Genomic DNA, 55,488 nt, shown 5'->3' on the forward strand with positions numbered 1-55,488 from the left:
CTATATGATAAAGACGGATATGTTGACACGTCTGTTTATAGTAGATGGGAATACGAAGTACAAAAAAAAAAAAACCCACTCGAATTTCAGAGAGGTCACTATCTCATAAACTTTCAGCTTGAAATCCAAGGCAAATGGAGCACAATGCTAAATCCTGTCATTTAATCTACCTTACTTTACATTGAAAGTGCATTATACCTCTGCGAGCACAACAGGAGCCCATTATGTTAGATTATACAAGAGTCCTTGCTTGATCCATGGATTTTCCAGTTTCCGTGAATTTAATTTGTGTTTGCTGTGTTTTCCATGCAGACCTACTCTGGACTCTTCTGTGTGACTGTGAACCCTTACAAATGGCTGCCGGTCTACAACCCAGAGGTGGTCCAGGCCTACAGAGGGAAGAAGAGGATGGAAGTTCCCCCTCACATCTTTGCCCTGTCTGATAACGCCTACCAGTTCATGCTGACTGGTGCGTTTGCAGCCCAAATCAATTACAACTGAGTAATTATTATTTTTGCCACCATCTAATCGTCATCTTTGTTGTCTCCCAGATCGTGAAAATCAGTCTATACTTATCACGTAAGTACAGCAGCGATTTTGAATATCTAACGTCAGAACAAACAATCAGAAGTTGAGATGTGTATTTTTGATTTTGCTTAGTGGAGAATCAGGTGCAGGCAAGACTGTCAACACCAAACGTGTCATTCAGTACTTTGCGACAATCGCAGTGTCTGCAGACAAGAAGAAGGAGACCAGTACTAAAATGAAGGTGAGCTCGTGCAGGTTTTTGACCGGCTGTGCAGCTGGTGGAGTCAGTCATTTGTTTTTCAGAGCAGAGTGGTTGTCAGATATACAGGTCTACTCTCCTATAGGGGACTCTGGAGGATCAAATCATCCAAGCCAACCCACTGCTGGAGGCATTTGGGAATGCCAAGACTGTAAGGAATGACAACTCCTCTCGCTTTGTGAGTGAGCCTGAGGGACTTCATTTAAATTAGATTTTCCAGGAATATATCCAACACAGAGTAAGATGTCAAATTTTTTTTTTTTTGGCCAGGGTAAATTCATTCGAATACACTTTGGCACGACTGGTAAACTGGCGTCTGCAGATATTGAAACATGTAAGTTACATACAAATGTTTTACAGAATATTGTCTGTGATTGATGATGTTGCTGCAAGTTGAAGTTAATTTTGCCTTTTTATTCCTTGAAGATCTGCTAGAGAAATCAAGAGTGACATTTCAGCTGTCGGCTGAGAGGAGTTATCACATCTTTTATCAGCTTACTTGCAACAAGAAGCCTGAACTTATTGGTATTCTGATGAATCCATTTTCAGTTGTTTAATTTTTCTTTTTCTCACATGTAGTCGACCTTCATACACAAAGATCTTAACCTAATTTCTTTAACTTTAGATCTGCTCCTCATCACCACCAACCCCTACGACTTTGCCTTCATCAGTCAAGGGGAAATCAATGTCAAAAGCATAAACGATGCAGAGGAGTTAATGGCTACAGATGTGAGTTGACTGAGTGAAACCACACGCAGCTTGCTCCGTCGTTTCAGTTGCTTTACATCTGACTTTTCCTATTTTTTTTTAATGCAGGAAGCCATTGATATTCTGGGTTTCACTGCTGAAGAGAAAGTGTCCATCTATAAACTGACTGGCGCCGTGATGCATTATGGGAACATGAAGTTCAAGCAGAAACAGCGAGAGGAGCAGGCGGAGCCCGATGGCACAGAGGGTGAGGACCGCCCATAAAAGCTTAAATGCCAATAAAGGAATCAGGCATACATGAGAAGATAAATCCAGAAGGCGGCTTTTTGTTTGAGATGTTTTTCTTTCACTGCAGAAGCTGATAAAGCAGCATATCTGATGGGCCTGAACTCTGCTGATCTGCTGAAGAACCTCTGTTATCCCAGAGTAAAGGTTGGAAATGAGTATGTCACCAAAGGACAAAATGTGCAGCAGGTAAGACTGAAACCAAACATCTTTTAAATAGCCCAATGCTTCACATGTATCTCATACTTATCTATCATAATCTCATGCACAAGATCATCCGAGATGAGCCACTGGTTATCAGCCATCCTGTTACCTCTCAATAACCATTTGGTTGATTGTGATTTTCCTATAACTGTATGTTGAGTGTATTATCACTATTATTCCATGAACACAGAATTGTTTACTAATATTCTTTAAATTTACACCCTTAAATCTGAAAGTTGAACAGTGGTACATGGACTGCACTTATATAACACTTTTCTAGTCTTAGAGACGACTCAAACACACATACATACATCACACCCGTACACTGATGGAACAGCCACCAGGGGCAATTTGAGGTTCACTAGCCAGTAACTGAGATGGTGCTGCTACATCACACCACATGATTCTCAAAAAATAATGTTCAGCTTCCAGCTAATTTCACTCTAATATACAACAAAGCCGAGTTGTAACTATATACAGTGCAGTCTGAAAGTAAAAGGACAGTGATTGTTTTGGCTCTTCAGTACGATGACACAGCGACTGTGAGTTTTAAAGGCTCACTTTCATATTTAAGCTGTTGAATGTTTATTTATCAAGGACTTTCTCTATGTTAACGTTCTGGACTGGTGAAGTCATCCACAAAACATCAATCCAACTGACTGTGATGGAAATCTTGCAAGCTTTTTTCAGGAGACACTTGAAGTCTTAAGCAGAGGTATTTGGATACCTAAACCTGAGCATGATCTCATGTCTGACCTAACTCACATTGAGGATTTTCCTAATCGTCTATCCTAATAAACTAAAATAAATATGACGCATGCTATCTGTCCCTGGAACACTAAGGCACATCAAACTCTCCCTTAAATGTTTGCATCTTCCTACATGTGCTATCACTAAGAGGCCTGCTACAACCTTGGCTACTGCTGAAGTGAGTAAAGCAGCTGCACACTCACAAGCCTGCAGATAAACTATGGGCTTTAATGGTGACCTGTGACTGACCTTGTGTGTAGACACTTGCTAAATGAAAGAATACAGACTAAGTGAAAACACTGAACTTGTGTTACACATACTAAACTTCACATATATTTATAATACTTCACATACTACACTGAAGGAAAAAGCAAGAAGTGAAGATGGCTGCCTTCCAAGCTTGGCAAAGCATCAACGTCTGCTGGGGCCTGTGGGTCTCAGACATCAGACTGACTGCAAGCCAGATATTAAATACTTTATTAAAGATTAATAGTTAAACTTCTCCACCTACTCTCTGGCTCCTGATTAATGATTTGATCATTTTCATGCAATACATGCAGCTCAAAGTAGATAAAGAAAAGACAGTGGATGAAAAACAATTATAAAAACAAGGGAAGAAATTTGACAACAATAATAATCATACTAAAAGTAACAACAGTAATAATAACAGATTATAATAGGGAGAGATAAGAGAAATAACAACAGTGAATAAGAAATGTGCGACACAGGATTACATTAAAAAAAATGTTTAAAATTAAAGAGAAGATATTGTAGATGAAAAACGATGCAGTCTAATAACCCTCCTCATGTGTTAGAAAAGGGTTTACGACTTTACTGTTTAGGGTTAAATTTGACCTGTGTTTGAATTCATTAACAAGCACTGAAGAAAACACTTTTATCTGCATAAGAAACTTGTTATTCATCCAAAACTATAATATATATATATATATATATATATACTTACTTGTATGTAAGTTTAACTTACAGTGTACAAATCCCTTTTAGTTTAAAATAAAAACCCTGGCCTCTGATTCCCCTCAGCTTCAGGAATCATCGTCACAGGAGTCACAGATAACTGCGATGAAACCTGTGGAGAGACATCAATATGAAATATTGTTATTGTTATTTCAGTAATGACAGACAGAATGTATAGGGCCATCAAAACACTCATGCGTATATGTATAAACTAGAGTCTTAATCTGATGTGAGTCAGCAGCTCTTGAATGTCTGTTTCATTTCAAATCCATTGTGCTAGTTTACAGAGCCAACACACTAAAATTACGTGACCTTCCAGATAATTGTTCCTTTTTGACTTTCCCTCTTTTCAGGTGTACAATTCCATCGGTGCCCTCGCAAAGTCCGTCTATGAGAAGATGTTTTTGTGGATGGTCATACGAATCAACCAGCAGCTCGATACGAAACAACCCAGACAGCATTTCATTGGTGTTCTCGACATCGCCGGCTTTGAGATCTTTGACGTAGGTGTTTAATGTCTGTAGGCTTCCTGAATAACGTCTGTTTATTTGAATATGATCTCTACTGCTTTCTTTTAGTACAACAGCATGGAGCAACTCTGCATTAATTTCACTAATGAGAAGCTGCAGCAGTTTTTCAACCACCACATGTTTGTACTGGAGCAAGAAGAATACAAAAAGGAAGGGATTGAGTGGGAGTTCATTGACTTTGGTATGGACCTGGCAGCCTGCATTGAGCTCATTGAAAAGGTATTGAATACTCTGGAATTTAAAATAAGAACCCAAATGGAATTAAATGTCGCAACTGTCATAATGATTATTAATCAAAATGCTTTCTTTCCAAGCCAATGGGAATCTTCTCCATCCTCGAGGAGGAGTGCATGTTCCCAAAATCAACAGACACCTCGTTCAAGAACAAACTGTACGACCAGCACCTTGGCAAGAACAGCTGCTTCTTGAAGCCCAAACCAGTGAAAGGGAAGCCTGAGGCTCACTTCACCCTGGTGCACTACGCCGGCACCGTGGACTACAACATCACTGGCTGGCTGGAGAAGAACAAAGACCCGCTTAACGAGTCCGTTGTTCAGCTTTACCAGAAGTCATCGGTCAAAACACTGTCCATGTTCTATGCAAGCTTCTCTGGCTCGGATGGTAACTAAGCTTTTTAACCATAGTTGGCTTTTCTGAATATTTATAAACTATTGGCTGTGTCTGATTCTCCCCCATACTGTATTATTGAAGATGATATCACTGGCTGGTTTCAGAGCCAAGTACTGAGAACTTGTGAACCCATATATTATTGCTGGAGTTCATGAACAGCCATCCTCATTTATTCTGCAGGCATCTGTACTTATTACCATGTTATCATGAATGTTTATTGTAATTTGTTTTTCAGCATCATTGTGGAAATGCAGAAATACATATAGGGAAAAGGTTGTGTGTGATTTCTGATTATGGATGCATTATGGAGAATTATTGTACATGCAAAATCAAAATGATCAATCAAAGTGAAACACAAATCAACCCATAAATGAATGCACCATAATGCAGATGCAGCTGCAGGAGGAGCAAAGAAAGGATCCAAGAAGAAAGGAGCATCTTTCCAAACTGTGTCAGCTCTGTTCAGGGTGAGATGAGAGTCTTCTAAAATCTTAAAAGCTCTGTGGTATTTTTTTAAAATTGTTTTTAATAAACTAACTAGGGGAATGTTCCTTTAGTAAAAAAAAAAAGGTCTGAATACTATAAACAGGTTCTACAGTTCACCTGTAAATGTTCTTCCAGGAGAATCTTGGGAAGCTCATGACCAATCTGAGAACAACTCATCCTCACTTTGTGCGATGCTTGATACCAAATGAGACAAAAACTCCAGGTAGTTTTGATAACCCCTTCATTTCTAGATACACAGAATATCCTAAAGAACAATATGAATAAAAATAACCATCTCCTTCATCATAGGTGTTATGGAAAACCACCTGGTTATCCACCAGCTTCGCTGTAACGGCGTGCTGGAGGGCATCCGGATCTGTAGGAAAGGCTTTCCAAGCAGAATTGTCTATGGGGACTTCAAGCAGAGGTAAATAAAGCCTCACCTTTAAATAATTCATAATGATTTGGTCTCACACTCAGTCATGCCTGTTATTCCTCCTATAGATACAGGATTCTTAATGCCAGTGCTGTTCCTGAAGGACAGTTTATGGACAACAAAAAAGCTGCAGAGAAACTGCTGGGCTCAATCGACGTGGATCACACTCAGTACAAGCTCGGACACACTAAGGTTTTCTTTTGTTCAGAGCTACCTAGTTAAAAGGCAGAAATGTCAGGACTGAATAAACTACATAAAAACTAACGACCTTTAATTTCAGGTGTTTTTTAAAGCTGGTCTGCTGGGAGCTTTGGAGGAGATGAGAGACGAGCGGTTAGCCCAGGTTGTGATGTCCACTCAGGCTCTGTGTCGTGGATACCTCGTCCGGCTGGAGTATATGAAGATGATGGCCAGAAAGTAAAGATATTTACTGCTTTAAAGCTCCCACCAACCAAACTCTGCTTTGAGCTAAATGCTAATGTCAGCATGCTAACACGCTCACAATAGCAATGCTAATGTGTTGATGTTGAACTTGCCATGTTCACCATCTTATTGTAGCTTAATTAGGTCAAAATTTGAATTTGCCAAACAGGTTTTTAACTTTGATGCTCAGCTTTATCTCATTACATGAGGTTCATGAAATTGTGGGAGTTGTTGGCTTCACCATCATTGCCATCAGCTTGAAGTGAATTTTGATGCCTCTGTTAGACAACCACAACACCAACACATACACAAAGGAGATATGAAACAGACTATTAACTTGATTCAAATTATGGATTTCTCTAGGTTTTTTAATTTGCTGGAAACATTTGTGATAATGTAAGTTCACAACTCAACAAAATATATGGTAACAATGGTCTAGTCATTTTTAGACATTTTAATGTGGAAAAATTACATATTATAACTTTGAATGAAAATGAAAGGAATCTAAGGTTTTGTCTTTAAACTGTGAAATTTAGTGAAGACACATCAGAATCAGCCTTGAAAAATTAATTAATTAATAAATTAATTAATTGTAATGAATGTGCAACCTAAAATCTAACGAAACTTCCAGAAATAAGCGATAATAATATCACAGAAGACACAATCTCAGTTTATCAATAGTCGCTATGGTCTTGATGCATCACTGTAACGTAGGTTTGACAGCGACATACACATTATTCACATGTTGTGATGGCTGCCTGGTGGGAAAGCAAAACACCCTCAGAAAAATGAAAAACTTTAAAAATGTCATGTAAAATCATTGTCATACTTTAAAAAATCGGCCTAGCTGTGCCAAAACTTGCAATTTTTTTCCCTATACACCAGAACTGAATTTGGATGGTTGATTTGGTTAAAATATTTTCAGTCAGGATGTATCCAAATTTAGTGGTTTAGAATGAATATATATGTGTAAAAATCACACCCAGTGCAATAAGAAAAATGGCACCAGACGAGCTGAAACCTGCAGAGTAAACTTATCCAAGTCTTATTTTGACAGGGAGGCGATCTACACGATTCAGTATAACTTCCGTTCTTTCATGAACGTGAAACACTGGCCGTGGATGAAGCTGTATTTTAAGCTCAAACCTCTTCTGAAGAGCGCAGAGGCCGATAAAGAAATGGCCCAAATGAAGGTGGATTTCACTAAGCTCAAAGAAGATCTGGCCAAGTCAGAAAACCGGAGGAGGGAGCTTGAAGAGAAATTGGTCTCCGTCGTACAAGAGAAGAATGATCTACTACTTCAAGTCCAAGCAGTAAGTTATACCACAGAGAGAATTAGTGCAAGTTTACCTAGTTGTACATGAATAATTTTGGTACCTAAACTTGACATCAGGAGGCAGACAACCTGCTGGATGCAGAGGAGAGATGTGAAGGACTCATCAAAAGCAAGGTGCAGCTGGAAGCCAAGCTGAAGGAGGTGATGGAGAGACTGGAGGACGAGGAGGAGGTGAACGCCGAGCTGACCGCCAAGAAGAGAAAACTGGAGGACGAGTGCTCAGAGCTGAAGAGAGACATCGACGACTTAGAGCTCACCTTGGCCAAAGTGGAGAAGGAGAAACACGCTGTTGAAAACAAGGTAATGTTACATACCTCGTGTTGTCTAATGTTGCTGTATCAGCATGTTGGAGGAGACCTGTCACATCAGTTCTTAATAATGGCTCTAGGTGAAAAACTTGACTGAAGAAATCATGAGCCAAGACGAGAACGTCGCCAAACTGTCCAAGGAGAAGAGAGCGCTGCAGGAGGCTCATCAGCAAACACTGGACGACCTGCAGTCAGAGGAGGACAAAATCAACACTCTGACCAAAGCTAAGACCAAACTAGAACAGCAGGTAGATGAGGTGAGTTATAGAGTCAAGGCTGGAAAGACTGATATTTTATTAGCTTCAGTTAAGATGCACGTGATGACCAGATTTGTGTTTTCAGCTTGAGGGGTCGCTGGAACAAGAGAAGAAGGTCCGGATGGATCTGGAGAGAGCCAAGAGGAAGCTGGAGGGCGATGTGAAACTTGCTCACGAGTCCATCATGGATCTGGAAAATGAGAAGCAGCAGCTGGACGAGAGGCTGAAGAAGTAGGTTTTCCCTGGTACCCATAATATTACAATTATAGATACGGTTTTACTAAATGAATTATAGCTATATTCATCGGTATGGTGGTGTGTTATAAAACATAATGGGCAAAGTTACCGTGGTTTCTAGATGCTAGGTTTCTGATCATCTGCAGATCTGTCTCGATGTCTCACCATCTCAGCGACTATGAGATGGTTCAGAAACCTGGGTAAGGTGTTTACATGCAACAGTATCCTGGTTCCTATCAGACTACTCCTGGTAGTTTATATAGGATTCTCAAAACTGGGATAAGCTGTTTACATGCAAAAAACATAACCGGTATACTAGTGTGCATACTAGTGTCTTACAACCTGCAGCTGTTTGGCTCAGCCTCACAGCTCTTATTAGTGGTGTTTCCAACAGCATTTGGCAGCTGTCTCCAGTGACGCCGAACGGCTAACAGACAAAGTTATCAACTAGCTGGTGAACATACCGCAACATTTGGCAGCTAAGGAGACGAATATTTCCCTGTAGCTCAAAGAAAGTGAATGTTGGACTTAACACTCATTACTGTCCCCAAGGTGTCAACTACAAGTCCTCAAAAAGGCAATAAATAAACTCATCAGCGACCCCACACATGTCCGTTATGACTGCTTTGAGCTAATGCCACCAGGAATGTGTTTGAATTGAAACAAAATGAAATATTACTTTAGACTCCTTGTGTAAAGAGCTTAAGACCTGCTCCAATTCCAAATAGCTAAATGAAAGCACAAATGAACAGCAGGCTTTACTTCACTTGACAGGAAAGACTTTGAGTTGTCACAGCTGCAGACGAAGATAGAAGACGAACAAGCTCTTGGTACACAGCTGCAGAAGAAAATCAAAGAGCTCCAGGTGAGGAATCAGTCACTGACTTGGGTTTGAGGTGACACCGCAAAGCTAAATTACTTCCAGGATCACATCGTTGTAATATCGTATCTTCAGGCTCGACTTGAGGAGCTGGAGGAAGAAATCGAGTCAGAGCGTTCAGCTCGGGCCAAAGTGGAGAAGCAGAGGTCTGATCTGTCCAGGGAGCTGGAGGAGATCAGTGAGAGGCTGGAGGAGGCCGGAGGAGCCACCGCCGCTCAGGTTGAGATGAACAAGAAGCGTGAAGCCGAGTTCCTCAAACTGCGCAGAGAGCTGGAGGAGGGTTCCTTGCAGCACGATGCCACCTCGGCTGCCATGCGCAAGAAACATGCAGACAGCGTGGCTGAGCTCGGAGAACAGCTTGATAACATCCAGAGGGTCAGGCAGAAACTGGAGAAGGAGAAGAGCGAGTTAAAGCTGGAGATGGATGACTTATCAAGCAATATGGAAACCATGGCTAAAGCAAAGGTTGGTTATTGTACTCATCATAATTTTTTTTTTGTTCACTTCCATTTAAAGAGATGACAAGTGAAACTTTTCTCTTTCCAATTCAAAGATTCATTTGGAGAAAATGTGCCGCTCACTTGAAGATCAACTGACTGAGTTAAAAACCAAAGAGGAGGAGCATCAGAGACTCATAAATGACCTTTCAAGTCAGAAAGCTCGGCTGCAGACAGAAAATGGTGAGGAATACTTTGTCAGATCTGAGCAATAATGTCATAGTCACATTCACTCACTGACAAGCTGTTTCTAATTTTCCTACAATTATCATCCAGCTGAAATGTCTCGCCAGCTTGAAGAAAAAGAATCGTTAATGTCACAGCTAACTCGGGGGAAGCAAGCCTTTATGCAGCAGATCGAGGAGCTGAAAAGACTCCATGAGGAGGAGGTGAAGGTAAGGTCCGGCCAAAGAGATGAGCATGGTCATAGTTCAAAGATGGAGCTCAAAGTGTTTATGCTGGTTCTGTAATTTCGTTTCAGGCTAAAAACGCCCTGGCTCACAGTTTGCAATCAGCTCGACACGACTGCGAGCTGCTCAGAGAGCAGTACGAGGAAGAGCAGGAGGCCAAAGCTGAGCTGCACCGCTGCCTGTCCAAGGCCAACAGCGAGGTGGCTCAGTGGAGAACCAAATACGAGACCGACGCCATCCAACGCACGGAAGAGCTCGAGGAGGCAAAGTAGGAAGGATCTCCACATCAGTTTCAAACAGGATATTATCCCACGGGACCTTATGATAAACCATGAGTCTTTCCCACAGGAAGAAGCTCGCTCTGCGTCTGCAGGACGCAGAAGAAGCTGTGGAGGCCGTTAACTCCAAGTGTTCCTCTCTTGAAAAGACAAAGCAGCAGCTGCAGGGAGAGGTGGAGGACTTGATGATGGATGTCGAGAGGTCCAACGCTGCTGCTGCTGCCTTGGACAAGAAGCAGAGAAATTTTGACAAGGTTTTAACCTTCAAATTTTATAAGATATCATGTAAATACTAATGTAAGTGATACACTGACTGAGAAACACAGACAGTTTCATGTCGGGGAAGGAATCATTTTAACGTGATAGGTGCTTAAACTGCGTGCTGCAGTAAACCTTGAACCTGGGCAGATATATAGATATATAGTATTTTTAGTTTAAGGTCTCGTTTGGTAGCTGGCTTTTTACCAAAGTACAAAGGTGTTAAATATACTATATAATATACTACTACTATATTTTAATGTGGTAAAAAAGTGACCTACTTTGGGCCTGAATGTTTCATTAAAAAGTCTAGGGAAGCATTTAGTCAGAGGTGGGGAAGTTAACCAGATGTGTATCTTTGTTTTCCTCTCTGTTGTAAAACCTAAACAAACTCTGAAAACACTTCTGATTAAGCATAAATTTCAACTTGACAAAATGCAACTCATCCAAATCAGGCATCCTATATATTCTAGTCATAATGAGGCGAATATGACAAAGGTGAGATTTCTGCCTTATTAGAACTTGGACAACTTAATTGGCCCATTTGGCAAATGCAGCAACATGCAAGGTGGATATTTTACTGCAAATGAAAAGTACACGCAAGTTGAAGCTAAAACCATTTTACTGAAATAGCAAGTTAACACAAAGCTGTCAAAACCAGGAACATCTATATCATCACAGGGACGAGAAGTATCACTGCTGCTCTTGCCTGATGAATCTGGTGTCACATCTCTAGCAAAACGTTTACAGAACAGGATATTGTTCCTCCATTGCCTGATTTGTCCGCTGTTTATGTTACCGTCCTGTTCAGGTGTCTCTAGGAAACTAGGTCTCCACCCTCAATGGGACTTACCTGGTTTGAATTAGTACGTTCTTTAGGACAACCTTGAAGTTATCCATAATAACGTTCAAGGAAACATTAACTTGAACACCATGGATCACCTTAATAGCCTTCTCTCTTGCACAAGTTCACATTTAACCAGACTTTTAGATATCAAACTTAGAAAGAAAAATTTGTGTTAAATATTCAACTTTCAAATGAACTTCCTGTAGGTTGTGGCTGAGTGGAAACAGAAATACGAGGAAGGTCAGTCAGAGCTGGAGTCAGCTCTGAAAGAGGTGCGCACTCTGGGCACTGAGAACTTCAAGATGAAGAATGCCTTTGAAGAATGCCTGGAACAAGCGGAGACACTTAAACGCGAAAATAAAAATCTGCAACGTATATATACACACTCTTTTTTTTTTTTTTAAATTTACAATAATGCTGTAGCCAATGTTTTTAGTGGCAAATGGTAGAACATCATATTTCCTTTTGTTGCAGAGGAAATCATGGATCTCACAGAACAGCTGGGAGAAACAGGAAAAACCATCCATGAACTCGAGAAATTAAAGAAACAGGCTGAGCAGGAGAAGTTGGAGGCTCAGACCGCTCTGGAGGAGGCAGAGGTAGGTGGAAGAAAATATCTAAATTATATATATTTAAACATACTCTACAATATCTGGTCAACATGGCTGTATGTCCCTTTTTTAATCAGGCCTCTGTGGAGCATGAGGAATCCAAGATCCTGCGAGTCCAGCTGGAGCTGAACCAGTTGAAGTCTGAGGTGGACAAGAAGGTAACAGAGAAGGACGAGGAGATCGAGCAGCTGAAGAGAAACAGCCAACGAATCATTGACAACATGCAAAGTAACCTGGACGCTGAGGTCCGGAGCAGGAACGACGCCCTGAGAGTGAAGAAGAAGATGGAGGGAGACCTGAACGAGATGGAGATCCAGCTGAGCCATGCTAACAGGCAGGCGGCCGAGGCCCAGAAACAACTGAGGAACATACAAGTTCAGCTCAAGGTACTACCACATATAAGACCCTGTACAGACTGAGCAATGTTTCCTTTATGAAGACATAAGTAGAAGGACACTGTTTTATTTGATTGTGTAGGAAGTTCAGATTCAACTCGACGATGTCCTTAGAAACAACGATGACATAAAAGAGCAGGTCGCCATGTCTGAGCGCAGGAGTAACCTGGTGCAGGCTGAGATGGAGGAAATCAGAGCGACTCTGGAGCAAACCGAGAGGAGCCGCAAGTTAGCAGAGCAGGAGCTGCTGGATGCCAGCGAGAGAGTCCAGCTGCTTCACTCGCAGGTTCTTCTTTTATCATGTTTTCATTAGATTTCACTTTCAAGGTAGCCTCATAGAAAGTCTCTTTGAGGGAACAGGAACCTTTTGAGGAATTCAGGTCCTCTACCTGCCTTTCCACCAGGGAACCAGGGTCTAAAGTTCTGGGAAGACAGTTTCACCCTCAAAAAAGCGCCGCTGCTCGGGGGGTAGTACTTTCTGAGGGTTCAGGAACTTTTGGCGTGGGCCTCGCAGCGCTGAATGTTGGCCATTGTTCAAGTATACTAGCATTGCTTTTTTTTTTTTTAAACCTGCAGCTACAAACACGTTGTTTAGCTTAAAGTTTGTGGCCAACAATAGTAAAGATGGAGCAGCCCAAAGAGCTTTTACAGCTGATGGACTGAAAACAAAGTCCAGGCTTTGTGGTTCATTTTTGTACAATGACTTGAAATGTTTTGATACGTCAGCTGACTTATTTGCATAATCTTCTGGGGCTTTGGCCCCGCTGTGAAAACACAAATCCACAATGTTCTGGAGGAACTTTGACCCCTGGGAAAGTTCCTTGACATTAGTTCTTGGGAAATCAAAGTTATTAATTATTGCAGGTTTAAGTCTAAAAATAGATACATTTATTCCAGTTTAACATAAGATAAAAAGAAAAAGACTGATCATAGCTCAATAAAATGTGCATTCACACAATTAGTGTCCAATTTGTCAGACTGAAGAAGAGAACTACAAATCAGCTGCTTTTCCTTCCTCAAACTGATTTCACGGTCTATATTACAGAATCAAGGTATCACTGTGTCATGATTCATTTGGCATTTATATAGCACCATTATATTGTATAAATCATCATACAGCAAACCTTGAATCATCATATATTATTAATCTAATGTGAAATGAAATGATCTTTGACAGAACACCAGCCTGCTCAACAGTCGGAAGAAGTTGGAGGCTGATCTGTCTCAGGTTCAGGCTGAGATGGATGATAGTGTCCAAGCAGCCAGGAACGCTGAAGAGAAAGCCAAAAAGGCAATCACTGATGTAAGAGCTGTGTGTGTGTTTTTGTGTATGGATTTTACTCAATTTCAACTTGAGAAAAGCAGCAATCTACTAACCGTTTGACTCCATTTTCTCAGGCTGCCATGATGGTGGAGGAGTTGAAGAAGGAGCAGGACACCAGCACTCACCTGGAGAGGATGAAGAAGAACCTGGAGGTGACGGTGAAGGACCTGCAGCAGCGTCTCAATGAGGCCGAGAACCTGGTCATGAAGGGAGGAAAGAAGCAACTCCAAAAACTGGAAGCAAGGGTAATGTGTTGTACTTTATCGCCGAAAAATCCTGCTTGATTGACATTTTTGTGTTTTTGCGAAACTGCTACATATTCAAATTTTGTCTTTTGCAGGTGCGAGAACTTGAGAATGAGCTTGAAGCAGAACAAAGACACGGGTCAGATGCTGTGAAGGGTGTTCGCAAATTCGAGCGCAGGATTAAGGAGCTCACCTACCAGGTAAACTTGTGGGAAAACCTTGTTCCTTTTCATACAAAGGCTCTGTGAAGTTTTAGTGGTCTATCAGATGTGAAGTATTTGTTCTCTGTTACCAAATATCAGTCTGATGAAGACAAGAAAAACACGGTGAGACTGCAGGAGCTGGTGGACAAACTCCAACTGAAGGTCAAAGCGTATAAGAGGCAGGCTGAAGAAGCTGTGAGTGACCTCTTTTCGACATTAACATTTGATTACTGTGACATTTGGAAAATTTTACTTATTTGGTATCTGGCAGGAAGAGCAGGCCAACACTCATCTGACTAAGCTGAGGAAGGTGCAGCACGAGCTGGAGGAGGCTGAAGAGCGCGCCGACATCGCTGAGTCCCAGATCAATAAGATGAAAGTCAAGAGTCGCGACATGGGCAAGGTTAGTCAGTCAGCTTCTGGCAACAGACTGCATCTTATAAATATTGATAGAAATATTAACTTTTAATGTCTGTCTCATTTTCTCATTCACCAGGCAAAAGACAGCAGCGAGTAGTTGTGATTGGCGCCATGAAGAGGATGAAGTCTGCTGTGTCTCTGAAGCTAGTACGCAACATACTCTTAATCAAATATGCATTTATTGCTTCATTTAAAATCACTATGTGTATAATTTTATATGATCATTGCGTCTTTCAAATTATTCTGATGGCCAAAGTTTTGTTTGTAGAGAAATGAAACTATCCAGGTGAAAGTCGGTGTGGACTTTGACTTCAGTTTCAGTTCATTTTGTTATTTTCATTGTTTCTGCCACAGTGTCATTTTGTAACACTGGAGGTGCCAAAGCAGGAAATTTTCAAATTCTACATGCAGCAGTTTTAAATATGAAGTTGTGCACAATGATGATTAACACCTGGAATTGATCGCATTCTTTCATTTTGTGGTAGTGGATGTATGTTGCCTTAATTACAATAAAATATAAAAGAAAATCCAACTATTTTATTTCTTTTATTGTTCTAAAGATATATGACCATTATTCTCATTATTATCCTTTTTTTTTTTGTATTTGTATTGTTTTTGTAGCAGACAGCAGGGCACTGCAGACCTTAACCCAGGTAGAGACCGAAATATGAGCAAACAAACAAAATTTGACTTTAATTTTACAAATACTTATCACAACTGTGCAACTAAAAACAACAGACAACAGAAACAGGCCAACAACTAAACTATGACAGTGAAAGTTACAACAGAAATGTGGAAATTTAAGCCTTAGATTGGGAAAATCCTCCAATTAGAAATCAAATTATTACTCTACTATTCATCTCACAGGTGTTTAAGGGCATTTAATGTCATTGAAAATGTCAAAAACACAAATTTCAAATGTCCTTTACATTACTACTGGATTAATAAATATCAATTAAATATGAATAACAGTATTCACTTATTTGATAGATGATTGCTTAATTTATTTTGGTAAGATTTACTACTATGAGTTAACATGCTGTGATATCAATATGGTATGGTCAACTATAAACTACTACATATCTATGACTTGCTCTCAGACATGATTGTCATGCACATTTATATCCACTGCTCTTCAAACAGCAGAGGAGTCTTGTTCCACACTCAGTTACTCGCCCTGTCCCTCTTGTGCCTGGAAAACAAACACATTCATATGAAAATAGTGTATATTAATATATAATTTTTTTCTGGGACAAAACTCTAATTGTTTATAGTATTTTTTCTATCTTTCAACTCTCACAGAGTTCCCGCCATACTACCAACAAGAACAGTTGTTTAGCTTTAAATCATACAATGGACAGTGTTCATGTTGGGCACTTTCAGAGGGAACTGCTAAAGACTAGTATTTACAGTTTGTATCAAATACAAGCTCAGCACTATCCCAGACCTGTGTATCAGGTGTGGAGAGGAGAAGGGGACGTTCTTCCACTGTGTCTGGGAATGCAGTAAAGTCCAACAGTTTTGGCGGGAGATTAAACAAAATTTAGAGACTATACTAGAAATAAAATTTGTTCTTGACCCTAAACTATTTATTCTAGGTTTATATCCTGATAGACATCACATATCAAGAAAAATAATCACTGCCCTGGATTTATGTTTACTGCTTGCAAAAAGAGTCATAGCACTCTCATGGAGGAGTACCAGTAAACCAAAACTCATCAACTGGGTTAAGGAAATATCCACAACTTTACCTATGGAGAAGATAACTTACATTATAAAAGGAAAACTACCACTATTTCAAAACATTTGGGGTCCTTTTATGGAATATATGGAGAGTGCGGATTTAAGTAATGTGGGGAATGAAGCTGACGAGGCGTAGTTGTCGGTAGTCCTATGCATTGATCTAAAAAATTTTTTTTTTCTTTTGATATTTGATTTCTTTATTCTGTGTGAATTGTACATCTAAATTTGTATTTTTGATCCATGCATAATGGTGAAATAACCTGGGCTAACTCTTGATAAGACAGAGAAACCTTTATTGTTCTGGCTGTTGTTGTTGTTGTTGTTTTTTTGTTTTGTTTTTTTTATATACTTATACTTTCACCTAAGTGTTGCTCTATGTTATCTCATAAATACCTGACTTGCAAGGAAGGACAATTTGAATGCTGGACAATAATTTAGTTACCCCTGACGTCTTCTTTGGTGTAAGAGCACTCTTATTTCTGTATAATTATGTATCTTGGAAACACTTTAAAAACTCAATAAAGATAATGTTGGGGAAAAAAATACAAGCTCAGTACCTTTGTCCCAATTTCACGGCTCTTGGCCCGCATCTTGTTGGCCAGAGATTCGGCCACATCAGCTCTCTCCTCGGCCTCCTCCAGCTCGTGCTGGGCCTTCCTGAATCTGGCCATGTGCGCGTTGGATTGCCCCTCCTGCAAGTCAGTCATGTTAAATGTATCGGTGATCAGACGCTAAATCACACATTTTTTAACATTTTTTATACTGATTGATAGTGATTCACTCACAACTTCCTCAGCGTGGCGTTTGTAGACCTTCATTTTGATCTGGAGCTTGTCCACAAGATCCTGCAGTCGAATGTTGTTTTTCTTATCTTCCTCAGACTGAATGAAGACGAGAACCAAAGGATTCTATCTTTAAACACTCTTTTATTTGGACAGTATTGTAATCTAGTGCAGTAGGGTTAATTGATTACAAACATGAAGAATCTTTTTTATTTTTACCTGATAGGTTAGCTCCTTGACCTTCCTCTCATATTTACGGACTCCTTTGATGGCCTCAGTGGAACGTTTTTGCTCGGCTTCTAGCTCATTTTCCAGCTCACGGACCTGAGTACAAGAGCAGAGTTCAGTCTACTTTCTATGATTTCTAGTTCTATGATTTATGGTTTCTATGAGTCTTGAATTTTTATTAAGGTCTCTGGTTGAACTGCTTAAATTACTTTGGTTGCAGCCTTTACGGACAACTGATTCCAAGTTTGCCACATAACATAAATATCAATGAGTGAAAAAAAGGTTATTCATTTGTTTTTGATATGCCATGCCATTCAATCCAATTTATGGTTGCTAAATTCGTGTGAGCATGGCCTATTGGACAAAAACTCAATTTCCTTTAATTGCAGAGCCATCTAGAGCTGCGACAATTAGTCAGTTAATCAATCAGCAGAAAAGGAATTGGCAACAATCATGATAATTGAGTGACTGTTTTAATAATTTTTTAAGCAAAATTGTGAAACATGGTTCCATCTTTTCTTTGTTTTGGTGATTCATGACCTGTGTGGAAGGTGTTGTAAGTTGGCCGATCATTTGCAAATTGTAGAATTTTGATGAAAAAATTTAATGATAAAGGAATAAAAATAAAATTAATGTTTTTAAATGTTTTAAAAGAAATGATCAGTGAAAAGATTAAAAATATCTAAAATCTTGTTAAGGGGTTGGATGTTGGCCGCTAACAATTTTCAAGTGGGCCATGAGTTAGAAAAGGTTGGGAGGGGCTGTCTTACATGGTAGTAAATTGAGTAGTTTTGGGTGTCGGCCTGTTGGCCTCAGACAGCTGAGGATGTTACATCGGTCAGCTTTAAATTATAACAAGCATTTCTTTTTTTCTTTTTTTTTTTTTTTACTATTTTCTGATTAATAGAGAAAAAAATTGGCTGATTAACCGATAATGAAAATAATTGTTAATTGCAGCCCTAGAGCCATTCTGAAACAATTTCACATATAGATATGTATATATAGACTCTACTACATGATGGTAAACATAAATAGCCACACCTCAATTTCTAGTACTGGCAGTTTGTTGCATATTTAGGTCACCTCTCAGTATGTGAACAGTCTCATGGTCAATATTTTTAAGTTGTAGCTGGACACAGAACACTGTACTTACTCTCGCCTCCAGTTTCTGCAGCTGTTTCTTCCCTCCCTTCATGGCTAAGTTTTCCGCCTCGTCTAATCGGTGCTGCAGGTCCTTCACTGTGACCTCCAGGTTCTTCTTCATCCTCTCCAGGTGAGCGCTGGTGTCCTGCTCCTTCCTCAGCTCTTCAGCCATCATGGCAGCCTAGAGGTAGAAGTATAGGCACAAGTGAACTACTGATTTTTCTTAGTTCTTATTTCATTAAGTCTGTGTTAAGTGAAATAAAAACCCTGCAAAAGCAGATTACATCAGTAATGGCTTTCTTGGCCTTTTCCTCAGCATTCCTGGCCTCTTGAACGGCTTCCTCTGTCTCACTGTGGAGCTGAGTTACATCCACCTCAAGTTTCTTTTTGGTGTTCAGAAGACTGGTGTTCTGCCAAAGATGAAGCAGTTGTTATATACAGTGTATAAGTAGTGCAAATCAGGGAGCGTTGTTCAATATGACACTACAAGTAAATAACCAACCTGAGAATGAAGTAGTCCAGCTCGTTCACTGGCATCAACCAGTTCCTGTTCAGCCATTTTGCGGCTCCTCTCCGTCTGCTCCACGACCGCTCGAAGCTCTTCAATCTCAGCCTGCATCAAGGCCGTTCTGCGCTCCATCATGGCTACCTGCTCCTTCATGTCATCCTGCCCTCTGACTGAGTCATCCAAGTGGATTTGGGCATCCTGAAAATGCATTTTGTCTCGGTTAAACCGACCCTTCCGACACGGAGGGGCAAGATCTTTCAACATCTATAAGAAGTCCAGTGTGACCATCAGGTCAAAATTTACACCCCATCAACAGGCTGGTCCAGGATAAGTACCTACTGTAGTACTGACAGTGACCTCCTGATCTTTTCTTTAGCACCACCATCAGGCCAAAAGTGCCGTGTGTAAACAAATGATGCAAAATTTTGACATACGAAATGTTTGTCAACTCCTAAATTAGATTTTGACATGAAAATATTTAATGTCTCTGTAAAGCACTTTTATCGTCTTTTGTCTCAATGGTGTTAAATATTAAAACTTCCCTTGATAAACATTATTAGCAATTTAGTGTCAAGTTAACTTTGTAGCATCTAGAGATTTTAATTTTTTTGCTGTAGTGTTGATGAATTTTTAGTGAGTCTGGGTGGCACGGGGTGGCACTGCCCCTCCCTGAAATATGATGGAAACTTCACAAGAGCCTTTTCAACCATGTATTTGTTGTACCTTGAGTTGCCCCTGAACGTTCCTCAGTTGTTTCTGGGCCTCGGCCGACTGCCTGTTACCATGGCTCAGCTGGATCTCCATCTCGTTCAGGTCTCCCTCCATCTTCTTCTTCACTCTCAGGGCGTCGTTCCTGCTCCGGACCTCAGCGTCCAGCATTGTCTGCATGGACTCCATCACTCTCTGGTGGTTCCTCTTCATCTGGTCGATCTCCTCGTCTTTCTCTGCTACTTTTCTGTCAACTTCTGCCTTCATCTGGTTTAGATCCATTTGTACACGCAGGATCTTGGACTCATCTTGTTCCAGTGAGGCCTTAAAAACAGTTTCATTTGTATGTGTAAATGTCAGTAGTTCCTCATACCACGTTTGATGAATATGTGCATTACTTTTCTGCTGCTTTCAGTGATCAGTACCTCAGCTTCTTCCAGCGCAGTCTGCATGTCACATTTCTCTGTCTCCACCTGCTTCTTGAATTTCTCCAGCTCATGAATCGTCTTCCCAGTCTCTCCAATTTGCTCTGTCAGGTCTGAGATCTCCTCTGCATTTCAAAATATGGCATTTCAAAGAGGTGTTGAAATAATGAATAAAATAAATAAAACACTTTTTTTCCCCTCACAGTAAGATTTCACTCACGTTGCAGGTTTTTATTTTCCCTTTTCATTGTCTCCAGATGATCAAGAGCTTCTTCATACGAGTTCTTCAGTTTGAAGAGTTCAGTGCTCAGGGATCGAGATTCTTTCTGAGCGCCTTCAAGCTCTGCCTGAGCCTCCTCATACTTCTGCTTCCACTCGGCTAGAATCTGGATTCATTGAAACAGCCACTAATAATTAATGATGTAACATAAACAACTGGTGTCTTATTAAGCGTGATTGTCAAAAAAAATACCTTGTCAAAGTTTCTCTGCTTCTTGTCAAGGGTAGCAGCTAAGTTGTTGGACCTTTCCACATCCACCATGAGATCCTCCATTTCGTTCTGAAGTCGCTGTTTAGTTTTCTCCAGTGAGGCGCACTTTGAATTCACTGCTTCGATTTGTTCTTCAGCGTCTTGGAGGCGCTGGGCAAGCTTTTTCCTTTGAAGAGTGAGTCAGTAGTCAGAACACAGCAAACTAGGCAAACACAGGTATCATAAAGAGGGGTTAAAGTCCTAAAATAAAATATTTATAAAAAATGATGTGCACATACTGTATGGTTGTTTGATTAAACAGCAGAATTCTATGTGGTTGTTTGTTTTTTGGCCACCATGTGGCAGCAGAAAAGGCTGTAAATGTATCATCGACATATTATCACCAAGTGGCAACCCCCAAGGCTGAAAAATGAAGCCAACACAGATGTACCACTTCCTCTAATGGCCGCTTGATGGTGACTACAACAGTGAGTCAATCCCCATAGATCCCAATGTCAAAATGTCAGACTTTACAGCAGAAATAAACAGGTTTACAGGCTGCTACAAAAACAGTTTTGGTCTCTACAGCTAATTTCCTCATTCATGACGACTGTACAGGGGTAAATTTTTATATAACTCACTCTTTTGAGTTTTATTAAGGCTTAAGGTTCTGCATAATTGAGGGCGTGGCTGCTTTGAGTGACAGGTGGGTGAGTGTATAATTGCCACAAGCCGGCTTGCACCAAAATCTCGGCTCCACACATGCTCCACCTCTTTGCCCATTTTTGGATTAACCAGGGGTTAGGCGGAGTCAGTCACTGCCAAGATGGCGACAGCGGAGCAGCTCACTCTGAGCAGCTCACTCTGAGCAGCTCACTCTGAGCTTCAAAACCAGTCTTCAGAAACCTGTGGGTGATGTCATGGAGGCCACACCATCTTTATTTACAGTCTATGATTATCACTGCACACAGTTGTGTAGAAGGTTAGCGGTTCCAGATTTGCACATTATTTTTATGTAATTATTAGACAGTGATAGTGGAATGAAGAGAGAGATACAACAAAGGTCCCCAGTCAGAATTAAACCAGTTCATGGGGGCACCCCACTATCTCTGCTAGTGGGTCAGGTAGCAAACTGAAATCTTTGCTGGAAATGAACCAAAACAAATAAAAGTTGTGGGCCTAAAACCAAAACAATGAGCTAAAAGATGCTAAAACACTCTGTAGCGCTTTCACATTATACAGTCATTGATGTACTGCCCAATTTATTAATCTAATCTTACTTTGCCTCCTCGAGCTCCTCAGTGCGTTGGATGGCGTCAGTCTCATATTTGTTCCTCCACAGAGCCACCTCAGTGTTCGCCTTTGACAAACTCCGCTGCAGCTCAGCTTTGGCCTCCTGCTCCTCCTCGTACTGCTCACGAAGGAGATCGCAGTCATGACGAGCCGACTGCAAACTGTGAGCCAGGGCATTCTTAGCCTACGAGGAAGACATTAATTGATGAAAGATCACAAGAAAAAAGTGATTGTGTTTGCAAGTGTGAGCTTTCATTACCTTTGTTTCTTCCTCAATCAGCCTCTTTAGCTCGTCAATCTGTGTCGTGAATCCCTGTTTTCCTCGCGTCAGTTGGGAAATGAGACTCTCTCTCTCTTCCATTTGTCGTGAAAACTCAGCTATGACAAGCAAAACAAGAAACCACATTTTAATTAAAGGTCTTCAACTTAATGAACTGAACTAAGATGAGGGACAGAACTACCATTCTCAGTTTGAAAACGGGCCCTCTGATTGGTGAGATCAGAAATATGTCGCATGTTTTCATCATTCTTGGTCTTTAGCTCCATTAGCTGATCTTCAAGTGAGCGACACATCTTCTCCAGGTTGACCTATGAGTAGAGAAAATTAACACAAATTTGACATTCAAGCAGTTCAATGGGTTCTGGGTTCCCTAATACTCTAGTAGGGTATGTCAGGTTTATAAGTCCCACCTTGGCTTTTGCAACTGCTTCCATATTACTGGCCAAATCATCAATCTCCATTTTCATTTCACTCTTCTCCTTCTCCAGTTTCTGTTTGATTCTCTGGAGGTTGTCGATCTGCTCTCCTAGCTCGGCCATGCTGTCCGCTTGCTTCTTGCGCAGGGCGGCAGTCGTGGCCTCGTGGTGCAGCGTGGACTCCTCCAGGTCACGTCGCAGTTTGAGGAACTCAGCTTCGCGCTTCTTATTCATCTCTATCTGCGCAGCAGTGGCTCCTCCGGCCTCCTCCAGCCTCTCGCTGATCTCCTCGATCTCCCTGGTGAGGTCAGACCTCTGCTTCTCAATCTTGGCCCGAACCGCTCGTTCGGCCTCGACCTCTTCCTCCATTTCTTCAATACGGGCCTTAAAATAGAAAATGTAATATACCACAATGAGGTGAACTTTGGTTGCAATGAATCTGATGAATGTATGACTTGAATCTGTGCTTTATTACTTGGAGTTCCTTCATCTTCTTTTGGAGCTGGTTATTAATTGCTTGCTCATCTGCAATCTTGCTGAGCAGCTGGTTGTTTTCAAATTCTTTTCTATGAGGAAAAAAAACAAAAAGTTGTCAATTCAAGCACTAAAATGTATTTCCTTCACACATATTTCCCATGATCAATGCATTATCTTACTTCTTAATTTTCTCCTCAGATTGCTGCTTGTCATTTTCCAGATCCATCAGGGATTCATGTGTGAGCTTCAGATCTCCCTCCAGCTTCCTCTTGGCTCTTTCAAGGTCCATGCGGATCTTCTTCTCTTGCTCCAATGAACCCTCGAGCTTGAAAACAAGTTGCACAAAGTTAATTAAAAATGTTAAGTAACATCAGGGTTGGAGCATGTCTTTGTCAGCAACTCACATCATCAACTTGCTGCTCAAGCTTGGACTTGGCTTTGGTCAGAGAGTTGACTTTATCTTCCTCTGCTTGAAGATCATCCAGCCCCTGCTGGTGAGCTTCTTGAAGAGCTTTCTTCTCCTTGGTCAGTTTGCCAATGTTTTCATCCTGACCAGCCAGCTCTTCCATTAAATTTTTGACCTGCAATAGGTAATGCGCATACACATAATTATAAACCTGAAACTCAACTAAACCTAGAAGGCACTTGTAGCGCACATACTGTATATCCTTTAAGGCTAATTTGGACTGAAATGACTCAACAACTGTTTTGAATGGATCTTCAGGAAAATTTCTGCAAACATTAATGGTTCTCAGAGGATGAATCCAAATGACTTTGGTGATCTACTGCCACCATTAAGTTGGCATTTGTGGTTCCAAGGAAAAATGTCTTGACAACTTTTGCATGGACTGCCATGAAAAAAAAGCAAATAAATGGGACCAAAAACAGAAAGCAGAAGGAACACACAGAGGTACAAACCAAGTAGTACAAGTGAAATCACAAACCTTGTTTTCTGTGGCATGTTTCTCCTTCTCCACTTTAGCCAGGGTAATCTCTAGGTCATCAATGTCTTTTTTAAGCTCAGAGCATTCGTCTTCCAGCTTCCTCTTCTTGGCGGTCAACTCAGCATTCATTTCCTCTTCGTCCTCCAGTCTCTCGGTCACCTCTTTGAGTTTGGCCTCGAGCTGGATTTTGCTCTTGATCAGTCCTTCACATCTCTCCTCTGCATCACAAAGATTTTCTGAGTCCTAAGAAAAACACAGAGAGAACAACACTAATGTGATCATTTGGATATTTTTTGACTGGGATCAGTGGCTTTAATTTGCTGGTACTCACAGATTGTACTTGCAGGAGGAGGTTATTTTTCTCCTGCAGCAGAGAAACCATTTTCTCTTCAAGCTCCTTTCTCTTGGTCTCTGACTTTGCCAGATCCTCCTTACATTTGACAAAGTCCTCTTTCATGGTTGCCATCTCCTTTTCAGTCTCTGCGCTCTTTAGAAGTGGCTTTATTTTAAAGAACAGCTTCATCCATGGCCAGTGTTTCACATTCATGAATGAACGCAAGTTATATTGCAGAATCCAGACGCAATCTCTGTCAGATACACAGCATCAAAGGTATTAGTAGTAGGTTCATTTCCTTAATAAATAAAGAGCATTTTTGGTGCTAATATTACCTTTGTGCAATTAGATTGGAGAATTCCCTTCTCATCAGATAACCACGACACAGTGCTTGAGTCTGCGTCACCAGAGAAGCTAGTTTTTCATCTCGCAACTCCTCCAGAGTGCCAAGTAAACCAGCTTTGAAGAAGACCTACAACAACATCCATTAAACTGAATCAATTTGTTTCTCATAAAGGGTATTCTCAGTGGTACCAAAAGCTTTTAGGACTTTACCCTATGAGGCATTTGGACACATACCTTTGTAGCCCCAAATCGGTACTGTGTGTGGTCAACATCAATTGAACCAAGAAGCTTCTCGGAAGCCTTCTTTCCGTCAATGAACTGTCCCTCAGGGATGGCACTGGCATTCAGGATTCTGTACCTGTTCAGATTGAGATTAAGATATATATATATATAATCGTGATCTGCAATGATGTAGACAAAAAACACAAGTAGGCTATTACTTATAATTATCTAATTGTGTAATCCTGACCTCTGCTTGAAGTCAGCATAAAGAATTCTGCTGGGAAATCCCTTCCTGCAAATCCTGATACCCTCCAGCACACCGTTACAGCGTAGCTGGTGGATGACCAAGTGATTGTCCATGATACCTGCAGACAGGTCCACATGAATTACTTGGAAACTGACTCTAAAATCAAATTTAAACATCATGTTTTTGTCTTTAATTGCACAAACAATATACAGTATTTGCACACCTACCTGGTGTTTTAATCTCATTTGGAATCAGGCAGCGCACAAAGTGAGGATGGGTGCTCCTCAAGTTTGTCATTAGTTTTCCCAGATTTTCCTGTAAATTTGAGGATATCAAACAAAAATAAAAGTTGACACAGCAAATCAAAGATGAAAACAATCAAAAAAAAAAAAAAAATCCAACAATCCAACCAAACATTAATATTCGACTAGTGCGACTTACTGGAGACAAAATGATATGAATACACCACCTTGTATGATCATTTCAAGGCAAAAAGTCATATCCACATAGATTACTATCAGCTCTGTACCCTGAAAACAGCAGACACTGTCTGGAAGGAGCCACCCTTCTTCTTTCCACCTTTCTTTGCTTTTCCACCTGCAGCGTCACCACCTGATTCTACAGAGCAAACAGAAATATTAGTTGTCCTTTGTTAAGGTGTGAAGACCAGTATTTATTATTTCTACAAAATCCCAATCATTCCTTAAATAGTCTCCACCCGGACACCCATTGTTCCATTACTAAGGATTTCAGTCTCTTTAATTGATACTAATAACTCCAACACTTTGTAAATCCTCTACCTGCTTCAGCACCAGAAAACGAGGCATACAAGTAGCCCAGTAGTTTCATTGATGATTTCTGGTAAAGCTGCACCACAGACTCGTTCAGCGGGTCTTTGTTCTTCTCCAGCCAGCCGCTGATGTTGTAGTCCACAGTGCCAGCGTAGTGCACCAGGGTGAAGTGAGCCTCTGGCTTGCCTTTCACAACCTTTGGCTTTTGGAAAGCATTTGTCTTTCCAAGATGCTGGTCGTAGAGTTTATTCTTAAAAGAGGTGTCTGAAGCCTTGGGGAACATACACTCCTCTTCAAGGATGGAGAAGATGCCCATTGGCTGTTGAATATATCATAGGCACATATGAGACACTATGTTTAAAATGAAGTTAAATATTAAATTGGGCAGTACATCAATCCTACCTTTTCAATGAGCTCAATGCAGGCTGCCAGGTCCATACCAAAGTCAATGAACTCCCAGTCTATTCCTTCCTTTTTGTATTCTTCTTGCTCCAGTACAAACATGTGGTGGTTGAAAAACTGTTGCAGCTTCTCATTAGTGAAATTAATGCAGAGTTGCTCCATGCTGTTGAACTAAGACAACAATTAACCATTAATATATGACGAATCCACATAAAACTGAGAAACAACAATAATAATAGATGGAAACCATCAACCAAAATAAACTTTGAGTCCGAACTCACATCAAATATTTCAAATCCAGCGATGTCCAACACTCCGATGAAGAACTGTCTGGGCTGCTTTGTGTCCAGCATCTCATTGATTCGTATGACCATCCATAAGAACATCTTCTCATAGACAGACTTGGCCAGAGCTCCAACTGAATTGGTGACCTGACCAGAAGATGTTGCACATGAAACTGATAGTAAAACTTACAAAGTGGTTACAGGACATAAAGGAAATTTCTCACTGGCTGATATTTGTCCATACTGGACATCATTGAGTGGGGGGTTTCTTAAGTTTTGCCCAAACCAACCACTACTGAGTGATGTATCTATCCCACAAAACTTATATGTAATCAATATTGTCTATTGGAAGCAGTTGGTAGGAGGCTAATTTTAGAAATTTTAGACCTGACGAGTTTACGACTTGTTAAGTCGACTCACAGCAACCTGTACAGTAGTTTCAGTCTCACATAAGTCTGTCAGTAGCATGCTGACACTGAAACTGTGGTAGCAGCAGGTAACAAAGTGTTTCAGGACAATTAAGATTTCTACATACAGAGTTATTTCACTAAGCCGACTTACAACAACCTGGATGTTTTTCTGTTGCTATTTTCATGGTTGTAGCTGAATAACTAGCAAGCTAGATAGGAAGATAATGTCAATATTCTTAATTCCACCAAGGTTAAGCTCTGATTGGTTGGCTGCATGAATGACTACATGAATCCCTGAACAAACTGGAGACGTGGGCAGTGAGGCAGAGGTCTGGCTACTTGTTACCAACACACTGAGTCATTTTATTTATAGGCTTGGTGAGGGGAGGAAACACCATCGCACTTAGCATCATGGTGATATCTGCCTCGATCATGTGAGAACTCATTGTGCACTATAGACGGTTATAACTTTGAGCTGTTTCTGTACCTGGGGGACCGTTTGACCTTTGGTGACATATTCATTCCCCACTTTCACTCTTGGGTAGCAAAGGCCTTTCAACAAGTCAGCAGAGTTCAGGCCCATGAGGAAAGCGACTTTGTCTGCAACTGTGAGGCAAACATGAGCATTTTTGTTAACTCAGTCTGCATCTTCACTGAAAACAAAATGACAAAAAAAAAAGGAAAAAGTCTCACCCTCAGTGCCATCGGGCTCCGCCTGCTCCTCCCGCTGCTTCTGCTTGAACTTCATGTTCCCGTAATGCATCACAGCGCCAGTCAGCTTGTAGATGGAGACTTTCTCTTCATTGGTGAAGCCCAAGACATCAGTGGCTGTCTGTTAAATTAAATTAACAGTGTTAGTAGAAGCCAATAAAAAGCTTGTAAATGGCGACTGACGAGAGAAAGCTCACATCTGTGGCCACCAGCTCCTCTCTGTCGTCAATGCTGGCCACAGTGATCTGCCCCTGACTTATCATGGGGAAGTCGTATGGGTTTGTTGTTATGAGAAGCATTTCTGTAGAGAGAAACAAATAAAATCACATGAAAATAAGTCTAAAAAATATCTTAAATTGCAAGATATTAATGGCCTCGCCATACCTATAAGCTCTGGTTTGTGCCCAGTCTGAATCTGATAGAAGATGTGGTAGCTCCTCTCTTCAGACAACTGGAACGTCACTCTTGACTTTTCCAGCAAGTCTACATGAAATAATGAATGAAGTCATGATTAACAATAGCAGGTATACTGTACATACAATGCACATTATTTATTTGGCAAGACAAACTCACAGGTTTCAATATCAGCAGAAGCCAGTTTCCCTGATGTTCCAAAGTGAATTCTGATGAATTTACCCTATGAAACATAAATCAGGAAAAATGCACATGAAAACATGAATGTTAAAAATGCATAGTGGTTTAAGGAATAAGGCATGTTACATTCTTGCGACAGGTTATTCAAAAAAATCAATATTAGAGCTCATACTTACAAATCTTGAGGAGTTGTCATTCCTCACAGTCTTGGCGTTCCCAAAAGCCTCCAGCAAAGGATTCGCTGAAATGATTTGATCTTCCAGTGTCCCCTGAAAAACACAGCCAGCGTCATCAGAATCATGTCTTTTTTGTTAAAAATTTAATCTTATTGAGGGATTATGAGATGGGTTTCTGTCACATTTCCACTACCTGAATCTTTCCAGGTGAGTGGTCTTTCTTGTCACTTCCGCCAGCCACTGCGATTGTCGCAAAGTACTGGATGACACGCTTGGTGTTGACAGTCTTTCCTGCACCAGATTCTCCACTGTGAACACAGAATAAAAGAGAGCTGAGGACAACAACAAAAAGTACACCCTTGCATCATTTATTGATTGAATTATAAGACACATTTTAAGTTTATATGTAACAGACTTACGTAATCAGGACAGACTGGTTCTCCCGATCTGTCAGTGACAAAGAAATATGAACAAGTTTTGGTGATGTGATGCCTTGAAAAACTCACTTTGAGCAGTGGTGTGTTTTTTCTTTTAAACTTAAACCTTTATATATTCATGTTTTTAGAGGTTCTAAATTTTGATTATGAAACTGTTGTGGAATGGCAGCCATTGTGGCCTCAAGTGGCAATTGCAAGCTAATGCCATATTGAATATCGAGTCAGTCATTTGCTTTAAATCATTAGGCGACCTGACTGAAATAACAATAAGCTGAACAGGTAATGACAAATATGTCTCCTGGTGACGAATAATGTGTGTACCTCTGACTTTTTCTCCTTCTCACATTTATAATTATTTTAGTCAAACAAGTGGCGCAAACCGACTCCAAACTAACCTCAAAAACAATATATAGCTATAGTTTGCTAATGTTAGTGATCTTTAGCCACCATAAGCTGCTGGTCATTCCAGACCAATTAAGTGTATTGAATTAAAGAATCTTTTATCTCCTCTGACTTTCTAGGATTTCTTTTTCAAAGCTACACACCACTGGGTTTAAAAATTCACCGGCTTTGACTGAGGCAGCCAAAAGTCTATATGGACAATTTTGTGCCATCAACATAATTATCTTCACATTGGGCGAGTTTTGCAGAGACATTTGCATTTAGTATTTACCCCACAATTTTGATCCCTGAAACACCACTGAAACCCTATTTACTACTTTTTTACTTTACACATAAAATAACATTGCAGCACAATCAAGTTAATATAGATACATATACAGTATAATGTATGCAAAAAAAATCTATATAATTGACAAACTTGGCCAACATCTGACATTGAAAATCAACATCTGTTTTGGATTAAACAATATAATTATTCAAGACTATAATTTTGTTACATGCTCAAAGAAGTCATTGTTTCTTACCTGTAAGCATATTTTGATATGCATTATCAGAGACAGAGAAAATATGTGGTGGGGCCTCCATGCGCTTTTTGCCTCTGTAGGCCGACACAACCTTTGGGTCGTACACCGGCAGCCACTTGTATGGGTTTACAGTGACACAGAAGAGCCCAGAGTAAGTCTGCAGAGGAAAATATACATTATGTGAGGTGAGAGAGAGAGAGAGTCACTCAGACACACAAAGTAGTTGAAACCCCCCCACCCCATCATTACGTACATAAATCATCCATGCTGCGTAACGATCTTTGAGGTTGAACAGCACAGAGGGCTCATTGAGGTGGGTCATCATGGCCATGTCCTCAATCTTGTCATACTTTGGGGGATTCATAGGATGGCAGTCATCCTCCTTGACTGTTACCGTCTGAAAAATAAAAAAGAGAAGAGAAGAAGAGAAGAGAAGAGAAGAGAAGAGAAGAGAAGAGAAGAGAAGAGAAAATAATATTGAAGGAAAAAATAGAATATTCCTGCTGCAGAACTAACAGAAACAGAAAAAGAAAAATAGCATGAGAACAGACTAGTATAAATAAAAAATTGCGTTCAGAATAAATAAAATGTTGGTTTCTTTAAACACTAAACCAAGTGACGCTTGAAGTTCCACACGAGTGTTTTTGCATGTTTCAATCCATTTATTGCAAATCATTTACATAACACTGACTAGTTTATAAGGCATGCTGTACAGTTTTAGATTGTTTAGTCAGTCTACACCTGATAATCAGTGATTTAAAGTATACGTGGTTTGTTCATCACTGATGCTGTGCAGAGAAATATTCACCTCATCAGCTTCAGTCTTCACGGTGACTTGGCCACCTTCCTTGTTCTGTATGATACCTTTGATGTACAGCTCCTTGGCATTGGGCACAAAGCAGGCTGTTCTGGCATCGAAAGGCCGGTTCTGAGCCTCAACTCTTTCCTTCTCAGGTTTGCGGAGAAAGATGGCTGCCGGCCCGTACTGGGCCATCTCGGCATCACTGCTCATGTTGATACCTCAAGGCAAGAAAGTAAGGCACATTTAAGTTAAATTAATTAAGATGTTCAAAAGATTTTTTAGGAAATTTGAGTACAATTTTGTTTCTTACTTACCAGGTCTGCTCAACCCAGTTGAATTGAATCAGAAGTTGGTCAGTGCTGCAGGTCAAACACACAAAAAAAAAGATTATGAAGAAGGGCAGTTCCCAGCCACGACTGCTGACAGATGCCGGTCTCAGAAGGGTAGACGATAGATCTTACCAATTGTCAGAGAATGGCAGGCCTCTAAGTGAAGACCAGTGGGAGGCTGAGGCCCCTTTTATCAAGATGAATGTGCTGCTGAAGCAAACCGGATGCTCCAAACTTGGCAATGTCAGTATTCAAATGTCAATCAAGTCGCATTATCGATTTCTGCTCAACACTTAAATATGGCACAGGATCCTCTGGTGGTAATAGGAACATGTCAGCAGCAACAGGCGATGATCCTCAAGCACTATTTTTACATGCCTTCTGTACTGTCAAGAGCTGTCACTAACTACTTAATGTTTATGCTGTTCAGCAGGATGACAGCTCATGTTTAATGCATGATGAAATGTTTAATCAGTGTATTTAGAGCAATAATGCCGATTTATAGAAAGAAAGCGTCAGTGCGTATGTTTATGGGTGTAACTCAGTGTGTGTTAATGATGTGTCACGACCTTCATGTTCACCCTGGACTCGAGGACCACCTGCTCATTCACCCCTGAGGCACCTTGCTTGGATTAACTGGTTCAAACTCAACACAAATGTCAGTACAATGTCAATATTACTTTTTTAGAATATATCGTGAGAGAGATTCGCTGCACAAATCAGATCATTTCTTGTTTAGGTTGTTTAAATTGTTTCGGTTTTTATTTTGCATCATGCACATATCATAAAGATGAATCCGTTCTATTAATGTCTGATTAGGGTTAATAATGAATAATTTCATTCTCAGCTCCTCACGGGTAAGTACAGTCTCTGCATGTATAGAGCTATGATATAGTTATAAAGTGGACATTTGACTGAAATTAAACACAAGTTGATTTTTTCAGTGTTGTTCAAGCTCTCTCCCACACAGCATGTCATTCTTAATCTGAAAACAAGCTTGACATTATATATCATAAACTGTAAATCAAATTTTAGTATTTAAAATCTTTTAACCATTCTGAGCTTGCAAAAGAACACTGCTGGTATATGTCATTGTTTGTTTTTGCTATTTTAGTGGTGCTTTTACAGTATCATATAAGTGTTTTATATTCCCCAAATCATCACAAGCTCTGATGTCATTTAACATCAAGACACCGTACTATAACATACATATAATAAATCTGGTAAAAACACAAAATTCAGCAGATATTTTTTCTAGAGAAAGACAAAAGCCAAGACATTTTTAACAAACAAAAAGCAAAACCAACAAACAAAAATGGGCTCATAATTATCCCAGAAGTCACATTCTTCAAATCTTTTCAAAATCCAATAATCACAATTTCAGACAAGTAGAATCTGTGATGTTTTATATATATATATATATATAGCACAGTGGCTGTGGTCAACTTAAATGAAAGAGATATCACAATACTCATAGGAACAGCTCAAACAGGTTCTGCAGTATAATAATTCACTAACACAAAATGTGTCTTGCTTCATTGTATCATTACAATTAAATGAGAGGCATAGTGATGTATTGTCAGTATAACAAGATATATCAAAAAGATTAATCATGTGACTTAGATTGAGTGAGAGTGAGTTAGAAGTGAATTAAAAGTTGTATGCAGAGAAAAGAAATGGACCAAGAATCGAGCCCTGTAGCGCACCACACGTTAAACTGGTCGATGAAGAAATAATCATATATAGAGACACTTACGTTGATAATATAGAGAAAAGATTTTAATAATTTTTGGACAGACTTATAGAATAGATGTTAATTTACTACAACTATATCTGCTGCCTCTCAATTCAAACCGCAATTGATTTGTCTGAGACACGCTCCATGCCTATTTTCTCACTATTTTCTATGCCAAGGTTCGTGATAGCCAACCACCTTGAGGGAAATTTTCTGGTTTGTCTGGTTTGTTTACAAGTTAACACATGACGGTGTCCTATGTGCGCTATACTTAAGGCAGTGTGAACATCTCAAGGAAGTGGAAACACATGGCAACCAGTTTGTACTACATTTAGAATAAGCATACGACTGACTGTCTGTAACCTGACCTCTCATCATATTAGGGGGAGCAGTGCGCAGGAGCAAGTGTGAACAGCAGCTTGTCATCTTGAAGATACATCACATCATCCCTTAATATCCAGTAGTAAGGCAGACTGTGTGTTTATAGGCTCTGCGACAAGGAGATATCAAAAAATCAAAGCTTATCCCATTTATATGAGGGGACTTCATATGTGCATCTTTTTGGCAACTGGTGAAAATCAAGTCAGTTTTGGTGGTATGCTGTTTTGCTTGATTTCATATTATTGTTAGAGTTGTTGAGAATTTTACTGTCTGATAGTTCGAGTGCAATCGCTGCAGTTTGGCCTTTGCCTTTGTTTTCTTGTTCAAGTAAAATTAAACAGTTTTCTTGTCTTCTTGAAACTTGTCTTAACTCTTTAACCTTAGATACTGTTTGTTTTCCTTCATTTTTCCCAGTTTATCTGAATTCCTTCTAACAGTCCTGTGTTTACTTTATGTTCTCAGTGTAAAACTGTAATGTGCTCAGCATGAATAACAGGCCTTCCTTTCCCAATGAGGTGGTGAGTGAATAACCCTATAGCCTGCCTGAAAATGCTGACGAGCTGGTGGACAGTGTTGGTCCCTGCCTGTCCACTTAGTGTCCTGTTTCTGTTAGTGCAAACAACAACCTGTCAGCTCCTCAAGTCCTCTTCCTCCTCCTCCTCTTCGTACTGTCTCCTCTCTTGGAGGTTACCTTCAGCACTTGTACGTAACCCTCCCCTGCTGAAAGTCAAACATGCACTGCAGTAACTCTAACCCTTCTTCACAGGGATTTCTACAAATGTCATGAACATACCAGCTGCTGCCGATTACTGCACCGCTGACAGGAGGAAAAAAAAGTGGATTTTCATGACGTCCATTTGAACCTGCAGGCTCTTCTACAACACCCGAACCTTAGTGCTGTGTTTTTCAAGTTATTATCTCTTGTCTTGGTTTTCAGCTGTAGCTGTGAGCCGATGCTAATGTGATTTATACAGTCTAATTGGTGAGTGACTGCAGTGTTAATGAGCAGATTTTCATGATCAGTTATGTTCTTCAGATTTTAGTTAAAAGCAGCATTAGTGTAACCATGCTGGTTTAATGCATTATCTTTTCTTCATTTTATCTGCCAATGTGCACAGAGAAGTGTGGTCTCATTATTATCAAACTGCATGTCTCCATTTACTCATGTACTGAACTTAGATACTCAAATAATTCCTTTTTGTGCAACTTTATAATGTTTCAGGGGGAAATATGTACTTTTACCTAACAAATTTAGTTACTAGTTAATTTCTTAATTAAAAAGATATGTTAATATGTTGTGATGCTGCACTACTACTAATCTACCAGCAGCATATACAAAATTGGCTCCATTTTGACAGAACTGCATCATTAAAATGCTCTTATATGTATTTGTTAGTGATAAAAACACATTTCTGACAATACCTAATACTTTTACGTTTGATATTTCAACTTTTATTTAAGGAAAGGATCTGAGTAACTTCTTTCACCCCTGAATATCTCACAGCTGGAGTAGTATTATTGCAGACATATCTTTTGCAGTCATGTTTTTTTTCCTTTTTGTTCTGAGAAGATAAAATAAAGATACTTGACAGATTCAGTCTGTGAATGTGGGTGAATGAATAAACCAGCATCTCATGGGAAATAAACATTAGATGTTATGGCCTTTATTGGTTCCAGGGAGTAAACAACAGTTGATGAATAATGTTGAATGTGAATAAAGTGTCTCCATCTTTTGGCGGTCAACTTCTACTGCAGGTAGCAAGACCAGACAATTGGTGCAGGGTGAATTAGTTCTTATCCATTTCAGCCTGTGAAGAATTTGTAACAAGCTAATAAGGAAGAAATTGAAGAGTATTGTTTTTTTTCTTTGGAATGGGATAAGAACCTTCTCTGATTTTACCACTGACTGAAGTCTGGGTCCTTCTTAGGATTAAATGTGTTTGGACTGCAGCAAGGATCAATGAGAGATTATTCATTAATCATTAAGTTCAGTCTGATTTCACAGTGCTTCACAGTTACACAGACTTTCATCAAATTTGAGTTCAGGTCAGTGCATAAATAACTGCAGCATAGACACTATTCCTGGAACATGTTGAGCGGCCACTGTTTACTTAGCTCAGTCTACACTGATCCCAGGATTAACCACACAGAACGGCGACCAGATCCTGTTTATATGTGAGATATTCTTCTGATTTCAGTTCAAAATCTTTAGTTTAAACTGATCAAATGTTTCCAACTCTGGTGAGAAATAAATCTGTCCATAGATCGTGTGTAAATATTGTCTGTTATATCACAGAATCTTGTCTCCAGGAAATGCAACAACAAAAAAAATGGTTAGAAAAATAGTTGCGTCTCAAAAACTGTAAATAACCAGTAGTATTTCTAGTGCTGCAATGAATGATAAAGAAATACACAACATCACATCAAAATCTAGTGTCTTGTCATATATGTGTAGCTCTGCCGTCGTCTGTCAGTAACATGATTGATGCGACATGTGCAGGATATTTTTTATTTATCATGGCTCACAAGCTACTTTCATGTGTTGTTTTGTGCAACTATACGTAATGACTGTGTGTGGATTTGGTGTCAGATCAATGCACCAGTGCCAGTGCATTCAGATTCAGATTCAGAGGCCTCCTAGTGTTCTGTCAGTCAGCATGTGCTGAAGACTCTACTGCACTGCAAATCACACACCTCTCTGAAGCAGGTGTCTTCTTTATTTCAGCCACAAAAACAAGATTTTGGACTAGAATAAATGTAGAAATCACCCTCCCACAACAATCTTTCCACACAATGATAAATTAATTATGAAATAAATTACTTATGAAACTAGAAACTGGCCTAAATTTCTCACTGAGTAATAAGCTTTTTATTTTTCCTTGTTGTTTTTGGTATTAGAGGCAGAAACAGCTTAATGAAGTCACTCTCTCTCTTTCCTTCCTTTGTGAAGCGGTCCATGGTTCTGCAGGTTTTTGCGTCTCTAATATGGGTCAAGATCCAAAAAGACTGCATCCTACATTTACTATAATGCACCTTGGTCACATCTTTCCTTGGACCTTTACAGTTTGGTAAAGACCCACTCCACATTCCCAGTTTGTAACCAGGCTTTCAGTTAACACTACGCTCTTCCCAGAGCCACAGAAGACATTATACAGCTGTTTTCACAGACTGAGTAGAACTCTACATGTCCACCATGTATAAACTCAGTTGAATCCCTTCAATGTGTAATAATATAAAACTGTGATTCCATTAAGCTGAATACATAAAGATTTATGATACTTTAGCGTTGTGTCAGGTTTGTGTATTACACTTTCACTATGGTTTATTCCACTGCCATCCCATGATCAAACAACATAATATAATAACATGAAACTCTTTTGACCAAATCCCTATCGCTGTCCAAAGAAAACCATGTATTTCCACGTTTGGTGACTTTGATTTTTACAGACAAATTGAATTTCCCTTTAAGAAAAAAACACAACTAAACTAGAATTACTGCCTGTTGTATGCCTCTGCCAACCAGTCCAGTTGCAGTTAATGAACAAATGAACCTTTCACCACCAAAATCGAATCAGTTCATCTTTGAGTCCAAGTGGACGTTTGTGCCAAATTCTAACTAATTCCCTCGAGGTGTTACTGAGGTATCGCCTTCACGAGAATGAGACGGAATACTTGAAAACATAATTCCAATGCACCAGCTGAAAGTGGAGGTACATGGTTTTCAGAAGACAATGGTATCTTTACTAAAGTGGATGGTACCAGTGTGTTTTTCTATTCCCCTTTACCAACCACATCACGGCTCTTGGCCCGTAATTTATTCAGCTGGGACTCTGCGATATCAGCTCGCTCCTCAGCTTCCTCCAGCTCATGCTGCACCTTCCGAAATTTGGCCAAGTGGATGCTGGTTTGTTCCTCCTGTGCGTCACAGAAAACAACATAGGGAAGGAGACTTTTTTTTCTTCAAGGTACACATCATGCCAGCAACAGTTCACATAATATTCACATATTTTTACTCACCGCCTCCTCACACTGCCTCTTATATGCTTTCAATTTCAGCTGCAGTTTGTTGACCAGATCCTGGAGTCGGGCCACGTTCTTCTTCTCCTCCTCACCCTAAAATGAAACATTTGAGGTTTTACTCTCACGTCTCACTTTGCATATGCATTCAGCTTCGAGCAGTCACATCAGAACTTACGAAATACACAGTTATATAACCGGATCATATACCTCTTACCTGATAAGTGAGCTCTTTGATTTTTCTTTCATATTTCCGCACACCTTTCATCGCCTCGCCGCTGCGTTTCTGTTCTGCCTCCAGTTCATTTTCCAGGTCTCGGACCTTAAAGATATTCTAGGTTTAAATTACTTTTCATTCTTCTCCTACTCTACAGAATGGCTTTTGTCCTGTCTTGATTCATACCCTGGTTTCCAGTTTCTGAAGCTCCTTCTTCCCTCCCTTCAGAGCTATCTGCTCTGCCTCATCCAGGCGCTGCTGCAGGTCTTTCACCGTGGCCTCCAGGTTCTTCTTCATCCTCTCCAGGTGGGCGCTGGTGTCCTGCTCTTTCTTCAGCTCCTCAGCCATCATGGCTGCCTGAATGCAAATGGGTTCTCAGTGCGAAATTTAAATCTACACAACCTCAAAGTCCAGCAAATGCTCAGTTAAACTTACGTCCATGATAGCTTTCTTGGCCTTCTCATCTGCATTCCTCGCCTCCTGGACAGTGTCCTCCATCTCTGACTGCAGCTGAGCTAAATCAGAGTCCATCTTCTTCTTAGTGTTTAGGAGGCTGGTGTTCTGATCAATACATAACATTTAAATATAAGGTGTTAATTCAAAGTTGAAGTGGATTAGTACCAAGGTCAAATAAGAAAAAGAAAAAGAATTATTTGCTTACAGATATATAAAGATATGTACAGATATGATACAAATTTCACAATCCATACTTAACTACGATGAAAGTTATATCTGTAAGTAGTTTTACATGCTAGTGCTAGCATACCTCTTATGATAGGGCTCTGTGGAGGATGCCATTTATGTTTTTGCAGATGAAAATCTTTTTCTGACAAAGCCCACTATGGCGTTTATGAACCTAAATAAACTAGATGTATTTCTTAATTTGTGTAAACAACGTATCTAGGTTCATGATCACGATGTGTCATGTGCACATGTCCATTCTCAACTCTAAGAGAGTCCTCCAAGAGAAAGTATAGATGACTCAAGCTGAACAAAGGCTAGAACCACACAGCATTATTAGCAAGTGAGTCGCGAATCCATAAAAAAAAAAAAATGACAGTAAACAACCTCTGACCATTTCCTGAGTGCAAAAAAGTGGTGTAAAGAAGCCGCTGTCTGATATCTAAGATATCCAGGTATGTCTGAAAAGAACTAGCTCGTCTGGCAGATCTCCCACATCATGAATAAACATGACAGAGTGTATTCTTGCAGTGTATCTAAGTTAGACAGAATGGGATCAATATCCAAGTTTCTGTATTGGGTCCTCCAGAAAGTTGGCGGACTTGCAAGAGACTGATAATCAAAAGAATATCCACAATGTCCTGATTTTGAGTTCCTAAGCTTTAACTGGATCCCACACTGCCCATATTGCACGACAGTGTCTTTTTCTGGGGCTGAACTAGTTCATCTGTTCATATGTTGTATGTACATATATTCAAATATCTTACATTTACTCATTTGGAAGATGCTTTTATCCAAAGCAACTTACAAGTACATGACTAAAGCTTCAGTGCAGTCGGAGACCTTGGTGTAAGTAGTAGGTGATACATCTATTTAACAAGTGAAAGAGATCAGGTAAAGAAGGGAACTAAAAGTTCATAGTAAGTGCTCTGACTGGCATGTTCGAGTGTTAAAGTATAAACATAAATAAAGTATCTATCTATATGATGAATATTTATATGGTATAACATGTTGCGACCATATATGTTTACAAAATATATTTAATTAATATATGCAAGTTTATTGAAACAAGATATAAATGTTCAATATGCTTGTATGTTTTTCTTATAAGTTTCTCATTCATTTTAAACATCTCTATCTCAGCAATTAAAAAAATCCAGTACACTGTGACAGACTGAGACAGTGTGCGGGATTTTTTGACTGCCATTTTGGATCCACTCATGCTGTTCCAACGCACCTGCCTCACAAAATAGATGTGTGAAGTTTTCTCCTGCATTGAAACATGTCTTTCTTCCCATTCTGGGAGAGTGGTCTCAGACTTGTGGAACCCACTCTATATAATATCAACATATGTTGGCAGGCTTTGGGATGGATATACTGTTTATATTTACATAATATATATGAAAATATTAAATATATATTGGATTTCCATATGGAAATTCAATATATCTACACACAGTATATAACATTTGCTTATGGGATCGTCCAACCATGTCTGAAGTGTTTATAGCTGTTCAGAACAACTACACTAGCAGGTTGGATGGTGTAGAGGTTTGGGGATAATGATGCACATTTTCAGACAGTCTCTCTTTGATGGTGTCGCACTTAGTTGTTCACATGAAAAGTGACAGAAACAGTTAAGTAGAGAATAAAAAGTGAGATAGAAGGATGTGAGAGAGGTGTGGGGTGAGGGGTTTCATACACTGTTCGACCCTCCGACAAGCACTTCTGGCACCTTGTTTCTGACACCTTCTGTACTCTCCTGTTGTAAAATTGCCCTGTCCTTTCCTTTCCTGTCCTAAATAACGTCTCCTGACCTGAGAGTGCAGCAGCTGAATCCTCTCGCTGGCGTCGATCAGTTCCTGCTCGGCCAGCTTGCGGCTTCTCTCAGATTGCTCCAGCGCCGCCCTGATCTCCTCGTTCTCTGCCATCATCAGATTATTGCGGCGCTCCACAATGGCGAGTTGCTCCTTTAAGTCCTCCTGACTGTGGAGCGCTTCATCTAAATGGACCTGAGTGTCCTGAGACAGAAAGCCAGAATTTGAGGATTTAAAAGCACCATCAGCAGCCCCTTTGTGGAAACATTTTTCTTACCAACGCATTCACAAACCTTCAGCTGAGTCTGCAGGTTCCTCAGCTGTTTGGCGGCCTCGGCTGCCTGCCGGTTGGCGTGACCCAGCTGGATTTCCATCTCATTCAGATCTCCCTCCATCTTCTTCTTCGTCCGGATAGCATCATTTCTGCTGCGGGTCTCGGCGTCCAGCGTGCTCTGCAGGGTGTCCACGGTCCTCTGGTGATTCCTCTTGAGGTGGTCGATTTCTTCGTCCTTCTCCGCCACCTTTCTGTCCACTTCTGACTTGATCTGGTTCAGCTCCAGTTGGAGATGCAGGATTTTGGCCTCCTCGTGTTCCAGGGAAGACTACAGGGAGAGAAATAAACACTTAGGGTTGTGGTTATTTTGTTGATATTGGAGGGTTTATTGTCGTTTCAGGACGTAATACGAACCTCTACTTCCTCAAGAGCTGCCTGGGTGTCTCTCTTCTCCTGTTCAGTTTGCTTTGCAGCTTTCTCCAGCTCATGGATGGTTTTAGCAGACTGCCCAACTTGCTCTGTGATATCTGTGATCTCCTCTATGAAATGTGCAGAAAAACATTTATGTTAATAAACAGAACAATCACCACAGCTTCTCAGTACCCCCAAAAAAGAAAGATCTGTTTCCAGCAGAGCTCTCACGTTGGAGATTTTTATTCTCTCTCTTCATGTTCTCCAGGTGATCCAGAGCTTCTTCGTAGGAGTTCTTCAACTTGAAGAGTTCTGTACTCAGCAGTCTGGACTCTCTCTGGGAGACTTCCAGATCTGACTGACCCTCCTCATATTTCTGTTTCCATTCAGCCAGAACCTGCCAGAGGAAGAAAGAAAACATGTGTAGCCAGTCTAGCTTGTTTCTGAGGAGAGACAAAAGGCAGGAAGAGGAATACCTTGTCAAAGTTCCTCTGTTTCTTGTCCAAGGTGGCGTTGGCTGCGTTTGACCTCTCCAGCTCAACCATGAGATCCTCGACTTCAGCCTGCAGCCTCTGCTTGGTTTTCTCCAGTGATGCACATTTGACATTTGCTGCTTCTGTCATCTCCTCCGACTCCTGCAGCCGCACGGCCAGCTTCTTCCTTTGAACCACAGATGAATTGTGTTAAAGCATAAGGAATCAATCAGCACTGACTTGAAAGATACACCGCCCAGCTCCTACTTGGCCTCTTCCAGCTCCTCGGTGCGTTGGATGGCGTCGGTCTCGTATTTTGTTCTCCACTGAGCCACGTCGCTGTTGGCCTTGGACAGGCAGCGCTGCAGCTCAGCTTTGGCCTCCTGCTCCTCTTCATACTGCTCTCTGAGCAGCTCGCAGTCATGACGAGACGACTGCAAACCGTGAGCCAGGGCGTTTTTAGCCTGACAAAAGCAAAAACATATACATCAAAGTGGTTTATTCCCAGAGTAACAGCTGCCTTAACCAAAATGTAAAAATGTAATTATGAGTGGATTTCCATTTTGTTTCCAAGTGTGCCGGTGATACAACACACAGCCCTGCCATCAGTGAGAGTCTATTCCCGATAAGTTGGTGCTGAGAAGTGGAGCATTACGCCAAGAAAAGCACAGAGGAAGAAGACTGCAAGCTCGTTAACATGGTTGTTAAAAGTGCACGATTTAAAATATTCAAAGAAATCTGCTGTTTCAGGTAGGAAATCCACTAACGGTGTATATTATACCTCAGGGATACACACAATGCGCTTTATGGCAACAGCTAACACTAAATTGTTTTCACTTCTGATTGATGTGCTGAGGATTTTTTGAATAATCAGTTGATCATTTGGCCTTTAAGATGTTAGACAACAGGGTTATGAGGGTGAGTTCTGCTAATTGCTTGTTTTGTCAAGCAATCACTTCCCTCAGACCACGGTAAAGAAAAGCATCAAATTCTCTCTTTGGAGAAGCTGGGGACGTTTCATATTTTTGCTTTAAAAAAATACTTAATCGAGTAATTGATCATTAGCTTGCAGATTAATTATCTGTCCATCGACTGCTCAACTAATGGCCTAATCGTTGCACCTCTGCCTAAAACAATAACAAGCATTCACCCTGGCCGATAAAGTAGCATTAGCATGATTAGCATGTAGTGTACAATTTACTTACATCACAGCAGGATTTCTTGGTTTCAACTTTTTCTGAAATGATGTGCTGCTACTGTGTGTAGTGAAGGTTACTGGCAAAACAATTATTTAATAAATTGTTGATCGATCAACTGACTTTTATGTTATTGTAAACTTGACGTCTTTAGCTCTCTGTTGATCAGACCAAAGAAGCACAAGTGATCTCTGGGAAATCGTGGTCCATATCTTTCACTGTTTTTCTGACATGTTATAGACCAAACAAGTAATCGGTAAAAGATCAATTCATAACCAAAGAAACAATTAATTGCAGCCCTTTTGCAGTTATAAATCATTGTTGTGACTGCAACAGACTGTGTATCAGGCTTTATTGTTTGTTTCAGACCTTAACTTCCTCATCCAAGAGCCTCTTTAGTTCCTCGATTTGTTGACTCCCCACAGATTTCCCTCTGGTCAGCTGGGACAGAGCGGTCTCTTTCTCCTCCAGCAGACGTGTGAGCTCACCTATTTCAGGAAAAAGAAGAAGTTAATTGACTTTTCTGTCAATCTAAAAATGTTCTTTTGCATTTATTTCTTTATTTTTTCAGTTTTTAATATCTGAAACCTACCATTCTGTGTTTGTAGACGAGCACTGACGGTGGTGTAGTCACTCAGAGACCTCTGGGCTTCTTCTGCTTTGGTCTTGTATTCAGTAATTTGGTCTTCAAGGCTCCTGCACAGTTTCTCCAGATTAGCCTGAGATACAGAGCACTGGTTACTATCAGCCAGGTGGCAAAACAAAACAAAACGTGTTTACATCCCTACAGAAAGTCTATTACCTTGCTTTTCAAGACACTCTCCACGCTGCTTGCCATGTCGTCGGCCTCCATCTTCAGCTCGCTCTTCTCCTTCTCCAGTTTCTGCTTCACTCTTTGGAGGTTGTCGATCTGGTCGCTGAGCTCGGCGACGCTGTCAGCCTGCTTCTTGCGTAAAGTTGCAGCGATGGATTCGTGCTGCAGGGTGGACTCTTCCAGATCCCGACGCAGCCTCTGGAACTCGGCGTCACGCTTCTTGTTCAGCTCAGCCTGGGCGGCGGTGGCTCCTCCGGCCTCCTCCAGCCTCTCACTGATCTCCTCCAGCTCTCTGGACAGATCAGACCTCTGCTTCTCCACTTTGGCTCGAGCAGAGCGCTCGGCCTCGATTTCCTCTTCCAGTTCCTCAGTGCGAGCCTGCAGGGAAATTATATTCACTTATACAGAAAGGGGGTTGTTGAGACATTACAGGAGGTGTGTTTAAATACTGCAGCACTCTTGTGATAAATCATACCTGAAGCTCTTTAATCTTCTTTTGTAGCTGAGTGCCAAGGGCTTGCTCATCATCAATTTTGCACTGCAGGCTGCTAATTTCAAAGTCTTTTCTGAAAAGAGATGAATTTTCTGTATTAATGCAGACGACACCCCTCGCTCCTATTTTTTATTCTTGCTATGCTTTTCAGTCTTTGCAGTTTACATTGATAATGGCGGCAGATTTATCATCAACATTCAAAGTACTTTTTGAAACAATATGTCTTTGATTTCAGACAGAGGGAGACAAAAGCAGACCTCTGCTAGTAGTAGCTGGTGACCATCATTTTGCTGAATGAAATGACAACTGTCCCAGTTTTATTATATGATAAGGAAACCTTATAACCCTGTTTAGCTTCTTAGCTTGCACACTTGTTTCTATTTCAAACAATATCTATTCATTTTTAATGTTACAGGATAAAAGGCTTTTAAGATGAGGAATAACTTATGTGTCTGGCAGATGTAACGCAATCTATGATTGACAATTGCTGTTCAGGTGAACAATCAATATTAAAATGCTGGTTTTTATACAGAAGCACTGTGAAACAAACATCCTCCTTCATTATCATCATCATTATTGCTGTAATATATTTCATATTCTTCCCTGTGCGAACCTGTACCCTATTGAGTCTAACAGTAGTTAGTCTTTAGTAATTAGACCTAAGGGTATCCACTTTGTGTTTTGGGATTTATGGTCCTGAATAATAAATCAACAAAATACTTTTTCAGTCTTTCTTCCATCTGCTGTCGTTCATTCTCCAGGTCCATGATGGTTTCCTGGGACAGTTTCAGATCCCCCTCTAGTTTTCTTCTGGATCTCTCCAAGTCTGCACGCACCTTCTTCTCTTGCTCCAGAGAGCCCTCCAGCTGCAAGAGACGCTCACATCAGAAACCAAATCAGGGAAACCATGCAAATCTTATTTTAAAGGTCCCATATTGTATAAAGGTAGATGTCCATGTGTTGTTTGATTATAAAGCAGGTCTTAGTTCTACATTAATACTGTGAAAGTATCAAAGCGCTCAGTCCACAGAGAAATGTACACGGCCTTTATTCAGAAACTGAGCCTTAAAACCAGCCATCAGGACTTCTGTAACTTTGTGATGTCACAACAAAGCAGTCACCTCAGCCACGTCCCAAGCCCACCTTGGACCCATGGACCCACCATCCAACCTTGCAGCATTTGGTTTCTCTGAGTGTTTGAAATCTGAAAATTTTATTAGATCACCCAGTAAACAGTCAGAATCAGAGGGAGAGATTCAGAGTCTCCTCCTTTCTGATAGGCTGACTGACCTGTTGTTACTAGAACTCCAAAGAGAAGCCTGAGAGACGAAATGTAAAACTCCACTGAGATGGTTTTTGGTACTTTTGGTACCACAAATATATCTTCTTATGGATCAACACTTCAAATAAAACATAGGAGAAGTGTAAAATACAGGACCTTTAAAGTCATTAACTGGATTAAGAATTACTTTGTATTTCTACACTTACATCATCAACCTGTTGCTCCAACTTGATCTTCGTCTTCATTAGAGAGTTGACTTTATCCTCCTCAGCCTGGAGGTCATCTAAAGTCTGCTGGTGCACCTCCTGCAAAGCTTTGATCTCCTTCGAGGACTTAAGCAGATTTTCCTCAAGAGTAGTTAGCTCCTCCACCAAATTCTTAACCTAAGGAGAGAAGCATCTTTTTCACTAGCACGTTAATATACTTACATTTACTCATTTGGCAGATGCTTTTATCCAAAGTACATCACGTAAAGCTTCAACTTCTCAAATCAAAACCTGTTTTGACACAGCGTAGTGCACCTTGTTCTCTGTGGCGTACTTCTCCTTCTCCACCTTGGCGATGGTGAGCTCCAGGTCGTCTATGTCTCTTTTGAGCTCCGAACACTCGTCCTCAAGCTTCCTCTTCTTAGAAGTGATTTCAGCATTGATCTCCTCCTCTTCCTCCATTCTTTCAGAGAACTCCTTGACTTTGGCCTCCAGGTGGATCTTGCTCTTTATCAAACCTTCACAGCGCTCCTCAGCATCGCACAAGTTCTCCCTTTCCTGAAGGATAGGGACACAGTGGTGCGTTATTCAAGTGCAGTGAAGGTGGATTATTCAGCTGTAGACTATTTTATTATTCTTCTTTAATTTTGTTTTCAGCTTTTTCATCTTGCTACTACATCATTGTTCCATATTATGGGTTCCATTGTTATGTATCTTTGTAAGACATCTACACATTTTGACATCTTTACTTTATTCATATACTTTTCTTTATATTTTTTTTCATGTTCTTATATTTCCTTGTTTGTTTCTTTTTACATTTTCTTATTAGTTTGTCTTGTTTGGACTATTGAACAAACTCTAATATATCACAATACGTATTTTAATCTTTATATATTGTTAAATATCTTTACACTTTTTTATATACAGTATATCTTTACACACATATTTTTACATATTTTGAAATCAGAAAAATAGAATAGGTATATTTAAAAAACAGGAGCAAGAAGAATAAAAAGAAGATGCATATCTGTCAAAGGGGTAAACCTGCAGATAGGTTGTGACAATGAGTTAAGAATGTGTAGTTCACTTAGCAAATTTAAAAAAAGGTTTAAAAATATGGTGTTAGATGAATATAAAACCGAGATATGATCATTATCATTGCATAATCAGTAGTGAAAGGTTTTTTTTCTTTTGGTCTCTGTATATATGACACACAGGAGCTCATAATCTTGCTTCTTGCTCAGTTTTTGTTTGATAGTATGGTCTAATCCTAGTGATGGAAAGTTTCTTTCCATTATTGCTTCTACTTGTTTTTATTTTCTCTGACTATGTGTTGGCTAGTAGTGAGTATTGCTGAGTCATGAAATGTTTAGTAGTATATGTTAATGTTATATTGTCTATGGAACAGTGAGCAGGTGCAGTAAACTATTCCTTCAGCCTACACCTTTTTGGCCAATATAGTTATGTTTTATTTCTATGTGTAGTAACTATTTATAAATATTAATAAGGACCTAAATAAAGATGTATTTACAAATACAAATTATTTTAATAGTTTCATATATACAGTATATTTCTTTCTATACTGCTGTTCTAATAAAACTCACGTTTGGGTTGAATAACTCTGTCTGCTCTGTTTGTCTTTAGATTTTGTTTTGATTTGGATGGATTTTCTTTCTGCAGTGTCCAATTTCCCTGCAGGCATCAATGTCATTTCCTCTTATCTTACCTCATTATTGATCTTCCGGTTTCTGAATTTTTTCCTTCTGATGTCTTTATCTGAGAGAACTAAATCAATACACACGGACCACTTTGTTCTGCTTGGGTTTGGGTGTTTACATACTGCCTGGATTTGAAGGTAAAGGTCATTTTTCTCCTGGACGAGCATGACCATCTTCTCCTCCAGCTCCTTCCTCCTGGCTTCTGACTTTGCAAACTCCTCTTTGAGCCGGGCAAACTCCTCCTTCATGGTCTGCATCTCCTTCTCAGCCTCCGCACTCCGTAACAGAGGCTTTATCTTGAAGAAAAGCCTCATCCAAGGCCAGTTTTTCACATTCATGAACGAGCGGATGTTGTACTGGATGATAAAGATTGACTCTCTACACAGTAAACAAACAAAACGATCAATAGAATTCAATAGAAGAAAGAAAGAAGCTGTAAAATCAGTCAAATTCACATAAATTCCCCTGATATTTGTTTCTTTTGATAAAGAAATGAATGTGCCAGAGACCTTTTCTTCGACATCTCCTTGAGCCTCAGCCTGGTGACGTAACCTCTGGCCACAGCCTGGATTCGCGTCATCAGCACAGTCAGACGTTCATCCCTCATCTCCTCCAGCAGACCAAGGAGGCCGGCTTTGAAAAACACCTGTATGTTGTGAAGATTTTACTGAACTATTTACTCACTATTTTTGAATTCTTTTAGACTGAGTTAGACACTGTACTGTTTTCTGTGCTAAAATGCAGGCATGACTTGGCCGATGCGAATCTAAAATGCTCCACTGAAGGTCAGACTGATACAGTTCTTTTAGGCGGTTTAGCATCGGATTTATAGAGGATAATCTCTGGACTCCATTTCACCTTTAAATGAAAGAAGGAATGAATAAATGGATGTCACATTATGGAACAATTCAGTTTTTCATAACATAATATATGGTTTAGTGTTTATCTCTAAGCAGCTGGAAACATGTCAGAAAAGGCTGTTGCTGTTGCTGATATCTCTGAAAACCCCATCATACCAATGAGTGTCCCCCCATTTAAGAACATGATAACACTTTATTCTACAGATCCTGTATTTTCCAGCTCATTTCCTGGAAACTTTCCTCATAATTTCCTAAAAAGTTATCCGTTCTTTACCTGTTAATTATGGGGATATTTCCAAGAAAGGTACGTTGTGTAGAAGGTAAACAAACAATCTGTTCATAGACAGATGTCAGTATCTATCTGAGTTTCATTTAAAAACAAACAAAAATTCTTCATTCTTGATTGAGTTACTTAATTTACAGGTCTGGTCTTTGACATCAGGTAGAAATATGTTTGCAAATGTAACTGCTGAGTCGGGGAAGTTTCATAGCATACAGTGTGTTTTATTTGTTGACTGTCATCAGCTTGAAACACAAGGTGCAGGTGAAAACTGCAGGGCAGCATGCAACCAGAATAAACGTCAATTAAATTAATACTTACCGGTAACTGAGTATTAATAATGTCACAGCTCAAAGTCATGAAGAATACAAAACAAGTTTCTAGGAAACTCTGATGGATAATGATGTCATTTTGTGAAATATTATATCTAGCAGGCACTTAATAACTGAAGCAATTATCACTATCTTCATTTCGCTTTTAATTAATACCAAATTGCGTCAGCCTGTCTTGGAAATATCCTCGTAATTAACAGCTAAATGTTTCAGCCAATGTTTAGGAAATTATGAGAAAAGTTTCTAGGAATTGAGCTGGAAAATACAGGAGCTGTAAAATAAAACGTTACCTCAGATGTTTCTGAAAAATACCTTTGTGTATCCGAATCTATACTGGGCATGGTCCACATCAATGGAAGAGAGCAGTTTCTCTGAAGCCTTCTTGCTGTCAATAAACTGCCCCTCAGGGATCGCGCTGGCATTCAGGATCCTGTACCTGTCACAGACAGAGGCATCAGGAAGTTCAGTTTCATACTCCAGTGAACTCTGCTGTTTATTCAGCAGAAACAAAGCAAGCTGTGTTACCTCTGCCTGAAGTCTCCATAGAGGATCCTGCTGGGGAAGCCCTTCCTGCAGATCCTGATTCCCTCCAGCACGCCGTTACAGCGCAGCTGGTGCAGGACCAGATGATGATCCATCGACCCTAAATGGAGGGAACGGGTTAGCTACACATTGAAAAGTAATTAAGGTTTTCTATGTTTCTTTGTTGTTGTTTTTTTTACCTGGTATTTTGGTCTCATTTGGGATGATGCATCTTACAAAGTGTGGATGTGTGGACCGGAGGTTGGCCATCAGTTTGTTCAGGTTCTCCTGCAGGACATCAAAAGGTTACTAACGTATTTCTTACTGGTAATTTGGAGACATGAAGTTTACATTAAATAATTTAAAGTAACACATGGTGGGTGTTTAAAATGCAGATACCAATATTTATAAGACTTAACATGCAGAAATTTGGACAGATTTAAGGCAGGGGAAAATTATGAAATGCATAAATGATTACAATTAAAAAAATAACACTGTCTTATTATTGGTTATTACCCTGAAAAGTGCAGAAACTGTCTGGAAAGAAGATCCTTTCTTCTTGGAGCTTTTCTTACTTCCACCAGCTACAGACACACAAGAGAAAGACTGTAACTGATGTAATGGATTCTCACTGTAATATTATATATATCTTGTGATATCTGCCTTTAAAAGCGAACCGACCGTCAGCAGAGGCATATGTGGCGAAGAGCTGAGAGAGTAGTTTGAGGGAAGCTTTTTGGTAAAGCTGCACCACGGTGTCATTCAGCGGGTCTTTGTTTTTTTCCAGCCAGCCGCTGATGTTGTAGTCCACGGTGCCGGCGTAGTGCATCAGAGAGAAATGAGCCTCTGCCTTTCCTTTGGAGGGTTTGGGCTTCTGAAAGATGCTGTTCTTCCCCAGGTGTTGGTCGTACAGCTTGTTCTTGAAGGAGCTGTCTGTCGCCTTTGGAAACATGCACTCCTCTTCCAGAATAGAGAAAATACCCATAGGCTGTAGGACAGACAGATGTTTAGTGTTGGAACACACTCATCTAGTGTTAATATGAATATTTGGATTCATATTTAGGGGAATGTACCTTTTCAATGAGCTCAATGCAGGCTGCCAAGTCCATACCAAAGTCAATGAACTCCCACGCTATCCCCTCCTTTTTGTATTCTTCTTGCTCCAGCACAAACATGTGGTGGTTGAAAAACTGCTGCAGCTTCTCATTTGTAAAGTTGATGCACAGCTGCTCCAGGCTGTTCATCTGAAATAAGCCACAAGATTAAATCAATACAGACAATTTCGGAAAGATTTGTTGGATTTTTTCATGAGGTTGAATCCAGTTTACCTCGAATATCTCAAACCCTGCGATATCCAGGACGCCAATAAAATGCTGCCTTGGAAGTTTGGTGTCCAGCTGCTGGTTGATCCTCGTGACCATCCACAGGAACAGTTTCTCATACACGGCCTTAGACAAAGCACCCATGGCATTGTTCACCTGTAAACAAACATAACCTTTGAATTGAATTTTTAAATCAGAATGAACATAGTTAACACGTTTTCAGACGCAGAAACACACAGTACCTGCTGTGGAGTTTGCCCTTTTGTGACATACTCGTTCCCAACCTTGACTCGAGGGTAACACAGAGCTTTCAGCAAATCAGCAGAGTTCAGACCCATGAGGTAGGCGACTTTGTCTGCCACTATGGAGGTACAGGTCAAATCATAAAGCACATACTTGGCCTCAGAAGTGTACAGTATAAAAGTTAGACTGAAGCATGACTTGGTTTAAATTTAAAGTTATGTGACAGCTCAGGAGTGTTACCCTCGGTGCCGTCGGGCTCAGCCTGCTCCTCTCGCTGCTTCTGCTTGAACTTCATGTTCCCGTTGTGCATCACAGCACCGGTCAGTTTGTAGATGCCAACCTTTTCCTCCATGTTAAACCCCAGGATGTCGATGGCGCTCTGCAGAGCAGACACAGATGCTGAACTATTGTGATTAGTACCGTCAGTTTTAGTTTGTTTCTACCAATGCATTACTGTTGGAGACAGAACTAATATAAAAATATGTTTTTATAAAAATGTATTCTAAAATAACACCATATATGAGATGCTGCATGTGACGAATGAAGCTTAGCGCAAGATCTATCAGGAAGACTATCTCTTTTCTCCCTCTCTCACCCCAGTCCTCGTAATCAGCTGATTTCAGGTGCTCAGGAACCAATCACATCGCGCCATGATCTCATACTGCCAATCAAGTTGTCCCCGTCATACTTTAAAATCTGTTCTCCTCTCTCCTGTTGTCAGCTGTCATTTCAGTGCAGTTGCTGCGACCCTCCTCCATCCCTTTCATCTCCAGTCTTCCTATCCAGTCAGGCTGAGCTCATCATCATTCTCTTCACATCCAGATCTCCAGCTTCTCCTCTTCCTATCTCCAGGACCACCGCCAGTGTCTAGACCCGGGGGGTGGGGGGGTGGGTGGGGTTCCTATATTTTTGCACAGCCTCACCCCCTTATCACATATGATAACATCATGATGGGGTCTAACCGCCAAATACTGTCATATCTTTCACTTTTTCTCTCTTTGCACATGGCAATAAAAGTTTAGTTGTTAAGCAAATTAGTGTTTCCTGATTGAAATAACTGCACAACATACACAGCTCTATTGCTTTTGTTTCGACATTTTAAGATGGAAAATTTACATTTACAATTTACATAAATTTAAGTTTTTATATCACTTTATATGATATTGTGCGATACAAATAAACTTATTTAGTTAGCTAGCAAAATTAGTTTTTACAGTTTTAGGTTTTGTCTGATGTATTGCATGGAACAGAGTCAACCTGATTATTTTATGTGATTTTGCATACAGTGCCATATCATTATATATATCCATATCAGAAACATATTTCTATTCATTTTATGATTTAAACCACTATGCCCAGTCCTAATTTAATATTTCCGTACATAACATTCACTCACATCTGTGGCCATCAGCTCCTCGGTATCGTTGATGCTCAGCACAGTGATTTCACCCTGGCTGATGAAAGGATAGTCATATGGATTGGTGGTTATCAGCATCATCTCTGAAATGAAGCAGAGACAGCATTGATATTTCTGTGTAGGATCAGAAGCTGCAGTAACTGTATGAATGCAGCATTAATTACAGCTTTAGTATTCTCATAATCATTCAGGGCTGATCAAGTTCACAAGTTAAAAGTATATTTACCAATTAAATCAGGCTTCTTGTTTGACAAGATCTGATAGAAGATGTGATAGCTCCTCTCTGCCGGCAGCTGAAATGTCACCCTGGATTTTTCCAAAAGGTCTAAGCATAAATATAAATATAAACATCAACTTGTAAACTATATATTGAAAAACTCTGAATAGCAGTGGAATATCACTGCTGTAGATCTGGATAAATCTGTGAATGACACTGATAGAAGAAAACTTACAGGTTTCAATGTCAGCTGATGCCAATTTCCCCTTTGTTCCAAAGTGGATGCGGATGAATTTTCCCTAGAACAGTAATTACATTATTATTTTAGTTTGACGTTTGAGTTCCAGCATGTGACAAGTGAAACTTGCTCTGACACATGGAAGCTGAGAACAGCCATTATTGTATATTATTTCAAAATTAAAAGTTAGTTATCGCATTACATCAAAATAAAACGTTTGTTTTCTTGTGATTACAGATGTTAACAGGATTTAAAAATTATTATTAATAACAATAATAATAACAACAACAACGACGACGACAACAACAACAACAACAACAACAACAACAACAACAACAACAACAATAATAATAATAATAATAATAATAATAATACGTGCAATCAGGGGCACTTTTGAGTTCTGTATAGATCAAATTTGAACTCACAAATCTAGAGGAGTTGTCGTTTCTCACAGTCTTGGCATTCCCGAAAGCTTCCAGCAGAGGGTTGGCCTGGATGATTTGATCCTCCAGAGTCCCCTGCAAAGGGATTTAAAAAAATAACGTGATTTGCAAAGTCGTTTTTACAGCACATGATTTCAAATTGTTTTTGATCACCTGTTGTTAAATTGACATAAAGGTACTGAACCTGCATTTTGCCAGCAGATTGCTCTTTCTTGCTCGAGTCTCCAAATGATGCAATTGTTGCAAAATACTGGATGACGCGTTTTGTGTTGACCGTCTTCCCGGCACCAGATTCTCCACTAACGAGCACAGTGCTTAAATGAATGATGGGAAATACAGTAATGACAGTACATGTAGGCAAGCACGTTAAGTCGTACTTACGTGATCAGGATAGACTGGTTCTCTCGATCTGTGGAAAGGAAAGAGTTTAGCTGGACACTCATTTATTTCAACTGCATTTGAGCTTTTAATGTGTGTTAATTTTGGCATTTAATTTTGATTTATTTTAATAAACTTTAATTAGTCTAGTCAAACTTGGTCTAAATTGAGTCATGAAAAATCATGTAAATATTATTATTATTATTTATTTTATTTTTTTTATTTATCAAGGTATGCTGTTGTGTGAAATCAAACTTTCATCAAAGCCCTGATACCTGTTTTCTGTTCTGATTGGAACAGAATTAGTTTTAGTCGCATTTTTGTTGTTCTGTCATTTCAGGCTAATTTTAGTCAAAATGTGGTCTAGTTTTAGTGTGAACAAATTACATATATTGCAGTCCTTTTAGACAATTTGGTCTAGTTATAATGAATTTTAATTTCTTATATCTTTAAAACAGAAATGTTGCCATGTATAGTATTATATAGCAATTTTTCATTATATTCCAGCTGTATTTGAGGTTTTAATCTGTTAAATTTGACACTTGATTTATTTTCAAAATCATCAAATTCATCAAACTTTTAATTAGTTGCCATCACATGTGAGTTATTTCACTATTTTGGTTTAATGTCAAAAATGAAAGACAGTTTGGTCTACTTCTACTGTTACAATAATATCAAGAGACCTTCAATAATTCAAATGTGCGATTAGTCAGGCATGTTATGATGAGAGCATACCTGTGAGCATGTATTGATAAGCGTTGTCAGAGATGGAGAAGATGTGGGGGGGGGCCTCCTGGCGTTTCTTCCCCCGGTACCCGGCCACCACCTCTGGATTGTAGACTGGAAGCCACTTGTAGGGGTTCACAGTCACACAGAAGAGTCCAGAGTAGGTCTGTGAATGAGCAGGAAAATAAAATGTGAAAATGTAATAGGTCATGTATCAAAATATTATATCTCATATCTGCCACATAAAGTATTTTATGTGTTTTATTTTGAAAAGTGTTGGTTTGGTTTTTAATTGTTTTAGAAATAGAATTTATGTTCATTTTATGTTTGCTGTTCTTACATAGATCATCCAGGCAGCGTAGCGTTCCTTGAGGTTAAACAGCACGGCTGGTTCGTGGAGATGCGTCAGCAGGGCCATGTCCTCGATCTTGTCAAATTTAGGAGGGTTCATTGGCCGGACGTCGTCCGGGTGCACTGTGACAACCTGAAATATGGATTCAAAAATCCAGTTGCAGACAGAAATAAGAAAAGAAAAAGATATGGGATGTTATAATTGTTGTAATAATTGTAATTATCGGCCTAAAAGAAAATGGTACAAACTACACCCACCTTTCCATCCTCAGTCTCCACAGTGACCTTGGAGCCGTCTTGGCTTTTGATTTTTCCCTTGACGTACTCCTGCTTCGGGTCGGGCACAAAGACGGCTGTTTTGGCATCAAACGGCATATTCTGGGCTGCGATCCTCTCCCGCTCTGATTTGCGGAGGTACGGGGCCGCCACCCCAAATATCTCCATCTCGGCGTCACTCATTTTGTCTCTCTGCATGATGGAGACAAACTGAAAACTTAACAAGACTAAACAGATATTGGTCAGAATTTTAAACATCGGTTGTACTATAGCATCGCACTTACCTGAGAGCTGCAGACCGAAGAGAAGATGCTTGAATCCCACAAGGTTCAACAAGTGTTTCAGGGCCTTTAGATAAGACTCCCCGTTCTGTGCTGTTGTTAATTGTTCCAACAGTACACCACAGACATCCCTCACCCTAACAAGACAGCTTTTTATAAGCGGTGGTCTGGCCTTTTTCATGGCTTCTCCTTCTCCTATATTTGGAGATGGTTTCTGCGCCACTTTGGAAAAGTCAAGTATGTCCATTTTGTATTTCAAACTGTCTATGTATAGCTGTATTGTGTCACTTTTAAACAGTTTCAATTGTAATCCTTCAGACTGTCCATTAAAAAGCAATGAATGCTAAGGACGACAGCTTAGAGGGCTTACGGTCCCAACACGGCAGGCCTCATTTTCTGGGATCAGGGAAGATTAGGTCTGTTAGGGCATCGCTGAAATTCTGGCATTGGCTGTCTGGAGAGCAGAGCTGATCACACACAAGTGTTTGGAGCAGCCACAGTTGACGGGCAACATTTAGCACATTCCAGACAAAGGCCCGACCTCCGTTAACCCACATTTATTAAAAATGTTTCACATGGTATTTCGATTCCTATTCAGCATTACACTCATCTTGCTCAGTCCATCACTGTCCATAAAGTCTGCTTGAAAATCTGCTGTTTGATGTGTCACACTGATTGTTTTGTATTCAGCCTTAGCTGCTGCTTTTTGTGTGTTATTTAGTGTTTCTTTAATGGTGTGCT

General features: G+C 40.1%; 3 protein-coding genes across 3 annotated transcripts; 1 reads left to right on the forward strand and 2 right to left on the reverse strand.

Moving 5' to 3' along the window:
- Positions 1-312: 312 nt before the first annotated feature.
- On the forward strand, positions 313-15,204 carry LOC111655517 (myosin-4-like; the record flags this gene model as incomplete). Its single annotated transcript, XM_023406957.2, has 37 exons — positions 313-469; positions 552-579; positions 661-769; positions 873-965; positions 1,058-1,121; positions 1,214-1,312; positions 1,413-1,516; positions 1,604-1,742; positions 1,851-1,969; positions 4,063-4,212; positions 4,288-4,458; positions 4,554-4,860; positions 5,260-5,336; positions 5,491-5,578; positions 5,665-5,782; positions 5,860-5,983; positions 6,072-6,208; positions 7,272-7,527; positions 7,608-7,850; positions 7,939-8,115; positions 8,201-8,346; positions 9,127-9,217; positions 9,308-9,697; positions 9,786-9,912; positions 10,006-10,124; positions 10,211-10,407; positions 10,488-10,671; positions 11,729-11,894; positions 11,997-12,121; positions 12,211-12,519; positions 12,611-12,814; positions 13,706-13,831; positions 13,927-14,097; positions 14,193-14,297; positions 14,400-14,495; positions 14,572-14,703; positions 14,797-15,204. Coding segments are annotated over 37 exons (5,469 nt in total), but the record flags the coding sequence as incomplete, so codon positions are not given.
- Positions 15,205-15,386: 182 nt separating this feature from the next.
- LOC111655531 (myosin-4-like) lies at positions 15,387-31,261 on the reverse strand. Its single transcript, XM_023406978.2, has 40 exons — positions 31,132-31,261; positions 30,824-31,035; positions 30,269-30,412; positions 30,016-30,172; positions 29,072-29,099; positions 28,846-28,960; positions 28,653-28,745; positions 28,456-28,519; positions 28,267-28,365; positions 28,080-28,183; positions 27,865-28,003; positions 27,659-27,777; positions 26,759-26,908; positions 26,478-26,648; positions 26,085-26,394; positions 25,814-25,902; positions 25,512-25,599; positions 25,285-25,402; positions 25,050-25,173; positions 24,806-24,942; positions 24,468-24,723; positions 24,137-24,379; positions 23,597-23,773; positions 23,372-23,517; positions 23,191-23,281; positions 22,710-23,099; positions 22,481-22,607; positions 22,279-22,397; positions 22,007-22,203; positions 20,730-20,913; positions 20,478-20,643; positions 20,258-20,382; positions 19,848-20,156; positions 19,119-19,322; positions 18,901-19,026; positions 18,627-18,797; positions 17,465-17,569; positions 17,249-17,344; positions 17,021-17,155; positions 15,387-15,912 (listed from the first exon to the last, which is right to left on the reverse strand). The coding sequence occupies exons 2-40, from the start codon at positions 31,025-31,027 to the stop codon at positions 15,889-15,891; spliced, it is 5,844 nt and encodes a 1,947-aa protein (XP_023262746.1). The 5' UTR covers positions 31,028-31,035; positions 31,132-31,261; the 3' UTR covers positions 15,387-15,888.
- Positions 31,262-35,961: 4,700 nt separating this feature from the next.
- On the reverse strand, positions 35,962-54,655 carry LOC111655532 (myosin-2-like). The gene is made up of 38 exons (XM_087174158.1): positions 54,436-54,655; positions 54,180-54,313; positions 53,849-54,005; positions 53,117-53,144; positions 52,920-53,034; positions 52,718-52,810; positions 52,290-52,353; positions 52,064-52,162; positions 51,817-51,920; positions 50,661-50,799; positions 50,420-50,538; positions 50,184-50,333; positions 49,929-50,099; positions 49,537-49,843; positions 49,372-49,439; positions 49,056-49,143; positions 48,859-48,976; positions 48,646-48,769; positions 47,371-47,507; positions 46,984-47,239; positions 45,459-45,701; positions 45,144-45,320; positions 44,376-44,521; positions 43,638-43,728; positions 43,151-43,540; positions 42,941-43,067; positions 42,718-42,836; positions 41,420-41,616; positions 41,156-41,339; positions 40,911-41,076; positions 40,683-40,807; positions 40,288-40,596; positions 39,995-40,198; positions 37,932-38,057; positions 37,683-37,853; positions 37,497-37,601; positions 37,280-37,375; positions 35,962-37,177 (listed from the first exon to the last, which is right to left on the reverse strand). The coding sequence occupies exons 1-38, from the start codon at positions 54,647-54,649 to the stop codon at positions 37,034-37,036; spliced, it is 5,805 nt and encodes a 1,934-aa protein (XP_087030284.1). The 5' UTR covers positions 54,650-54,655; the 3' UTR covers positions 35,962-37,033.
- Between the last annotated feature and the right edge of the window lie 833 nt (positions 54,656-55,488).

This window comes from Seriola lalandi, unplaced genomic scaffold (assembly GCF_002814215.2).
Source record: "Seriola lalandi dorsalis isolate HSWRI2012SDOR001 ecotype SW California unplaced genomic scaffold, Sedor1 jcf7180002054322, whole genome shotgun sequence".
Lineage (NCBI taxonomy): Eukaryota > Metazoa > Chordata > Actinopteri > Carangiformes > Carangidae > Seriola > Seriola lalandi.

Excerpts from the sequence above, each read along its gene's own strand:
- LOC111655532 (XM_087174158.1), bottom strand. The coding sequence starts at position 54,649 with ATGAGTGACGCCGAGATGGAGATATTTGGGGTGGCGGCCCCGTACCTC. Across the intron at positions 50,100-50,183 it reads CAGGGTTTGAGATATTCGAG|ATGAACAGCCTGGAGCAGCT; the intron begins GTAAACTGGATT and ends GGCTTATTTCAG. Across the intron at positions 37,854-37,931 it reads CCAAGAAAGCTATCATGGAC|GCAGCCATGATGGCTGAGGA; the intron begins GTAAGTTTAACT and ends ATTTGCATTCAG.
- LOC111655531 (XM_023406978.2), bottom strand. The coding sequence starts at position 31,027 with ATGAGCAGTGATGCCGAGATGGCCCAGTACGGGCCGGCAGCCATCTTT. Across the intron at positions 17,156-17,248 it reads AACGCCACGCTGAGGAAGTT|GAGGGGCAATCCAACGCGCA; the intron begins GTGAGTGAATCA and ends ACTGACTTGCAG. Across the intron at positions 15,913-17,020 it reads GCCGTGAAATTGGGACAAAG|GCACAAGAGGGACAGGGCGA; the intron begins GTACTGAGCTTG and ends TTTGTTTTCCAG.